The 72,089-nt window shown below is 41.5% G+C and overlaps 1 protein-coding gene across 1 annotated transcript; it reads left to right on the forward strand.

Annotated features, from left to right (window-relative positions):
* The first annotated feature begins 890 nt into the window (after positions 1–890).
* Positions 891–46,716, forward strand: LOC124613674. Its single transcript, XM_047142391.1, has 2 exons — positions 891–2,211; positions 46,535–46,716. Exons 1-2 carry the CDS (start codon positions 891–893, stop codon positions 46,714–46,716), a joined length of 1,503 nt encoding a protein of 500 aa, XP_046998347.1.
* Positions 46,717–72,089: the final 25,373 nt, after the last annotated feature.

Consider the following 72,089-nt stretch of genomic DNA (forward strand, 5'->3'; position numbering starts at 1 on the left):
AAAGGCGGGCAAGTGTTGGTGTTTTAATATGGCATTCGTTATGTGTGTTAGGTACTCAGTTGCTTTGTCCGCAGGGGGCTCCCGTCTTGGGAGTATGTGGGTGGCATCCACACGGGCCCTTAGCTAAGCCTGGCATTACTTCCACTTACTTGTGTCAGGCTTCTCCTGTTTCCTTTCCTATCCGGCCCCCCTCGGCCAACTCTTGGTTTCTTCGACCCCAACGGTATTAGGTTTCCGAGGCCCAAGGGTGTCTTTCACTTTCCTCTCTAGTATCTATTATCTACCCTCCGACCCAACGGCGAAGCGAGCGGAAGAAGAATCTTATATCCCAGGTTCTCAAAGATCGTGGAGGCGGAAGAGGTCATGCCAGACGAACTGGCTGTAAAGGCGCCGCTCAGCCATCATTGAGCTCGCGGCAGTTCGTTGCAGTTCTGGTACCGGAAGTCACATGTCACATACATATGTGCCGTGATGAATTGTTCCAGAATCATAGTGTGTGGGTCACTTCCTCGCAAGCTGTAATCCACCTTAAACAAATTCACGCAAATGGCAATTTCTCCTGTCATTTTCTCTAAAGACCAATGGCGATGGGATAAGGACGATGGTAGCAGGCTCCGAGTGAGGCTGGAAGCTACTAGTCTGGACCTGCACACTGGCGGCAGGTGTGTGATGGTCGCCTTCCTGAGAACCCGTGTGACTACTCGGGAATCCGGTCCTGCACCTGCGACTGGGCAGGCCTATTTAGGATGACCGCTGCCCACCCTGAATGGGGAAGGCCCTAGAAAATGTGGGCTAAACATCGGAAGTCACACTTGAACCGGGCTGGGAATCCGCACCCAGTAGGTCACTCCTTATACTGCGGACGTAAACAAAAGAAGAATGAAATGATTATGACAATAGGGACATGGAATGTCAGGACCCTCCTGGACGTGAACAATTACAGACCAGAGAGAAGCACTGCTCTTATCACCCAAGAACTAGCCCGTCTAGATATAGACATTGCTGCCTTGAGTGAGACAAGACTCTCAGGTGAGGAACACATTAGTGAGGTACGTTCAGGGTACACCATCTTCTGGAAGGGAAAGGATGCAGGAGAACCACGCATCCATGGTGCAGGATTTGCCGTAAAAACGAAAATAGTGAAAGATCTTCGACTTACACCTGTCTCAATTAATGAAAGACTGATGACTCTTAGAGTACCCATTGGTTCAGACAGATTCATCACCTTCGTCTCTGCATATGCTCCTACTTTAGACAGTGATGAAGACACAAAGAATCAGTTCTACCACCAACTGAACAGTACTCTCTCTAAAATACCCATTCAAGATAAATTAATTTTACTTGGTGATTTCAATGCCAGAGTGGGAAGGGACAACCGTTTTTGGAGAGATGTCATGGGTAAACAAGGGGTGGGAAACTGCAATGCAAATGGGTTGCTACTTCTTGGTCTGTGTGCTGAGCACGAGCTTTTCATCTCCAATACCCAATTCCGTTTGCGTAACCGCTATAAGACCACATGGATGCACCCACGCTCCAAACATTGGCATCTTATAGACTACGTTATTACGCGACAGCGTGACAAGAAAGACATTCTCATCACAAAAGCAGCACTAAACATCGATGAGTGCTGGACGGACCATAGACTTTTAGTCAGCCGTTTGAGAGTACCAAAGTATCGCAAGCCACGATCCCACTTTTCAAACCCACCACGCAGAAAATTCAACATAAGCAACCTGAACAACAAAAATGTTCGCTCACACTTCCAAGACATACTGTCCGAACAACTTAACAAAGCTCCAGCAACCACAGATGACGTCGAACAAGAATGGACCACATTAAAGAACATCATCAAAGAAACTGCTGAGAATGTTGTTGGTTGTAGTGCACGGAAAAGAAGTGACTGGTTTGATGACAACCACGGAGAAATCCAAGCCATCATCAATGCAAAGCGGGATGCTTACCTATCCCTTGCTCAAGATCCATCCTGCGCAGAAAAGAAAGCACACTTTCTAGAACTCAAGCAGAAATGTCAAAGTGAAATACGAGTAATCAAGAACAAATGGTGGCAACAGAAAGCCACAGAACTCCAAAATCTTTCTGATGCAAGGAACCTGCGTGGCTTTTATGCTGGTATTAAAGAGCTGTATGGACCTATCCGCTCATCATCAGGAGCACTTAAAGCTGCTGACAACTCCACCATTCTTACTGAAAGTCAGGACATCTTAAATCGTTGGAAAGAGCACTTCAGCTCACTGTTAAACAGCCCTTCTACTGCCGCTGGAGATTTTCTCAAAAATGTCCCACAGCACCCTCCAAAACCCTGTCTGGCTGATCCTCCAACTTTTCAAGAATTTTGCAAGGCACTCAAGAGTGTGAAACCTGGGAAGGCTCCTGGACCTGACAGCATCCCGATGGAGCTTATTGAGGGTGGCGGCTTGCCTCTAAAAACTAGACTCTTCTCACTTATTATATTAATGTGGGAAACCCGCAAGGTACCAGCTGACTTGAAGAACTCCACAATTGTCACCATCTTCAAAAAGGGCGACAAAAGCGTCTGTGGTAACTACCGGGGAATATCTCTACTCTCTGTCACTGGAAAAATTTTTGCAAGAATCCTTTTAAATCGCCTCCAGACACTTTCAGAGACTATACTACCTGAGTCTCAATACGGGTTTCGACCTTCAAGAGGGACAATTGACATGATCTTCTGTGCACGACAACTACAGGAGAAGTGCAGAGAACAGCAAAAGCCTTTACTACTTGTTTTTTACGATCTAGAAAAGGCCTTTGATACAGTTCCCAGAGAAGCCATGTGGATGGTCTTAAAACGCTTCGGCTGCCCTGAACATTTTGTTGACCTGATTGAAGCTCTCCACGTTGATATGACTGGACAGGTCCTCTGCCAGAATGAAATGACTGGTGAATTCCCAATAACAAGTGGGCTTAAACAAGGATGCGTTCTTGCACCTACATTATTTGCATTGTATCTGGCAGCTATGCTTTACGAGACAACCGTAAACAATGCAGGAATAGAACTAAAGTACAGGTTTGATGGAGGATTATTCAACCAGTCCAGACTCCATTCAAAAAGGTTCACCAGTACCACTCGCGTGACAGAGCTGCAGTATGCTGATGACAATGCCTCTCCAGCTCATTCACCTGCAGAGTTGCAGCTGTCAGTTGATTCCTTCAGCAGGGCGTACGAACGATTTGGTCTCTCCATCAATATTTCAAAGACAAAGGTGATGGCGCAGCCAACTCCTGGCTCCTCCGTTCCTGACTTCAGCATATCCATCTATGATACACTCCTGGAACAAGTGGACCATTTCCTCTACCTGGGAAGCATACTGTCATCCAACTGCTCATCTGGAAAAGAAGTGGAGAATAGAATACGTGCTGCACATGTAGCATTTGGTCGTCTTACAAAGCGTGTCTTCCTGAATAAAGACCTAACACTGTACACCAAACTGATGGTGTACAAAGCTGTAGTCATTTCCACCCTGCTATATGGTTGCGAAACCTGGACGTTGTATCGCTGCGATCTGAAGAAACTAGAACGCTTCAACCAACAGAAGCTAAGATATATCATGAACCTAAAATGGGATGACTTCATATCCAACACGGCTGTTCTAGAGAGAGCAAAAATGCATAGCATGGAAGCTCTTATCATTGGGCATCAACTCAGATGGGTCGGACATGTCCAGCGGATGAAAAATGACAGACTTCCACGCCAAATGCTGTACAGCGAAGTGAGCACAGGTAAAAGGCCACGAGGTGCCCCTCTCAAACGTTATAAGGATCAGTACAAGAAAAATCTGAAAAACTTGAACATCGATCCGAGTAACTGGTCCACAATAGCAGAAGACCGAAGTCGCTGGCGTTCAGTTACCTCAAATGCTCTTCAAAACTTTGAGCTGGAACGTCGAAGAATGGAGAATGACAAACGCCAGAGACGTAAACTCCTCCAGGCTCAGCCACGTCCTCCACCTTCCATCAGCTGTAATGTCTGTGGCCGCCTGTTCCACGCTAGGATTGGATTGCTAAGCCATCAACGACACTTCCACGCCTGAACCGTGACAAAGGAAATCTCAGGAGAGAAATGAAAACTCGGATACGAGTATCAGCCGACGACGACTCAGTTGCTTTATCCGTGAACTCCTGGAGGACATGGTTTTGAATGCCATCATGACCAGGGGCTTTCCTAGCAGCGGAATGCATTACAGCCAAGGAGACTTCGGCTGTGCTAGCATGTCGAATGTCGTCGCGCGATGGTTGGGCTAGAATGCGTGTAACCTCTTGGTCAGTAGCAAGTGTGAACACTGGATCTGATGGTACCAGGTTCGGTGTGAATGACGCTGCGAGTGTTCGAGCCATTAGTTCTGCTTTCTCTTCCGCTGAGTATGCGGGTCCGTCAGGCCCTTGAAGCGTTGGGGTGTATATTTTCTCCCTGGTGAAGTGTCGGGCTAGTTGCCACACGCCAGGTCGTGCGGTGTCCAGCCCTTCGAGTTTTTTAGTCCACTGTTGTGTTTTATGTGTTTGTATTTTATCGTGTATGATGCCCTGTAGTCTGTTAATGTGCCGTTTGAAGTACGGACGCCTGGTGCGCTGCCATTGTCCCCTGAGGCGATTCCTCATTGAGATTAGGCCCAGGATTTCCTGGGGCAGGGCCGCACTGCGTTGTTGTAAGGTGCGATCAGGTATGGTGCCTGCCATTGCGTCCCGGATGGCGTTAGTGAGGGTTTCTACTGCCTCGTCAATAGATGTTGGTAGCGGTGCGTCGAATGAAGGGAGGTGAATGGTCTCACGTTTTTCGCTTTGTAAACAATTTCGTGTTGTTGACATAACAAAACAATTGACGCCACTCTGTCACCACAATCAATGTTTTTAATTTTTTTATATTGCTCAGTTAACCACCACCTGACCATCAGTAACAATTAACTACTAGTTTTACCGGTAATTCCCGGCAGTCAAGTGACTTGTCCAAAACTAACGGGTGGTATCCACATCTGCAGTTGACCCGTTTGATGTGTCCTCTTTTTTCTTATTTTATCCTCTTTTTTGAAGCTGTTTGTCCTCCTTTCTGAACAATTGCATCTGGTCACCCTAGATATAGGATATGTAATGTGCGGTACATTTTTCGATGTGATTCGATAGGGACTGAACAGCTAGTACGGGTTAATCGAGTTTTAGATTTACTCTATTTCGAAATTGCAAGGGTTACGTTATAAAAATAAACTAGAGCAACAAAGAAGTTCGTTAAAATTTTCTATAAAGTAACAGATTTTCAACAAAGTACTAGCTTTTGAATGTAGTTTCCTGAATAGCCGAACAACTCAACCTTAAGCCGCCGAGCTCAGTGAAGAAATATACACTGAAGCGCCAGAGAAACTGGTATAGGCATGCGTATTTAAATACAGAGATACGTGAACAAGCAGAATACTGCGCTGCAGTCGGCAACGCCTATGTAAGACAAGTGTCTGGCGCAGTTTTTAGATCGGTTACTGATGCTACAATGGCAGGTTATCCAGATGTGAGTGAGTTTGCACGTGGTGTTCTAGTCGGCGCACGAGTGATGGGGCTTAGCATCTCCGAGGTGGCGATGAAGTGAGGATTTTCCCGTACGACCCTTTCACGAGTGTACCGGTAAAACATCAAATCTCCGACATCACTGCGGCCAGAAAAAGATCCTCCAAGAACGTGACCAACGACGACTGATGAGAATCGTTCAGCATGACAGAAGTGCAACCTTTCCGCAAATTGATGCAGATTTCAGTGTTGGGCCATCAACAAGTGTCAAGTGTGGCGAAGGCCCACTCATGTATTCTTGATGACTGCACGACATGAAGCTTTGCGCCTCGCCTGGGCCCATCAACACCGACATTGGACTGTTGATGAATGGAAACAAGTTGCCTGGTCGGACGAGTCTCGTTTCAGATTGCATCGATCGGATGGATGTACGGGTATGGAACAACCTCATGAATCCATGGACCATGCATGTCAGCAGGGGACTGTTCAAGTTGGTGGGGGCTCTGTATTGGTGTGGGGCGTGTGCAGTTGAAGTGATATGGGGCCCCTGATACTTCTAAATTCGACTCTGACAGATGACACGTACGTAAGCATCCTGTCTGACGGACTTGGGAAATTCCAGCAGGACAATGCTACACCCCGCACTTCCAGAATTGCTAGAGCTGCTTCAGTCTTCTGAGTCTTCTGAGTTTAAACACTTCCACTGGCCAGCAAACTCCCCGTACACAAACATTATTGAGCTAGGATGCCTCACCACGTGCTGTTCAGAAGAGATTTCCACCCCTCGTTCTCCTACGGATTCATGGACAGTCCTGCGGGATTTATGGCGTCAATTCCCTCCAGCAGTACTTCAGACACTAGTCGAGTCCATACCACGTCGTGTTGCGGCACATCTGCGTGCTCGCAGGGGCCCTAAACGATATTAGGCAGGAGTATCAGTTTCTTTTGGCTCTTCGTTATAAGTAATCACTATAAGTATCTACGGCTTAACGAAGTTTAACTAAGCCAAATGTTGGTGGAGCTGCAGCGTGTGTCAGTTATTATAAAACTATTTTTTTTAATCTCTAATTTTGAAAGCTATAATAGTATAAAGAAATTGTGATTGGAATTGGAAACTGAAAGGGTTTACTGGTTTGGTGTTCCTTGAAGTTCTGTCTGGTTTGCTTACTCCAGAAACTAAAAAGACTGCTAGTTTTGATCAGATAATCAACACACGTAGTAAGTTATCCGTTGTCTTAAATTAGACAAATGAGTCTATGACATTATTATTTCATTTCATCTGCGAGAATAACGTTTGCCACATCTCGTCCGTCTTATAGGAACACCAGTTTTATCCCACAACTTCTAGACAGAATATAGGAAAATGTAACTAAATGTAACCATTAGATTCATAGACAATTTCATGGAAACAGACATGAAGGCAAAGTCTGTTAAAACATTTTTCCTTGCTAACATCAAATTAGTCTCAACACTGAACACTTCTGCCCAGTGTTCTTTTGTAAGATGCCAGTCCCAACCTCTGCGACATAGGAAATTTCTTTGATCGCGATCGTCTCATTAGTAGTGATAGAGCATATAAGACGGCAAATCCTTGGTCTTTTTCAGAAGTTTCGTTACGTCATTTCTTCGCACAATAGAGGGCGTATAGTCTTATTAAAGAGAGATTAGTTTCTTCGTCTGACACAGTCGCTCCATCAACTTCTTCGGAAATTTTTCCAATAAAAAGTCATAGTTGAGACTACGACATTATTTTTTTTTCTTAACTACAGACAAGTTCGGATGGAAGTTACTGAGTTATCTGCGAACATAATTTTTGCACCATCCAGTCAGTTAGTCTTACAGAAATGACTTTCTCTCATACCTTTTGGACTGAATCTGGAAAAATGGAACTAAATGCTGCTATTAGATTCACGAGACAATTTCAAGGAGTGAATGATTAGTCAATGAGCATGATGAGCATGTTGTGATTGTTCAATGTTAACAATGGATCCGTTTGTTTTTTCGCTTGTCAGAAAAATTTCACAGCTGTGACACATTCCTGCTTTCAGGCTATAAGAATATATCCACGTTCTGACTTATCACTCAAGAAATTTTCGTGGATTACGACGTAACACACTCAAAAGTGACTGGGAAATCCACGGTTCAGCATTTGTTCGAAGGTACACAAATGTCGTACCCATATTAATGGCAGCTTTCGAATACTCATATGGAAGAGTGAGATATAACATACTCGTTCGCTTGATACTTTTAATGTTTTTATTGTTTCACATATTTGCCTCAACTTCATTACCAAACGTTCTGGGCTTCGTGTGCGCTTCAGTTCCCAAATATTGTTGACAGTTGGCGGGAGTGATGTGGATAGTAAATAGTCAGTTACATTTTATGTGCAGAGTAGATTCTTGGATTATCCACCTTACTCTAGACTTCACATTACTGAATAATACACAGATATTCTCTGCAGTTTGGTGATACGTATGCAACTAACCATTGTGTGTTGCGTTGCATGTTAAAAAAAGAAATTGCAAGAAAGTAGAAAATTAAGGAGGTAGATCCTGGATAAATTGAAAGAACCAGAAGTTGTTAAGAGTTTGAAAGAGCATGGGGGAATGTTGGAAAACAACAGAAGACGAATGGATAGCTTTGAGAGATGAAGTCGTGATAGCACTAGAGGATCACATAGGTAAAAAGACAAGGACTGGGTGAAATCCCTGGATAACACTAGGGTATTGAATCTATCTGATGAAAGGAGAAAACATAAATATGAAACAGGCGAAAAAGAATGTAGATATTTAAAAAAATGAGACTGACAGGAAATGCAAAATGGCTGAGCGGTAATGGCTAGAGACCAAACACAAGGCCATAAAAATGTGCATCACTAGTGGTATGTTAGATGCCCTCTATAAAAAATTAAACAGATCTTTGGAGAAAAGACAAACAGCTTTTGAATACCAATAGCTCACAAGCCAAGCGAGTACTAAGCAAAAAAGGGAAAGCTGGAAGGCGGAACGAACAAACAGACAGAAACAAATTTGAGGAAGAGAAGAGGAAGCAGATGATGATGAGATGGAAAGTATGGGACTGCAAGAAGAATTAACCAGAGAACCAGAAGACCAAAGTGGAAACAAGCTCGTAGAATTATTGAGAGGGCCTTTGGAGAGACACACGACAAAACTATTCCATCCGGTGTGCAAAGCATAGAAGACAGGGGGAATACCCTCAGACTTGAAAAATGTACTAATTACAGTTAAAAAGAAGGAAGTGTCTAACAGGTGTGATTACGTAAAATTCTGTACATGGCTGCGCTGTCAGCGACAGTTTACAAAGTAAAATTAAAGCAATGGCAGCCCTCAGTCGCAAAAGGAGGTCTTTTGACCTAGCTTTCGGCAATGCTATGAGTGCCTTCAACAGAAGTAAAACACTCAGACAGGCATGTCACGTATAAAACTAAATTTTAAGCGATACAGCTTTTATATTTTCATTTTTTAAATTTTTTAAAAATAGAATACTTAGAAGCAAGCAACTATGGGCTGCCCACACGTGTCTAATTTTGTGACTAAAGCTTTATAGCTTAATATTTAGTTTTATGCGTGACGCGCCGGTTTGATTATTTTACTTCTGATGAAGGCACTCATAGTAGTGCCGAAACTTAGGTCAAAAGACTCAACTGAAGGCTGTTTTAATTTTGTTTTAGGTGTGATTACAAGTGAACAATCGATTTAATACATCATGGCTGCAAAATATTAACACGAGTTATTTGCAGAAGAATAGAAAAAGTGGTACAAGTCGACCTCGGAGAAGATCAGTTTTGATTCCAGAGAAATAGGACGAGGGAGGAAATAGTAATCTTACGTCATAGCTTAAAAGGTAGTTTGAAGGAATGCAAACCTAAATTTATAGTATTTATAGATTTAGAGGAAGCTTTTTAAAGTGTTAACTGGACTACACACTTTCAAATTTTGAAGGGAGCAAGGGTGAAATACAGGGGGCGAACGGCCATTTACAGCTTGTGTAGCAATCAGACTGCAATTACGGGAGTCGAAGGATATGAAAGAGAAGCAGTAACAGGGAACTCCAGGCTATCCACGATGTTATTCAATCTGTACACTGAGAAAGCACTAAAGTAAACCAAGAAAAATTTGGAAAGAAAGTTGAAGTACACGGTGAAGAAATAAAAACTTCGTGATTTCCCAATGATATTATACTCGTAGTTCTGGCAGAGCCAGCAAAGGACTTGGAAGAGCAACTGAGCGTAATGGATAGTGTCTTGAAAAAAGATTATTCTGTTCTAGTCTGCACCATAATCCGCAAGCCCCCTAATGGTGTGTGGCCGAGAGAACTTGCTGTACCACTAACTGAGCCATCTAACCCTCATCTAATCGCGAATAGCGCGTGGGAAGAACGATTGTCGGTAAGCCTCTGTATTGGTTCTAATATCTCGAATTTCGTCATCGTGGTCATTACACGTGACATATGTGGACAGAAGTATTATGTTGTCTGATTCTTCTCGGAAAGTGCTCTCTCGAAATTTCAATAGTAAATCTCTCCGTGATGTACAACGCGTCTCGTGTAACGCTTGCAAATGGAGTTTGCTGAGCATCTCCATTACGCTTGAAACTTCCCCTTTGTGAGTAAAGAATGACAGTGCTGGCAAAACTCTTACGTTATTTGATTTTCAAACAGCTGAACAAAACTCAACGTACTCAGACAGTTTTCTCTTTACGTATTTTCATAATCACTAAACTGACACACAATATTTTAGCGCAACACAATCTGACTTTCAATAATCCTTACAAAAGAATGACCCTGACTAACAATAACTTATACCAGAATGAGATTTGCACTCTGCAGCGGAGTGTGCGCTGATATGAAACTTCCTGGCAGATTAAAACTGTGTGCCCGACCGAGACTCGAACTCAGGACCGTTGCCTTTCGCGGGCTAGTGCTCTACCATCTGAGCTACCGAAGCACGACTCACGCCCGGTACTCACAGCTTTACTTCTGCCAGTATCTCGTCTCCTACCTTCCAAACTTTACAGAAGCTCTCCTGCGAACCTTGCAGAACTAGCACTCCTGAAAGAAAGGACATTGCGGAGACATGGCTTAGCCACAGCCTGGGGGAGGTTTCCAGAATGAGATTTTCACTCTGCAGCGGAGTGTGCGCTGATATGAAACTTATACCTTTCATGAGTCACTTACCTCACAAAAATCTTCGTGACTCGAATTACTGCAATACAGTGAGCGCCAATACTGTCAGCTAAATAACAGTTTCTAACAACGGGAGACTCTAACTACTGATAGGCATAGTTAGCAAATGAAAGATTTTGATAGAGAACAAACAATGTATTTCTCTTAATAGCATTCAAAAGTCATTATATATATATATATATATATATATATATATATATATAATTTTGTGACATCCAATTAAACAAATATCCTTTTTCTGACGGACACACGTCCAGATCGTTCGCTCAAAACTCTGGCATCTCTCTCCCCACATCCACCATTGCTGGCGGCTCATCTCCAGCTGCGCAACGCTACGCGCTGGTCACATCCAACTGCCCAACACTACACATGCGAATATTCCAACAACGAGTCCAACCAGCCACAGACAGCACACAGCGCAGTCAGCGATTTTCGTACAGAGCACTATGCGGTGTTACCAACATAAAAACCTAAACAGCATTCTTACTTAGCCCCCATGCTCCCCACAGAAAATATTACAAATTGTTTTGGGCAGTGGACAATACTGATTTGATATAATTTTTCATAATTACAGTAACAAAGATATCAAATGCACACACTTATTGATGCAATGTTGGTCAAAAGCAAAAATTGTTCTCACAGTCCTGATCATTCATCACAGTAGTAATTAGTTTTATGTACAAAGTCTGAGCAGTAAAGGAAATTGCACACGGAAGTAGTAGATTTCCGTGCAGTCTAGAAGAAGTAGTGTTGTCCTTCCAACGGAAAGACAGTGCTAACTCTTGACACGCAGACTGGTAATGGGCCACAACAGAGCGAACCCATATCAGAGTCAGTCGAAGTTTTGAAGAATATTGGTAGGTAGGTCATGACAGAGCAGACCCACTGTAGTCCTGGTAGAGATTATGGTATTGGTGCGCCATCAAAGGTGCAGACCCACTGTAGTCTTTTAAGAGATGACAAGCAGCCATCCGTTGCGACTATGCGGGTGCACAATCACTATCGAAGAGTCTTGCGGATAATATAGCAAGTCCACTTGTGCACTGACAAAAAATTTTTTGGAATGTCCTTAAAACCAGCAATGCTGTTAACCAGTCCCTTGCTGAAATATTAACACACTTGCGAGCGCTAACAGTCCCTTTTTATGAACTTCTCACATATTGTGCATATACTATGACCAACAGAAATGTGTGCAGTGAAATGAAACCCTACTATATACTTAATTTGAAGATCTGGTGTCTAATTTTATAACATGAGGATACAATTACAAAGGTACAAAAACACGTTATTAAAAATATAATGATAACGTTAGTAGTAATTCAGGCATTACAGAAGAATAGAAATAAAAATATACATCAGTGTTGCAGGAATTATGACATAAGTAAATAAATAAAAAGCTGAGAATATCTTTCGAAACATTAACTTCACACATGAACATTAAAAACAGAACAGATAAATAATTACTGTCTAAACATCTTTGCAAAGTAAAGACATATTATTAATGCAAATTGTATTTGAGGATAACAGTATTCTTCACCATAGTGAATGTAGCGTAGTATTAGAAGAGAAAAAAAAATTCCATGAAAAAGCACACAGAGGCAGTAAGAACACAAATACACAAGGGTACACAAGCACATACCAGAATAACACAAAAGGAAAGGGCAGGGTTTGATTTAAGTGTGACATTTGGTACTGCAGTCCAACCCAAAACTTAATTCCATAGATCTTTCCTCTTATTTCAACGGTTTTTTTCCGCAAAAAGGTCCTATCTATGCATGCTTTCTGTATTTATATGTTCACATATTTCTTACCTCATTATTTATTTTCCATTATCTTACCTCATCATTTGTTTCCAAGAAAATCCTACCTAAACCTGTCGTCCCTCAACCGTACTTTTTTGTTCATATCCTCTTTCAAAATAATTATTCTTCATTGTACACTACTTTTTTGGCCAAACCGTTTTCTTATACCTTCTCAATGCGTTTCTTCCAGTTCATCATTTTCTTATATAGCATACCCCCTATGCTAACTTAAATCAGATATACAGGGTGGTCCATTGATAGTGACTGGGCCAAATATCTCAAGAAATAAGCGTCAAACGAAAAACTACAAAGTACGAAACTTGTATAGCTTGGAGGGGGAAACTAGATGGTGCTATGGTTGGCCCGCTAGATGGCGCTGCCATAGGTCAAACAGATATCAACTGCGTTTTTTAAAATAGGAACCCCCATTTTTATTACATATTCGTGTAGAAAGTAAAGAAATATGAATATATTAGTTGGACCACTTTTTCGCTTTGTGATAGATGGCGTTGTAATAGTCACAAACGTATAAGTACATTCAGTGCGGACGGTATTTGTTTCGTGATACATTACCCATGTTAAAATGGACTGTTTACCAATTGCGGAATAGGTCGATATCGTGTTGATGTATGGCTATTGTGATCAAAACACCCAATGGGCGTGTGATATGTATGCTACGCAGTATCCTGGACGACATCATCCAAGTGTCAGGACCGTTCGCCGGATAGTTACGTTATTTAAGGAAACAGGAAGTGTTCAGCCACATGTGAAACGTCAACCACGACATGCAACCAATGATGATGCCCAAGTAGGTGTTTTGGTTGCTGTCGCGGCTAATCCGCACATCAGTAGCAGACAAATTGCGCGAGAATGAGGAATCTCACAAACGTCGGTGATGAGAATGCTACATCAACATCAATTGCACATGTACCATATTTCTATGCACCAGGAATTGCATGGCGATGACTTTGAACGTCATGTACAGTTCTGCCACTGGGCACAAGAGAAATTACGTGACGATGACAGATTTTTTGCATGCGTTCTATTTAGCGACGAAGCGTCATTCACCAACAGCGGTAACGTAAACCGGCATAATATGCACTACTGGGCAACGGAAAATCCACGACGGCTGCGGCAAGTGGAACATCAGCGACCTTGGCGGGTTAATGTATGGTTCGGCATTATGGGAGGAAGGATAATTGGCCCCCATTTTATCGATGGCGATCTAAATGGTGCAATGAATGCTGATTTCCTACGTAATGTTCTACCGATGTTAATACAAGATGTTTCACTGCATGACAGAATGGCGATGTGCTTCCAACATGATGGATGTCCGGCACATAGCTTGCGTGCGGTTGAAGCGGTATTGAATAGCATATTTCATGACAGGTGGATTGGTCATTGAAGCACCATACCATGGCCCTCACGTTCACCGTATCTGACGTCCACGGATTTCTTTCTGTGGGGAAAGTTGAAGGATATTTGCTATCGTGATCCACCGACAATGCCTGACAACATGCATCACCGCATTGTCAATGCATGTGCGAACATTACGGAAGGCGAACTACTTGCTGTTGAGAGGAATGTCGCTACACGTATTGCCAAATGGATTGAGGTTGATGGACATCATTTTGAGCATTTATAGCAATGATGTGGTATTTGCAGGTTATCACACTGTAACAGCATGCGTTCTAAGAAGTTCACAATGGTACATGTATCACATTGGAACAACAGAAATAAAATGTTCAAACGTAACTACGTTCTGTATTTTAATTTAAAAAACCTGCCTGTTACCAACTGTTCGTGTAAAATTGTGAGCCATATGTTTGTGACTATTACAGCGCCATCTATCACAAAGCGAAAAAAGTGGTCCAACTAAAACAGTCATATTTCTTTACTTTCTACACGAATATGTAATAAAAATGGGGGTTCCTATTTAAAAAAAACGCAGTTTATATCCATTTGACCTATGGCAGCGCCATCTAGTGGGCCAACCATAGCGCCATTTGGTTTCCCCCTCCAAGCTACACAAGTTTCGTTCTTTGTAGTTTTTTCGTTTGACGCTTATTTCGGGAGATATTTGGCCCAGTCACGATCAATGGACCACCCTGTATACACTAGAGAATGAGGCAATGCAGCAGCACAAACATTAACACAAAAAAGAACGAGAAAAAAATGCAAAGTGGCAAAGCATGCCGCAATAAATATAAATTAGCAAAGCAAATGCAACATTACAACTAATATGAGCCAATGTGCAGCAAAAAGAAAAATAAATCAATAGTAAAACTGGCAGTGTAATACAAAGTGAAATTCAGTAGGACAATGCCTGACAAACAGCAGCAGCAAAAGGAATAAACTATACCTAAACATGACAATGCTCAAGCAGAAAAAATATTACAGTGAAGATAGCCCTATCTAATACCTATGTCACACCTTAACACTAGAGTGATGGAGTACAATAACTTACTCTACCAAACAAGTTACCAAGTCATTAAAAATTATGAATGCAATTCCTGTGAAGAGAAATGTCTATTTGTGCTCCCTTTTTTTAAAGAAAGAAAGTAGATTACATTAATACATCTATTAAATTTTATTTTAACCAATGGTACTGTGGAGCTAGAAACTAGTATATATATATATATATATATATATAAGCAAAGTATGAAACATCATTCACTAGCCATATGGCATTTCATAAGGCGGTAAAGAAATCTCTCAACTAGAAGGACAGTAGCCATAATCAGGTGTATATATTTAAAATGTTTCTCATCATTTTATAGGCATTTCAATAAATATCAGAAATTACGAGCTCCAAAATGGAATCACATGTTTTCAAGTATGAGCGTGTGGTATTTGCAATGCTTTCTAAAAAGAAATGTCCATAGTGAGGCTAATGGCCTCTTTTTCCTACACCTGTGCATCTCAAAGGCACACACTATTGGTTTTTTTTTCAGGCGACTGTTGTGCAGCTGGGCACCCACAGCGCATAACATCAAGGTCATTTACCTTCTTTACTGAAACATTTATAACTGCGGTTTCCGCCACAGTTACAGTCTCATGTAAAAAATTTCACAGGTTGAAAATTTACGTTAGAAGTGTGTAGAAGCAAAATCTCATATATAACAGTGTTCAAAATATTTTGTCGGCATTGTGGTACTCACAACACGTATGTACACACATTTCGTAACTCTTAAAGTATAATTTTTGGTTTCCAACATCCTTTTTCACAAATCAAAGTCCATAACCTCTACTCATTATTCCTTACCTTATTACACATATACAGGATTATTACAAATGAATGAAGCGATTTCACAGCTCTACAATAACTTTATTATTTGAGATATTTTCACAATGCTTTGCACACACATACAAAAACTCAAAAAGTTTTTTTAGGCATTCAGAAATGTTCGATATGTGCCCCTTTAGTGATTCGGCAGACATCAAGCTGATAATCAAGTTCCTCCCACACTCGGCGCAGCATGTCCCCATCAATGAGTTGGAAAGCATCGCTGATGCGAGCTCGCAGTTCTGGCACGTTTCTTGGTAGAGGAGGTTTAAACACTGAATCTTTCACATAACCCCACAGAAAGAAATCGCATGAGGTTAAGTCAGGAGAGCGTGGAGGCCATGACATGAATTGCTGATCATCATCTCCACCACGACCGATCCATCAGTTTTCCAATCTCCTGTTTAAGAAATGCCAAACATCATGATGGAAGTGCGATGGAGCACCATCCTGTTGAAAGATGAAGTCGGCGCTGTCGGTCTCCAGTTGTGGCATGAGCCAATTTTCCAGCATGTCCAAATACTCGTGTCCTGTAACGTTTTTTTCGCAGAAGAAAAAGAGGCCGTAAACTTTAAACCGTGAGACTGCACAAAACATATTAATTTTTGGTGAATTGCAAATTTGCTGCACGAATGCGTGAGGATTCTCTACCGCCCAGATTCGCACATTGTGTCTGTTCACTTCACCATTAAGAAAAAAACGTTGCTTCATCACTGAAAACAAGTTTCGCACTGAACGCATCCTCTTCCATGAGCTGTTGCAACCGCACCGAAAATTCAAAGCGTTTGACTTTGTCATCGGGTGTCAGTGCTTGTAGCAATTGTAAACGGTAAGGCTTCTGCTTTAGCCTTTTCCGTAATATTTTCCAAACCGTCGGCTGTGGTACGTTTAGCTCCCTGCTTGCTTTATTCGTCGACTTCCGCGGGCTACGCGTTAAACTTGCCCGCACGCGTTCAACCGTTTCTTCGCTCACTGCAGGCCGACCCGTTGATTTCCCCTTACAGAGGCATCCAGAAGCTTTAAACTGTGCATACCATCGCCGAATGGAGTTAGCAGTTGGTGGATCTTTGTTGAACTTCGTCCTGAAGTGTCGTTGCACTGTTATGACTGACTGATGTGAGTGCATTTCAAGCACGACATACGCTTTCTCGGCTCCTGTCGCCATTTTGTCTCACTGTGCTCTCGAGCGCTCTGGCGGCAGAAACCTGAAGTGCGGCTTCAGCCGAACAAAACTTTATGAGTTTTTCTACATATCTGTAGTGTGTCGTGACCATATGTCAATGAATGGAGCTACAGTGAATTCATGAAATCGCTTCAATCATTTGTAATAGCCCCGTACATTTTCGTCGACACTTCTTCAATATTTCATCTTAATAAACACGTAGCATAATAAAATTCCTCATATAGCATCATCTTATTGATCATAAACATTTCTCAACATCATAATACACATCGTCGTCATAATAGTGTCATCATACCACATCAATCACATCTCAAAATCGTCGTCGCTTCTTTCAGTGATTTCGAAAACCTAAAAAAAAATCTCTGCTCGTTTCAGTAGTGTCATCTACCTCAAACGTACTTCAGAAATCATGACCCCGTGCCAAACACATCATTCAAAGCTCTCATAGTATCACAATGGTTCCGAAAAAATATGAACAGTTCACGAGGTACAACCAAAATAAAATTTCATAAGTGTGTAGTTATACAACTGTGTAACTGCGTAAACATGTGTCACTGACATAGTAAAAATAAATGTTTGTCCCTCTTAGTTAAATGAGCAGATAGCAATTCTGTGTTAGAGAAATATGGAGCCGATGTGTCAAGTTGTATAAGCAAATACCATATTAACTAGGGCTCCTTGCGCTTGCCACACGCATGATACACAAAGTAGGCGTGTACCCCCTGAGGATTAATGTAATTATAGCATCAGGTGTTACAGATTACAGCAGTGGAATGAAATGTGTCATCAAAAACCTTCTTCGTATCTTTGTAATTGAAGAATCTTTCAAAAATATTGTAACACCCCACCCGTTACTCATCTGGTGTTGGTGTGTGTTCACCCCAGGTAATTGACTAACAGATCAACAGAGGGTGCAAAACTGCCGCAATGTCGGATAACGTAAAGAAAGTAATAAGGTCCTGTGACTCCTGATTGAACTGCGGTGGTAGTGTTGACATTAATTGATTCAGAATTGATCCCTTTTAATTAAAACAGGTGCACATTGATGTTATATTCAGCTATTGAACACCAGATGCAAATGTTGAACATAAAGTTAATTAAGAAAGTGACTTGGGATTTCAACTACTTGATTGAAAACAGATGCTGGCGATTAGCACAGATTTATTTTAACTCACGACCTTCAATCATCACATTACGTGACTCTCCTAACAGGCAGTTGTAATAAATTGCGTTTGCATGGAGTAAAGCACTATAAATCAAAAGTAATTCCTATCGACTGACCCAGGCGTAATGCGAAGTGCGAGAAGAATGCTACAATACACGGCCCATGAAACCCTTGTGGAAACTTTACAGTCATGATCCAATAAATTAATCAGTGGCTGGAGTGGGCGCAATATCACCGAATACAGAGTGGTGGAGAGGTGTCGTTGTGCGGACGTCGGCCGACCTCATGGTGCTGCAAGGCTGTGCTCGTCTATTCACTCCTAGCTATCTTGCTCAGTACATAGCTGAATGAAAACTTTCTATCTGCAAGCTCAATCGTTCCGTTTGCCAAGTCCTAAACTGCAGAGATGCTCACTCTTTATCAGGTAAGCTGTGCAAAGAACGCCACGTCCGCACTCTAGGCAAGCTGGGAATGGAAGACCACTACGGGGACTTCTCCCAGTCCACTCTTCACCTCGGTTTCCCCTCCAGCAAAATCACTTACGCCAATTGCAGCGCAAGTTGCGTTAATTATGTGTCGCTTCCCAGTGCTGACCAATGCCTGCTCTCGGAAGTGCACAAATTCCCACAAAATTTCCCTTCCTCTCAACTTCTGCTATTTAGCTCCTGCCAGGCCACCCATCAAGGTTAGCGTCTGCACAAACACCAATTTTTCCAGAATTCCGACTCCCAGGAGAGTACTTCAAATTCCTCGGTCCTACGTTCCCATTGGAGGCTGGCGTATTTCATTCTGTTGCTCTTCACCCGATTTACTTCAGACTCTGTGGACCGTGAATTCAGCGTGAAGTTGCTATAGTCACAAACACGCATATTTTGACCCCTGTTGACCGCTCCACTGTAGCTTCGTGCGGTTTTCTCGCATGTTTCCCTGAAAACGGGACGACGGATATTTGTCAACAAGCATACAAGTTTTCCGTCTGCTTCCCAGTACACCAGCATGGGGTCATGGTCAACCACCCATGCTTTCATCTTAATTCAGCTGGAGGCCGCGCCCTGTTACCGCTTTCTCAGAGCTTGAGCAGCCCCAAGCTGCCTATTGTCGCTTCCCTTCGTCGTTCCCCAGCCAGCCACGGTCAACTCTAAATACTTCCCTGGGGTAAACTAGCGTCCAGTAGATCGACTCGTTTCCACAAAGTTTTCATGTCATGTGAATTACTTTAAAACCATCACCCAACATTAATTATTCCAATACGTTCATACTATACCTTCTACAAGATGCATTGTGCCTCATCAGTCATTTTGTTCAGCCCTACTGTTCGCTCAACGTGAGTTAGGTGATCTTTAATGACTTCATATAAGGGGCATAGTTCTTGCCATCTTACATAGCCCCTCTCTTCAAATCAATTTTGTGGTACAGGTGATGACTCCTATGGTGTTACCACCTGTGGTACAAAATTAATATCTCGCGTGAGTAGTTACGGGCGATTTATTACCACTGCCTCCTCTCTGATGCACAATCCCACTCATTCCTAGGGTACCTGCCTTCAATGACTGGATTTACTGTTAAAGACGTGGTCATTATTTAGTCTATTTAGTCTCTGCCGATTCCTGAGACAATTATTGGTCAGAGTACTCAAAAGAAAACTACAATGATATTACAAGGACACACGTCTCAAAGGGCAAATACACATGTTTAAGCACCTCTGTGCTTGTCGTTTGAATGGCAAGACCTGCAATTATAACTTAAGATACATTCACTCTCAGTTATCCGTACCTACTCGACTTAAATTACTAAAAACATGCATGAACAATATTCGTGTAACATTTTGTGAAGTTGATAGTAGTTGCTCTCTTTAAATTATATGTGAACCCCCTTTGACATTTTATAAATGAAGGTTGTTTTTGTGTCTGTCTCTGGATGTTTATATTGTGCATGGTGTAAGTGTCGTCTTTACACAATTCAACAAGGTCTGGCCCAGTCCAGTTTCTTGATTGTGTACACACATGTACTTTGTACATATATATATATATATATATATATATATATATATATATATATATATATATATATATATTTAAAATGACAAGAATCATTGCATATTGAGCAACCAGTGTTGTGTATTTGTAACGAGGTATAAGTATGAAATCTTATTCTAACACAAACAGACGTGGCATGACAAATATACGACGTTTTAACAAATGGCACATTTATAAAATCATAACCTTCTTATAACATAATTCATAAACACAACAAATGCGTACTTTACGTGGTTTTTTTTTTTATTTTTTTTTTATTGAGGTGGATGTTATTCACTTGAATCCACACTCACACAGACGGCACAAGTTTCTTGCAGGAACTGAAGTGACATTAGTTCTGACTAGCAAGTTGAGGGATGGCTAACGGCTGAGGAGAGAGCAACGTCGGTTACGGAGATGGTGCCACAGGCGCCCGCATCTTCTTGAGGCAGGATGGCTCTCACCTATGAGTTCGTTGTTGACATCTTGTCCGACAGGCACAAGACCCCATCGGTGCATCTATGATCGGTGACCTCTCGCGGCTCAGCCACAGGTCATTGCTCCTTCTATAGACGTTTTAGGACAAGGGAGGGACGGTGATAAGACAAGAGCCTATTTTTTGCTCAGGCCCTCAAAGTTGGTGTCCTTAGGCACAAAAAGTCAGCTGGGCTGTCGCTCCACCTGACGTGGCGAGCAACAAATATAGAAACCTTCTTGGACCTCTTCATTGCTGCCCCCGATCCGCACCGTGTATAGAAACCAGGACCGACCTCTTTGTCGTACACAGAGGTGTTGGATGTCACCTCTCCTTGGCTGCTGAGTTGAACACCGTGCCCGTCGATTCAGGGCGTGGTCTGCATGCCACCACCATCGTCAGCTGTGTGCTCCCCTCATTGCTGTCGTCCTCGTTCCTTGTCAGTTCGTGTGGGGTGTGTCAGGTGTCGTAGCTTCAACCCCCTCTTGCTCAGTTACGCCACCTTAACACACTAATTTTAGTACATGGAAAGTGCTCATGTTTAACCATCAGCACCATACATTTTTTTTAAGACAATGAACTGGTTTAATTACAAAAGGAATAATTTTACTTGTTTGTAAATCAACTTCACGATCAATTAAAATAGAAATGTAACAGAACTTTTTTACACACAAACATAAAAATGTACAAGACAACTTCCTTCACAGTCGTTCACACACACACACAATCAAGGGATAGGGAATCAATATTATCTGGACAGGATCCCATCACCATTTCTAACTACTAATTCCTACGACTAACACGATGTTGGCCAACCCGACTACATATCTACTATTTACTACTTTTTATCTCTAATCTTGTTTTTTCTTCTGACTTCCCTATGTGGCACACGTCCCTCTTATTGTGCCTGCGAACATGTATAAAACACAACACACATAGACAAGTGTCAGTCTTACCAAGATTTTTGTTGGAGGTTTGGATAGCGTCCTTTATCGTGTTCTATTGCGACACTTCTTCTCTCCATTATTTTCTTCCCGTTTTCTCCTTTTGTCACGAATGGTTTTATAAGGCCTGTGAACATGTTTCGGATTAGCAACGTCATATTGGCACAACACAAATATAGCTCACTGTTCACACTCGCAGTTGTTACACTATCCTGGTATCAACGAGTATTTCTGGCGTATCAATGCTGATGTTCACTCTGTAGATGATTACATCCGGTTCATTTTAACATACACTGGGTGCGCTAATTCACGCAACTGCGCATCGATGTCCACCTCTTACGTATTCAGGGGCATACGAGATGCGCCGGTGCGTCCTCGTAACGACCTACGGGACTGGCTACCTTAAATATGTTCTCCAATGACGGAGATACAATTACGGGGAACTTTTCTGTAATTTACAGAGTTCCTAATCTATCCTTTTGTAGGGGTACGCCCACAAACACTTGCTTTCCATTCTTTAATCATGTGTTTTTACAAAATACTCTAGTGCACTTCACCTTCACAACATCGAGAGGCGAGATATCATAATTAATAATAAAAAACGCAAAATATCGGCACATATAAACGAGACATTCTACCACTAAGATCAGTACATAAACAAACAAACAAGACAGTTTAGAAAAAAAATCCTTATTCTAAGCCTATATTTACTACGTCCGCACTCTGGTCTAGTCATTCGTAATCCTGCCCGTTAAGGTGGGATGGACCAGGCTTCGGAGGGCGGACTTTGACCTCTTCCTGGTTGTTACTTTGGTAACCATTATTCCTGTTCCTTCCTGATTGATGGTTACCGCCCCAAGTCCTTTGTAATTTATTATGTTGCACCGGAGAGTGTCGCTCTTCTTCCGTGTACCGTCTTTTCGAGTTTCCATTACTCTTATCTTGATTGTGGCCGTTGTAGTTCGGCACTGGCCTACTATCCCACTGAGGTCCATTATTGCGACGGTTGTTATTTTGTTCACGCTGTCGGCGTTTCTCCCGGGCCTGTTCCTCTTGAAATGCGAATTCCAGTTCGCGCAAAATGCCCTTAAGTACCTCAGTATCGCTACCACAACGACCGGCAAGTAAATGTTGGCACGAGATGGGAAGTTTCATGTAGCATAATCTGATGATTTCCGCGCCGCTACATGGGTTGTCTAGGTACTGGTTCCTTTTTGTCATATTTTCAAAAAACTTGACCGGACTGCGGTACCCTGCCCCTTCCATATCTCTGGACACCATAATTTCTTGTTTGATCCTTTCTTGGGTTTCTTTAGACCAATACTTGCCCAAGAAGGCATTTTTGAATTCTTCGAACGAGACGCACGTCTTCGCTACATTTCTCACGTACTCAGCGGTCGCGCCCTCCATATGGGAGCACACAAAATCCAGCTGGTACATCAATGGCCAGTGTGGGGGCAAAGATAACTCGAATTGTCCCATAAAAGTTTTTGGATGCAAGCTATTACCTTCGTCCTTGTAGTGATGGAACTTTCGGACTGATACAAAATGCTTGTAGTCAAACCGGTCATCATTCCAGTTATCATTTCGCCCGTTCTCACGATTCGTATGAACTTCTGGACGTGGTCTAATTCGTTCCGACACGCTATTGTCATCTCTCCCCCTCTGTGTTTTCGACAGTTGTTCGGTACATCTAATCAGCTGACAGCAATTGTGCTCGCTGGACTGCTGCGCGCTGTCCGTGTTTACCTCGGTCATTGCCTCAGAGCTGTGAATGAAGACGTGGCTCCAGCTGCTTATAGTGTCAACTTTGTCACACCGTGAAGCGGTTATCTGTGTTCCGGCAAGTGACGATTCAGTAGACGCAGTAATTACACCCTTCTCCTTTCCTAATGTCTCTGCAATGAGACGTTTTACCTCGTCCTCTAAATTTCTTTTTGATGTCGCCACCTCCTCTTTCAACATCTCGTTAGGCCCTATGTCCGGTTGCTCTTGTTGCTTTTCTTCGACACGTTTTATCCGGCTTTGTAGCCTTGATAACATGACCCTTCCCACTTTTGCCGTGCTTTGCGTTGAGTCCCGAGTTTCTCTCGCCATTTTCCTTGCACCTTTCGCAATTACTTTGGCTTCAATTGCCGTTCGTTTGATGATGGCAATCTCTTTCTCTATTTTGACGCCGAGATTCTTCACCTCCTCTTTTACTTGCTCTTTCAACTCCGAAATCGCCTTTTTAATTTCGGCATTAACGTTGGTGCTCTGCTCTTTCAACTCAGAATTCGTCTTTTTAATTTCGGCATTAAGGTTGGCGCTCTGCTCTAAGTTCACCGTTTGCATCTGTTGCAACAGGTCCGTAATGTTTTTGGGAGTAGCCGCATTTTGATCCTCGTCCTTTTGTGGTTGAAAATGTGACTCTACTCCTCTGTTCTGAGGAACCCTTCGATATCTAGACAAGTACCGTCTCCCCGCCCCCGTCGGATCACTTTTGAATTAATCGTTTGATAATGTTCGGACACCGTTTTGTTCCAACACACTCTGGCTTCTTAGGCTGGATCTTCCATACTTATGGATTAATCCTGTGCTCCCTGCGTCCCCCGAATCCTCAGTATCACTGCCTGAATCCACGTCCTCGCTATTCGGCGGACTAAACCAATCGAGAGACGCAGTTTCAAGAAGTTGCAACTCGCGTTCGTCACGCTCATCGGTAGAGCTTTCCCTACTATCACCCATGTTCTCCCGAGTAATAGTCTGCTTATATTCTGCCGTTGTGTTGGCTTTTCCCCTCGTTATCATTTGCACTTTTATGTTACACGAAAACTCAAAACCCAAGTACCCCTTACACTCAATAATTAGACAACGCAAAACATATATCAGGACACAAATTGATACACTGGGTGTGGGCAGTGACCCGATAAATAGTTCATGAAGCATTCCCCAAAAGGGCTAGTACCAATGATTGTGTTCTGTGTGCTCAGCTTCGGCTGATTACAGCACTGCACATCATAAGTACTCCAACAACTCACAAATAAAATGCAGAGGAACCTATAAATGTCATATGAAAAAGACAATGTAACTTATTGTAACTAGTGCTACCCGTTTTTCAATTAAAAATGGTTAAGCAATGGATCACGTGGAAAAATTTCCTTTTTCAGGACTACTTCCTAGCAAATCCCGAAGTATCATATCCTGGCGTGGGTCAGCCATATGTAACACTCCACCCGTCACTTATCTGGTTTTGGTGTGTGTTCACCACAGGTAATTGACTAACAGATCAACAGAGAGTGCAAAACTGCCGCAATGTCGGATAACGCAAAGAAAGTAATAAGGCCCTATGACTCCTGATTGAAATGCAGTGGTAGTGTTGACATTAATTGATTCAGAATTGATCCCTTTTAATTAAAACAGGTGCACATTGAGGTTATATTCAGCTATTGAACACCAGATGCAAATGTTGAACATAAAGTTAATTAAGAAAGTGACTTGGGATTTCAACTACTTGATTGAAAACAGATGCGGGCGATTAGCACAGATTTATTTTAACTCACGACCTTCCATCATCACATTACATGACTCTCCTAACAGGCAATGGTAATAAATTGCGTTTGAGTAGAGTAAAGCGCGATAAATCAAAAGTAATTCCTATCGACTGACCCAGGCATAATGCGAAGTACGAGAAGAATGCTACAACACACGGCCCATGAAACCCTTGTGGAAACTTTACGGGCATGATCCAATAAATTAATCAGTGGCCAGAGCGGGCGCAATATCACTGAATACAGAGTGGCGGAGCGGTGTCGTTGTGCAGACGTCGGCCGACCTCGTGGTGCTGCAAGGCTGCGCTTGTCTATTCACTCCTAGCTATCTTGCTCAGTACATAGCTGAATGAAAACTTTCTATCTGCAAGCTCAATCGCTCCATTTGCCAAGTCCTAAACTGCAGAGATGCTCACTCTTTCTCAGGCAAGCTGAGTAAAGAACGCCACGTCCGCACTCTAGGCAAGCTGGGAACGGAAGACCACCACGGGGACTTCTCCCAGTCCGCTCTTCGCCTCGGTTTCCTCTCCAGCAAAATCACTTACGCCAATTGCAGCGCAAGTCACGTTAATTATGCGTCGCTTCCCAGCACTGACCAATGCCTGCTCTGGGAAGTGAACAAATTCCTACAAAATTTCCCTTCCTCTCAACTTCTGCTATTTAGCTCCTGCCAGGCCACCCATCAAGGTTAGCGTCTGCACAAACACCAATTTTTCTGGAATTCCGACTCCCAGGAGAGTACTTCAAATTCCTTGGTCCTACGTTCCCATCGGAGGCTGGCGTATTTCATTCTGTCGCCCTTCACCTGATTTACTTCAGACTCTGCGGACCGTAAATTCAGCGTGAAGTTGCTATAGTCACGAACATGCATATTTTGACCTCTGTCTAAATAAGTTCCCTAGGTTCTTGACTGGATAGTTAACTTCAATGCATTGTTGCATGTTAACAGTTTCTAAGTGTGACAAAGTGTACTAGTAACATGAAATGAAAAATTTTATGGCAAAGACTAAGTTAAATTTAAGATTATCTCTCAATTAACGATTTTACATGTGAAATGTGGTGCAATCCTTTACTTTTCCTTAGTACACAGAATTTCAACTTGAACACAATTATCATGTGGTATACGTCGGTAAAGAATACTGGAATTTTTCTCAAGATCAGTTTGTGTTTTCTCAGTGCCAGCCGGCGCAAGTGGCTGCCTGTTGTGCGACTCATTGTCTATTATCTCTTTGTTGTCACACGTTGTCACTGGTATTTGGAGATCTAACTTCTACAAATTCACTTTGTTGGGAGCCCATTGCCCTGTTTGAATCACACCAATTTTGGTTAAATTCTGGTCTGTCGTCATGATTATGTCATCTGTCACCATGTCGGTAGTTTCTGAAGTTTCTTTCCTGTCGGTCATGTGGTGGAGAATTTCTACCGGAATTGTAACTACGCGGTGGACTGTTGTGTCTGAAGTTATTCTGTCTCCCTTGATAATAATTATTTTGGCTCCCATGTAGTCTGCTTCTCTAATTGTCTCTGTCTCAGTCATTACTGCGGAGAGGTGATCTTTCCCTGTAATTATTATTACTCTGCCAGCGGTTGTCATACAGGTGGTGTCTGTTTTGCTCACGATTTGCATTGTAAGAATAGCCTTGTCCAGTTACTATGTCTGTCGTCACGGAATTGTGATGCATGTGACCTGTAATAGTTGTTTTCTTGGTTTCACGTCCTGCGATTGTCAGTGTCAATTTCCAATTCTTGTAAGAGTCCCTGAAGAGCTTCAATGTCCTACCAAAATAATATTTCTCAAATGTTCAGGCAATTTGATTAAGCAAATGCGTATGAGTTCTGAGGGGCTGTATGGGTTTGACAGGTACTGATTCTTGTGCAACATGTCTTGATAATATTTGACAAGACTAGAAAATACAGATTGTTCAAAGTGTGTCATCATAATGATGGTATGTTTTACTTGATCTTTAGTAGCTTGAGACCAATATGCTGAGAGGAAGGCATGATGAAATTCTCCTTCACTGTGACAGTCGCGAATGATCAAATGCATTCTTACAGCAGGTCCATTTTCCAAATAGCCACACATAAATTCCAATCTGTGCTCTAATGACCAGTTGGGAGGAAAACAATGAGAGAATTGATGAAGCCAGGCTTGTGGATGAACGTTGTTGCCGGAATTCTTAAATGTTCTGAATGTACGTGTAGTAATGAACAGCTTATAATCAAAATCATTGTGTGGGCAAGTCGTATATTGGTCATTGTTACGTCATGTCGGCGGTTCCATCTCAAATTTCTTACATAATTTCCATAATGCTATGTGTTATTTATTTGTGGCTTTTCTGTATTTCTAGGTCCCTCTTCCCGTGTTGGAGCGCGAATCTCCTCTGAAATATGTGATCCTTGTATTACCTGTGTCAACAGATCTTGTACCTTCCGCATTTCTCTTTTGTACTGTGTACTAATTTGATTCTGATTTTGTTTAAATTTCTTAATTTGTTCATACTCTTCTGTGTCAGTGAAGGCTACCAGTCTTGTGTCATTCAGATCATCATCTACCTTTGTAGGTAAGTTAGTGAACTGATCCGAAAGTTCGGCTACTTTCTCCGATAATGAGCTGAATTCCTCCGTGTGTTTTTCTGAATCAGGTTTTAGAGTGTCTACTGTGACCTTTAAGTTTTTCTGAGTTTTTGCAAGTTGTGTAACCGAATCGGTAGATGCAACTGAGTCAGTTTTAGCCCGCAGGGTGTCGTGATTTTCACGAACAGTAATTTGCAGTTCTTTTATAGCTGCGTCGTGATTCTGTAATGCATTTTCATGCCGTGAAAAAATAGGTTGAAAATGCTCACAAATTTGTGTTTTTACGCCATTACAGACTTTTTGACATTTTTATTCGATTTTAAGTAACTCAGCAATTAAACCTTCACGCGTTTGTTCAAGTGTGGTGTCTAACTTTTGAAGATTTTGCTCCATTGTGCCTAACGTTTGAAGATTTTGTTCCACTGTGTCCAACTTTCGAAGATTTTGTTCCATTGTGTCTAACTTTTGAAATCTTTGTTCCGTTTGTTCTGATTTTGTTTCATTTGTTACATTAATTGCAGTAACAATGTATTAGTATCTGAATCCTGGGTAATGATGCAAGACCTGAATCTCCAATTTTTGCAAGATTTTGTTCTGTCATTTCGCGTTCCTGAGGCGAGCTATTGCCGACCGATCAATCGACAATACTACCCTGTTCACTAGCTGTTTCACTGTTTACACCATTATTTAGTGCCTGGTCCATTTCCCTATGCACAATTACCAAATTACTATTCTGAATATTTGTTAATTCATTACACGTTGGCGCTAACACACTACTCTCGTCTTCACCGTCATTTATCAGTTTACTTTGGAGCCTAGTATTACGTTTTCCACACGCGATAGTTGTCACAGTATTTCACACGATAATACAGAAAAGCACAATTCGAAGAGCAAAAATAAGAAAACACATTAAAATAGCACTGAAAATAATAACTAATTAATTGCAAGCGCGGTTGCGAAATACTTGGTGCAACACTATCTGTACGCCACAACTGTTTTACTGTACAACAATGAAAATCTAAAACTACAAAGGAAATTCTCTGTACAGTTACGCGCTAGCAATAACAATAACCAAACTAATTAATCAAACTACAAGAAAAAAATCAGAACGTACCAGTGAGGTATCCTCGGCTAAGGGACGACATATGAAACATCCCCTTAGAAAATTAAAAATGACTGTGTTGGTAAACTTCTACGTTGTTTGATACAGTAACAGCTGAATAAAACTGAACGTACTCAGACAGTTTCCTCTTTGCTTATTCTGATCATCACTAAACTGACACACAATATTTTAGCGCAATGCAATATGACTTTCAATAATCCCTATAAAAGAATGGCCCTGACTAACAATAACCTATACCTTTCATGAATCACTTACCTCACAAAAATCTTCGTTACGCGAACTACTGCAATACAGCGAGCGCCAATACTGCCAGCTAAATAAAAGATTCTAATTACCGAAGGCATTACCTACTGATAGGCATAGTTAGCAAATGAAAGATTTTGATAGAGAACAAACAATGTATTTACCTTAATAGTGTTCAAAAGTCATATATCAGTTCGTGACATCCAGTTTTAGAAATTTCCTTTTTCTGACGGAGACACGTCCAGATCGTCCACTGATAGTAACCTCTCAAAACTCTGGCATCTCTCTCCCCACATCCACCACTGCTGGCGGCTCACCTCCAACTGCCCAACACTACACTTGCGAGTATTCCACTAATGAGTCCAACCAGCCAGACTGCACACAGCACAGTCGGCGATTGTCGTACAGGGCACTACGTGGCGTTACCAACATAAAAACCTAAACAGCATATTTACAATTTCTCTGGCTACCTTGAGTGTTTAAGAGTTATGTGCTTATTTCTAAGTATGTACCTTGATACGGGCATTATGTAGTGAATGCATGATTTGAAATTGATGGCCTTCCCCTACCAAACTGCACTGTGAGGATTGTAAAAAGGAACAAATAAAAATGATTACTCAGTGTGTTATTTCTATTCAAAAATATGTGCATTTATCACAGGTTACGAAGTTGATTGGATTATGGTATTCTGTTTGGAAATCAAACACCTTACCCAATAAGCAACAGCGACTATAATTTTTTATTAGCTCTTAATTTACATCTGAATCCTGACTGCTGTTGTTGCTCTTGGATAGGACAATGTATATCGATGTTAAATTTTTCTTCTTGACATGCGCTTTTCTTGACATTGCCATTCTTCAATCATATACTCTCTACTTTGTCCACCGCCAATTAGTTTGCTGCCCAAATAGCAAAACTCATCTAATACATTAAGTGCCTTGTTTCCTAATCTGACTCCCTTAGGAACACACCTGATTATCCTTGTTTCGCTTTTGTTGATGTTCGCCTTATATAGTCCTTTCAAGACATTTTTTCATTCCATTCAACTGATCTTCCAAGTACTTTGGTGTCTGACGGAAATACAATGCATCGGCAAACCTCAAAACTTTTATTTCTGCTCCCTGAACTTTAACTGCTACTCCTGATTTTTCTCTGGTTTCCCTTAATGCTTGCTCAACATACCGATTGAATAACATTGGGGACAGGCTACAACTCTATCTCATTCCGCTCTCAATCATTACTTCTTTTCATGCCCCTCGATTCATGCAACTACTGTCTGGTTTCTGTACATGTTGTAAATTGCCTTTCACTCCCTGTATTGTACCCCTGTATTCCAGTCAGCATTGTAAAAAGCTTCTATAAGTCTACAAATGCTATAAAGTTACGTTTCCCTTTTCTTAACCTATCTTCTAAAATAATTCGCAGGGTCAAGTATTGCCTCTTGTGTTCCTCCATTTCTCGAGAATCCGCACTGAAATTCCCCAAAGCCGGCTTCTATGAATTTTTTCCCTCTTCTGTAAAGAATTCGTGTCAGTATTTGGCAACCGTGACTTATTACACTGATATGAGGATTGACTGAAAAGTAATGCCTCAACCTTCGTAACTCTTCAGCTGTTGGCAGCATTGGTATGCGGCAGGTACCGGCTTGTTCCACAGCCTCTTCTCTACAGCCCCACTCGGTGGGATGCCTTAGTATTGAACGGTTGTGTTGTTACAGTGTAAAGTATAGATCCTGCGCAGACGGTCGGTCAATGCGATTTAAGCAGCGTGCAGTCATTCAATTCTTGACAGCAAAAGGTGTCACCCCAAAGGAGAGTCATCAGAGAATGAAAGCAGTTTATGCAGTTTGTGTTGATGTGAGTACCGTGCGTAATCATTCTCGTAACGCGAGAGGAGTTCCTGGCAAATTTTAAGTCTGTGCGCTTTCATTTCAGGAGTCAGCATCCGGGGCACCCATCTTCCGAGAGCCCAGCAAAGCAATAATGTAACCCAGATGTACTTGTGAAGTGCCGATTGTGCTTGCAATTTCTCTCTGAGTGATACGACGATCGTTCTAAATCAATCTGTCAACATTTTGCTTGTGAAACTCGGTGGTTGCTGTCACAAAACGTCCAACTCTTTGTTTGTCACGAGGACGTCCAACTCTTTGTTTGTCACGCAGGTCAGATGTTCCTGCCTCAACATATTTAAACTTAATGCCCAACGACGCACAGTACTCACATCAACACAATCACCATAAACTGCTTTCATTCTATGATGAATCTCCTTTGGGCTGACACTTTCTGCTGTCAAGAATTCAATGACTGCACGTTGCTTAAATCGCCTTGACCGACCGTCTGCGTAGGGTTCTAAAAATGGTTCTGAGCTCTATGGGACTTAACTTCTAAGATCATCACTCCCCTAGAACTTAGAACTACTTAAACCTAACTAACCTAAGGATATCACACACATCCATGCCCGAGGCAAGATTCGAACCTGCGACCGTAGCGGTAGCGCGGTTCCAGACTGTTGTGCCTAGAGCCGCTCGGCCACCCCGGCTGGCTGCGTAGGGTTCTATACCTTACACTGTAACAACACAACCGTTCAATGCTAAGGCTTCCTGTGAACTGGAGCTGTAGAGAAGAGGCTATGGAACAAGCCAGTACCTGCCGCATGACAATGCTGCCAACTGTTGAAATGTTACTTAGGTGGAGGCATTACTTTTCAAACGTCGTAGTTCGGTAATTTTCACACCTGTTAGAGCTCCTTTGTCGACTTAAATCTTTCAGTATTCTGTCAGATTCCTCTCGCAGTATCATACCTTCCATCTCATCTTCATCTACGTCCTATTCCATTTCTCTAACACTGCCCTAAAGTACATCTACCTTGTACAGATCCTCTACTAGTATATACTCATTCCACCTTTCAGCTTTCCCTCCTTTGCTTCCGACTGGTTTTCCATCTAAGCTCTTGATATTCGTACAGCTGCTTCTCATTTCTCGAAAGACCTCTGTAATTTTCATTTAGGCGGTATCTATCTTTCACGTAATGAAATATGCTTCTAAATCCTTACATTTTTTCATAGACATTGCTGTTTAGCCTTTTGCACTTCCTGCATACCTTATTTTTTAGACATTTGTACTCCTTTTCGTCTGATTCACATGCTGCAACAAGATTTAAATCAAGTATCTCTTGCGTTAATCAAGGATTTTTACTAGGCCTCTCTTTTTAGCTATTTGATCCTATGATCCTCTAGTGCATCACTATTTCATCCTTCAAAGTTACCCATTCGTCTTCTACTGTGTTCCTTTCACCTGTTCTTGACAATCGTTGCGTAATGCTGCCTCTGAAACGCTCAACCTCTGGTTCCCCCAGTCTATATTGACGTACTATTTTTCCTTCTCTTTCTTTTTCACTATCGAATTCCAGTCCCTCAGCACTACTATATTTTCGTCTCTCTTAGCTATCTGAATAACGTCTTTTATCTCATCAAACATTTCTTCAATCTCTTCAACATCTGCTTAGCTAGCTGACATGTAAATTTGTACTACTGTGGTGGGTGTGAGCTTCGCGTCTATTGCGGCTACAATGATTCGTTCGCTATGCTATCATAGTGGCTTGGCTGCGTTCCTATTTTCTTTTTCATTATTAAACCTTCTCTTGCATTACCCATACTTGATTTTGTATTTATAATTCTGTATTCATCTGACCAGAAGTCCTGTACCTCCTGCCACTGAACTTCACTAGTTGCCTCTATATATAACTGTAACTTATCCATTTTAAATTTCGTAACCTATCTGCCCGATTAAGGGACCGAACATTCCACGCTCCTATCCGTAGAACTCTGGACTTGTTTCCCTTGATGATGACATCCATCTGAGTAGTCCCTGTCCGGAGATTCGAGCTGGAGATTATTATACCTTAGGAATATTTTACCCAAGAGGATGTCATCATCATTTAGCCGTACTGTAGAACTGTATGCCCTCAGGAAAAATTATGGCTGTATTTTCCTCTTGCTTTCAGCCACTCACAGTACAAGCACAGCAAGGCCGTTTTGGTTATGTTACAAGGTCTGTTCATTCAGTCAAACAGATTTTGGCCCCTGCAGCTACTGAAAAGGCTGCTGCCCATCTTCAGGAACCACCCAGTTGTCTTGCCTCTCAACAGATACCCATCCATTATGGTTGCAGGTTGCACCTACGGTACGGCTGTCTGTAGCGCTAGCGCACGCAAGCATCCCTACCAACGGCGAGGCCCATGGTTCTTAGGAGTAGGGAGGAGGAAGGGATTTGGGGAGGGGGAAGAGAATATAAACATAGTATTTCACGTATATGCATGCAATTTCACATACCAAAAGGACTGACATACTATTTGACATTCTTTTTTTTTTTGTAGTGATTAGGATGCCCTTGCCAAAACTACAAGTTTCGTTATTTTTGTCTTTATGACGAGGATCTTCCAATAAAAGATATAAGTATGATTAAACCGATATCTAGCCTTTGAATGTCACTGTGAAACAGCTCAGGGCTTGTTTCTTTTGCAGCAGCAGTTGTCGGTGTCGTTTCTGCCACAAAAGGCTGTTTTATTGCAATAATGCAGCAGCCATGAGGTTTACTGTACTTTGTTTCATCCGAGTATATTAATGCGTGAAAGCCGTGTATTGCTTGTGATTTCGAAGAATACTGGCAGTAATGAAGCAGTCAACATGGACCTTTAACATCAACTTGTTAACTGCAGCATAGTTTATGTTAAATTTATGTTAATAAACTACTCACTCTATTTAATAACAAAAACTTACCTGAATGTTACTGTTAGTTTTCTTCTGCTCTGACAGTATCAAACATCTTTATTTTTATTAGTTTTAATATTCTACAACAGTGAGGCAAAAGATTCTACAGACATACTGTAATCCTCAAGATCGTAGTGTAACGACACACACTTTCGTTGCTTTGGACGACTCGTAATACGTAACTGGATGACTCCACAATTTTCATAGACGAGTTACGTCTTCTACGACCATGAATAACATAAAATGCTACTGCAGCTCCTCTTGCAAAGTGTGTCGTAGGCTAGTTGCGACATATCTTCAAAAGACGACTGATTTTTGTCAAGCTACTTTTAGACTGGCCATATTTTACGGAAATATTTGGCTGCAATAGCGTTTTCGACAACTTAGTTCTACGTTGTTGTTGTTGTGGTCTTCAGTCCTGAGACTGGTTTGATGCAGCTCTCCATGCTACTCTATCCTGTGCAAGCTTTTTCATCTCCCAGTACCTATTGCAACCTACATCCTTCTGAATCTGCTTAGTGTATTCATCTCTTGGTCTCCCTCTACGATTTTTACCCTCCACGCTGCCCTCCAATACTAAATTGGTGATCGCTTGATGCCTCAGAACATGTCCTACCAACCGATCCCTTCTGCTGGTCAAGTTGTGCCACAAACTTCTCTTCTCCCCAATCCTATTCAATACTTCCTCATTAGTTATGTGATCTACCCATCTAATCTTCAGCATTCTTCTGTAGCACCACATTTCGAAAGCTTCTATTCTCTTCTTGTCCAAACTATTTATCGTCCATGTTTCACTTCCATACATGGCTACACTCCATACAAATACTTTCAGAAATGACTTCCGGACACTTAAATCAATACTGGATGTTAACAAATTTCTCTTCTTCAGAAACGCTTTCCTTGCCATTGCCAGCCTACATTTTATATCCTCTCTACTTCGACCATCATCAGTTATTTTGCTCCCCAAATAGCAAAACTCCTTTACTACTTTAAGTGCCTCATTTCCTAATCTAATTCCCTCAGCATCACCCGACTTAATTAGACTACATTCCATTATCCTTGTTTTGCTTTTGTTGATGTTCATCTTATATCCTCCTTTCAAGACACTGTCCATTCCATTCAACTGCTCTTCCAAGTCCTTTGCTGTCTCTGACAGAATTACAATGTCATCGGCGAACCTCAAAGTTTTTATTTCTTCTCCATGAATTTTAATACCTACCCCGAATTTTTCTTTTGTTTCCTTTACTGCTTGCTCAATATACAGATTGAACAACATCGGGGAGAGGCTACAACCCTGTCTTACTCCCTTCCCAACCACTGCTTCCCTTTCATGTCCCTCGACTCTTATAACTGCCATCTGGTTTCTGTACAAATTGTAAATAGCCTTTCGCTCCCTGTATTTTACCCCTGCCACCTTCAGAATTTGAAAGAGAGTATTCCAGTCAACATTGTCAAAAGCTTTCTCTAAGTCTACAAATGCTAGAAACGTAGGTTTGCCTTTTCTTAATCTTTCTTCTAAGATAAGTCGTAAGGTCAGTATTGCCTCACGTGTTCCAGTGTTTCTACGGAATCCAAACTGATCTTCCCCGAGGTTGGCTTCTACTAGTTTTTCCATTCGTCTGTAAAGAATTCGTGTTAGTATTTTGCAGCTGTGGCTTATTAAACTGATTGTTCGGTAATTTTCACATCTGTCAACACCTGCTTTCTTTGGGATTGGAATTATTATATTCTTCTTGAAGTCTGAGGGTATTTCGCCTGTTTCATACATCTTGCTCACCAGATGGTAGAGTTTTGTCAGGACTGGCTCTCCCACGGCCGTCAGTAGTTCCAATGGAATATTGTCTACTCCGGGGGCCTTGTTTCGACTCAGGTCTTTCAGTGCTCTGTCAAACTCTTCACGCAGTATCGTATCTCCCATTTCATCTTCATCTACATCCTCTTCCATTTCCATAATATTGTCCTCAAGTACATCGCCCCTGTATAGACCCTCTATATACTCCTTCCACCTTTCTGCTTTCCCTTCTTTGCTTAGAACTGGGTTTCCATCTGAGCTCTTGATATTCATACAAGTCGTTCTCTTATCTCCAAAGGTCTCTTTAATTTTCCTGTAGGCGGTATCTATCTTACCCCTAGTGAGATAGGCCTCTACATCCTTACATTTGTCCTCTAGCCATCCCTGTTTAGCCATTTTGCACTTCCTGTCGATCTCGTTTTTGAGACGTTTGTATTCCTTTTTGCCTGTTTCACTTACCGCATTTTTATATTTTCTCCTTTCATCAATTAAATTCAATATTTCTTCTGTTACCCAAGGATTTCTACTAGCCCTCGTCTTTTTACCTACTTGATCCTCTGCTGCCTTCACTACTTCATCCCTCAAAGCTACCCATTCTTCTTCTACTGTATTTATTTCCCCTATTCCTGTCAATTGCTCCCTTATGCTCTCCCTGAATCTCTGTACAACCTCTGGTTCTTTCAGTTTATCCAGGTCCCATCTCCTTAAATTCCCACCTTTTTGCAGTTTCTTCAGTTTTAATCTACAGGTCATAACCAATAGATTGTGGTCAGAGTCCACATCTGCCCCTGGAAATGTCTTACAATTTAAAACCTGGTTCCTAAATCTCTGTCTTACCATTATATAATCTATCTGATACCTTTTAGTATCTCCAGGGTTCTTCCATGTATACAACCTTCTTTCATGATTCTTAAACCAAGTGTTAGTTATGATTATGTTGTGCTCTGTGCAAAATTCTACCAGGCGGCTTCCTCTTTCATTTCTGTCCCCCAATCCATATTCACCTACTATGTTTCCTTCTCTCCCTTTTCCTACACTCGAATTCCAGTCACCCATGACTATTAAATTTTCGTCTCCCTTCAAAATCTGAATAATTTCTTTTATTTCATCATACATTTCTTCAATTTCTTCGTCATCTGCAGAGCTAGTTGGCATATAAACTTGTACTACTGTAGTAGGTGTGGGCTTCGTATCTATCTTGGCCACAATAATGCGTTCACTATGCTGTTTGTAGTAGCTTACCCGCATTCCTATTTTCCTATTCATTATTAAACCTACTCCTGCATTACCCCTATTTGATTTTGTGTTTATAACCCTGTAGTCACCTGACCAGAAGTCTTGTTCCTCCTGCCACCGAACTTCACTAATTCCCACTATATCTAACTTCAACCTATCCATTTCCCTTTTTAAATTTTCTAACCTACCTGCCCGATTAAGGGATCTGACATTCCACGCTCCGATCCGTAGAACGCCAGTTTTCTTTCTCCTGATAACGACATCCTCTTGAGTAGTCCCCGCCCGGAGATCCGAATGGGGGACTATTTTACCTCCGGAATATTTTACCCAAGAGGACGCCATCATCATGTAATCATACAGTAAAGCTGCATGCCCTCGGGAAAAATTACGGCTGTAGTTTCCCCTTGCTTTCAGCCGTTCGCAGTACCAGCACAGCAAGGCCGTTTTGGTTATTGTTACAAGGCCAGATCAGTCAATCATCCAGACTGTTGCCCTTGCAACTACTGAAAAGGCTGCTGCCCCTCTTCAGGAACCACACGTTTGTCTGGCCTCTCAACAGATACCCCTCCGTTGTGGTTGCACCTACGGTACGGCTATCTGTATCGCTGAGGCACGCAAGCCTCCCCACCATCGGCAAGGTCCATGGTTCATGGGGGGGGACTTAGTTCTACTGCGACAGCAATAGACGGCAATTTTGCTATATGGATGGGCAATGCTCCAGGTAGTTGTCGATGTACTGTCGAGGGATTGCAAAGCTGTACAGCAGGGGTGGAGAATGTTTCGTACTGCAGGACAAAATTTTTCACTCTGTAAGTCCATCTTTATACGAGAAGGTTGCGGGGCCTCGGCTGTTCGATATAAAATGTCAAATGAAAACATCTTCAGCCGTCTAAATTTCCTGTTTTATTTTATTTGTGCAACTAGTTTCAGCGTCCGTGAAATCTTCTCGGGTGATCAGCCGAGTAAAGGCGTCGTCTTCTCGCAACGTTTCGAAGGGTTTCGTACCCATCATCTTCAAGCGAAGTGTCGAGATGCTGTGTTGCGCGGTCCTACAAAGGCTCCTGGACCATCTTTACATGGAGCACTTTGAAGACATAGCCCTGGACACCGCCCCATTGAAACCTAAGGCCTTTTACAGATATGTGGATGACACTTTTGTCGTGTGGGCACATGGCAGAGAGAACCTGCAAGACTTCCTGCGACATCTCAACAGCATACACAGCAACATACAATTCACCATGGAGGTGGAAGAAAACGGAAGCTTGCCCTTCCTTGACATTCTAATCAAGAGGCACCCTGATGGCACCTTGGGTCACGCTGTGTATAGGAAGAAGACACATACGGATTTATACCTTCATGCACAGAGTTGCCACCACCCAGCACAACGCAACTCAGTGCTTAACACACTTGTGCACAGGGCCAAGTCTATCTGTGATGATGACAGCCTACCTGCAGAGTTACAACACCTAAGGAAGACCTTCCGCAGCAACGGTTATAATGAGACGCAAATCTCGCGCGCCCTACACAAGAGCAGGAAGGTAGACACACCAGAAGAAGAAGATGAGACCAGATGCCTGGCATTTCTACCATACGCGGGACCGCCAACAGCCAAGATTGCCCGCATTCTGGAGAAACACAACATCAAGACAATTTTTCATGCCCCAAGTAAAACTAAGGACATACTTGGCTCAGTCAAAGACCACCTAGGACTGCAGACTCCGGGCGTATACAGTATTGAATGTGAATGTGGTACGAAATACATCTGACAAACGCAGCGCTGCATCACGCAGAGGCGCTCGGAACACATTAGAAATGTACGCCTTGGTCAGACAGAAAAATCGGCGGTAGCGGAACATAGCCTTAACGAAGGACACACCTTCCTCTTTGAGGGTACGAAGAAGCTGTGTGACGCTAAAGGATTTTGGGATTCAGTTTTCAAAGAGGCTGTAGAAATTCGGTTGAACAGCAACCTGATCAATCGAGACACTGGTTTCCAACTTAGTACAGCTTGGAATCCCTCAATAACTAAAATTAGAAGAGAACGCTCCGGCACGAAGACGGTAGCGGCCACAGACGTATTAGGAACCGGCAGGGACTCGACGCCCGGCCTGCCTGCACTCATCTTATACTTTCCCCTCTTTGGGGAAGTGTGAGGGGGAGTTTATAGCCTTTTGGCTTTTACTCCCCTGTGTACATGCGTGTGTGATTTTTCTATATATTTTTGGTGTCTGTGATATGTGATGAATTGTTGTGTGTGTATCTGGGACTTGCCTGAGGTAGGCGAGATGATTGGTGATATATGGGAAGGAACTGGATTAGGGATTGGGTATTGGGATTTTTCTCTTCGACTTAATCGTCGAAGATCGTCATAGGGCGCTTGTGTTTATCGCGGGACATGTCATACCGACCAAGGGAGTGGATGAGTGCATTTCCGGATCTGGAAGTACCTTCATAGAAGGCCCTTGCCAGATCCTGGAAACGCTCTCTCAGGAGTGGGATATCGGCTGCGGCGTGCAGGTCGTCTGTGGGGAATCCGAGAGGTAGATGCAGTGCCCTTCTGAGGGCGCGGTTTTGCAGCCTCTGGAGTTTGTCCAGGTGCTCCTTCGCCGCGTATCCCCAGACAGGGCACGCATACTCCATTACTGGCCGGATCAGGGCCTGATAAACGTTTACTGCTACTGGGCAGGGAAGGGAGCTGTTTGTGTTCAGGATAGGGTATAGGATGGACATTCTGGCGCAGACCTTCCTGTGGACCTCGTCTATGTGGGGTTTCCACGTAAGACGAGAGTCCAAGGTTACGCCAAGGTACTCCGCGCCGCGAACCCTCCACCACTGGCGCGGCGGCCGATTCCGCAGGTACCTGATTGGTCGGCGCCCGGAATCAGTCACTGGTCCAGGAGCCTTTATAGGACCGCGCAACACAGCATCTCGACACTTCGCTTGAAGATGATGGGTACGAAACCCTTCGAAACGTTGCGAGAAGACGACGCCTTTACTCGGCTGATCACCCGAGAAGATTTCACGAATGGAATACGCCGAGAAAGTCTCAAATCACATTTAGTTTCAGCGTTACTTTAAGCCTTTTCAGACTCCTGTGTAAAGCCAACAATGATAACAGAATGAAATGTACAACAAAAGGAGCGGTGTAAGTATTATATGCAGTGGTAAATGTAGTAATAAATAACAGTACCAAACTGTACAGGGAGTAACATCAAAGTTAAAAGTTAAGGAATAATCACAGTGCTCACTACATTACATTTGTTCGCACTGTGGGGTTAATGTTGTGAGTTCTTTCCTCCTCTTGGTGTTACATGACGGGTGTTCGTTTTCACGCGTCTAAACTTTTATTAGATGATGGGGGTATGTTGTTCAGATTGCTTTTTGACGTGTTGTCTGCATATTTTGCGTAAATATATATCTGGTTCTGTAGCACGCCTGTGGTTTGTCACGTTATAACTTTTGTCTTTGTAAGCATCTTAATATCACCCTCATCATAATACTGTATTTATTACATGACAAGTGAAGTTGTTCTTTGTTGTAGGTCCATCTTATTGGTTGTTCTTCTGGTCGTAGAACATACTTTCCCTTGTCTTACTATGCATAAAGTCTACATGTTATATAAAGGTTCTGACTGAAATGAAGCCCCCCTAATATACTGTGTACATATTGCAGTAGCCTTCTTTAGGCTTAATTTTATAGTTTCTAGTTTGGTATTTCATCTAGCCATAAATCTGCCTACCAGTAGGCTTCTCACGTTCATGATAATGTTAGTTATGATTTCTTCCTTGTATTTCAATACATTCAGCTCAGTGGGAATCCGTTACGTTGTACCACATTACGTTCACAGTTTCATTCATCTAAATTCTTTTCTTAAATATGTGGTACCTTATGACTTTGTGACTAAGAGATCACATTAACGTAACTTTATATTCTTTTTTATTATTTATTATTAGTACACAGAATGTGGAGGTACAGATAGTTACCGAGGGATTGGCCTCCAGTAAGCGGACTTGTGTTTTACTAATATATGACAACATATAACCATATATTTCACCTTCAGATTGCGCACATCAGTATATGACTGCTACTGTTGTGCTCCAGGTGTTTCACGGGCTTTAACATCAGCATTACATCGTCGTTATCTATGCATACCATGCAGTATTGACCTCAGATTAGTAGTTTATTTTTACGATTATTTGCCATATGTATTTTGTTCCCTAGTTTATATTAATACGCTGTGCAAGTGTTCTTTCATTTCAGTCGCCAGCCGGTGTGACCGAGCGGTTCTAGGCGCTTCAGTCTGGAATCGTGAGACCGCTACGGTCGAAGGTTCGAATCCTGCCTCGGGCATGGGTGTAAGTGATGAACTTAGGTTAGCTAGGTTTAAGTAGTTCTAAGTTATAGGGGACTGATGACCTCAGAAGTTAAGTCCCATAGTGCTCAGAGCCATCTGAACCATCATTTCATACCTTAATTTATTTTTAACTTAAATATGATGTCAGTCCCTGTACAGTTTGGTATTGATATAAGTTACTTCACATTAGCATTGTGTATAATACTTACACCGCCCTTTTTATTGAGTATTACACACTGTTATAATTGTTGTCTTTACGCAGGGGCCTGAAGATGGCCTAATGTAATGCCGAAACTGGTTACACAAATAAAAGAAAACTGGAAATTTAGACATCTGAAAGTGTTTCGATTTGACATTTTAAATCTCCCTCTGTCCTTTTCTATAAATGCTTCCCTCTCGCTCTCACCTTTGTTTCCTACTTCTCTCACAGACAGCGCAGCATTTACGTGTCTAAGCGGTTCTGTTCGAAAGTTTGCCCATACATACAGTGTTATGTTTGGTAGTTTTATTGCCGCAGGCTCGTTGTGCATAGCAGTGGAGAAGTGGGTTAACTAAAAAACGGCAATTTTTGCAAATGTGATTCACCTACGACCAGAGCTATAGGACATCGAAAGTAATGTCTACAACGATCGCAGTGCGAAAAAGGATAGTTGGGAAGTTCTTGCCGATGAGTTCGGTACCATGTTTGAAGAAGCACACAGAAAATTTTCGATTTCGAACGTATGCCAAATGTGATACAAAAAAGCTCGTTCGAAGAATGAAAGCACAGGCGGTTCTTCATACACGTAAGTTCCATTGATGCCATGAGTTTCGTACTATCTCGAGACATACCTGAAGCAGGATTTTATAGTATATATAGTGTCTGTGCTGATGGATAAAAAAATTAAAATTTTATTATTATTTCAAACTATCATTAATGAAATCTTAAAAAATTGTTTTATTATTTCAAACTACCCTTAATGAAGTCTTTCAATCCTTCTACGAAAACATTGTCATACTTTATCTGGTACAATGAATCTTATTGAAGAACAGAGCACTTTGGAAAGATACACCAAACTTCTAAACGAATCACCAGCTGCTAAAAGTCGAAATGTGTTACAAATCGTGTTGTAACTGGTACACAGTTTGTATTGGTTTTAGCAGTTGTCGGATCAGTTTCTTGGACGAGATATTCAACATCATTTTTCAACTTTCTTGTAAAATTCTGAAACTCTATCTAGCATCAATCCGCGTGTTAAATTTCCTGGATCTGTATCGTTCCGCCTTCTAAAACTACCACAAAGCCTGATTTCGTTTGTTCTTCTTTATGATTTTTGTGGTTTAAAAGCAGGAGAGCTGCACTCACACTAGCTCGCGTTCGTTCGTTATGTTACAATAGAGTGGTCCTGTGTGGACATATTTGGCCCAAAAATGTATTGCCACAAACGACGTTGGGCAACTTGTCGTACATGTGACTACAATTCGTATTGCTGCGGTGTTGACCGATAACATTGTCAGGACAAACTGTCGGCAGTAAGCAATTTTTATGGCCCATGTAAACGTATGTTCACAAGTGTCACAAGGCCGTATATCTTGCTATACGGCATAAACGGTCAAGTCCTAGAGGACTGGGGAAACCCACTGAACATCATTTGTGGTTAAGCACCTCCTCCAAAAATTTATTAACCAACAACAAATTCTTTTCCAAAACGGTAACGAGCAACCGTTTATTTGAAAAGAGAAAAATATGTTAAAGGTCAGCTTTAAGAAAAATTATTACACTTCAAATGCCAGATATTAAACGATTTACCCATGCTTCACAATTTTAAAAGTATTATAAAAGATCAGACATATTAAATATTAATGAATTAGAAGTCACCGGCCTGACGTCAGAAAGGGGCACAAGCCTGCTGGCGGCACAACAGCCTCTGACGTAGACCCCAGCCTTGGTGACGTCAAAGCAACCGAGAGTAACTCCACCGCTAAACATGTACAGCAAACACTCTCTTAAACAGTGAAAGGGTAAAAAAAATATATAAAGCTGTTGTCCCAGCCACACTTGAGCAGGTAGTTTACTTTACATGTAAAACAAGATTTGAGTATCATATAAAACATTCCACCTATCCCGCTAAAGAGTAAGGAGAGAGATATACTATGCTACTGGCTACAAGAACCATTCTCACTGCCACTGATTATAGTGGATCCCCATTTTTAAGTTCAACACAGTGGCATGTTGAGCTCTAAACTTAAAATTGATCTCAGGCCACACGGTCTTAAAATCAAAAAGACAAGATACAACATTTTAAACTTTTATTTAAAATCGGGCGATAAAAAAGCTGTGAACAGATTAAGTCAATTTCCGTAGGGGAGAAAATTGAGCACATGCCAGTGGGTCCTTCAAATACTCACCAATTAAATGTAAAATGCTGGAACGCAGCACGCAGAAGTGAAAAATCAAGCGGAAGGCAAGCGCCAAGCTGCTTCAAACAAACTGCAGAAAACCGAGGCAAGTTTCTGGGGAACGATGAAGGCACTCTTAACTACTAGGGCAGCCCGGGGTGCGATCCGTAGTGTGGGGCGACGTGTAAACTATCTTCGCCGTTTATAAGAGGCTGAAAACTATTCCTGTGGTCAGCCAGAAAGCGATGGAGAACATACTGATCATAATCTAAGTGATTTATCGCACTGACTTCTAATCATCATAAGTTAATTGCTCACCTTAAAGGTGGAAAATAATGTCGCAACTTGCCTCGTGGTTTTGTCAATATTACGGGTAGCACACAAACAGTTACTTCCGTGAAATCTAAGCGATGTAGGACGGTGTACAGCCGGTGTGCGGAGATTTGCCACGATTTTACCTGCTCCGAAGTGTTGGGTCCTTTGTCCCCCCCCTCCACAACCTCATCGCTGTCCTGCAGTAAAGGTACTTACTGAGCCTTTCCGCTGGTTTACTGAACATAGGACCAGAATCTCTTTCGATTTTCCGCCACATTTCTAGAGAGACTTTCTTTGTGGAAACTATGAAATGCACCTCGCATTGAAATCCGCACCAAATTTAGAGCCTCAGTAAAACTTCGCCAATCTTGGTGATTTTGCATTCGTCAAACTTATACGTGCCTTTTTCGGTGCTCCTGCAATAGCTTTCTGTCGTGTTTTGTGTACCATGGGGGATCAGTTCCGTCTCTTATTAATTTATTTGGTAGGAATCTCTCGAGTGCTGTTGATACTACTTCTTTGAACTTAAGCCACATATGGTCGTCACTTACATAGTTTGGAAGGATTGGAGACTGTCTCTTAGAAAGACCCCAACCGAATTTTTAGCTGCTTTTATAAGTAGATATATTTCGTGTTTAGTTTTGGTGAGTTTCTTTGATACGGAATTGAGCCTCGCTCGACTGTGTGTTCACTAATCCCTGTAACCGTCGTGATGCTCAGGATTATTTGTGGCTAAGAGGTCAAGTGTGTTTTCGTAACCATTTACAATTTGAATGGCCTCGTGAACTAATTGTTCAAAATAATTTAAAAAAAAGCATTTAGAACCGTTACGGATGTTTTATATCTACAATAGGGGCTGAAAATGTGTTTTTGTCAACGGAAGGTAGATTGAAGTCACTGCCAACTACAATTGTATGAGTAGCGTACCTGTTTGTGATGAGACTCAAGTTTTCTTTGAACTGTTCAGCAACTGTTTCATCTGAGACCGGGGGTCGGTAAAATGAGCCAGTTATTAATTTATTCCGGTTATCGAATATAACTTCTGCCCATACTAAGTCACAGGAACTATCTGCTTCAGTGTCGCTTGTGAGCTGGAACACACATTACATTATTTTTCCTTAAGTTGTACTTTTTGTTTCTGTTGTAGTGCAGATCATTAGAATTACGGCTTTTCCCTCCAAAACCTAGGATGCTTTCTCTGTGACCCTGTAAATACCAGAGCTAAACAATGTAGAACAACGTACGTTACAAGCATAGCATTTTGTATTACTTTATTTCCTTATTTCTAACATTTTAAATTTGTACGTCGTCTTTAGATGACGTATCAATCATAGATGTTTTTATCTCTATTTAGTGAACGTATTTTCAGTCATGTTTTGAACATTGTCCCGCTACACTTTATTAAATATGTTTCCCCGCAAAGGATATCGGATTTTAGAGAGTAAATTGATATGGAGTGTGCCGTTCTTCTATTCTAACATTCACATTCACATTTCTTCTTTCCTTATTGCCTTTTGTGCATGCAGTTGTAGTAATTAAAGTAGGCACAAATGCAGTGATCAAAAAGAAATGATTAGCGTACATTCGCATTCTCTTTACATCGTCCCTTTCTTGTTGCTCCCCTGCCGATGGGCTGTTTCTATCGCAATCAGCAAGCGTGAAAGGAAGCTACCGTACAGACAGAGGGATCTATATTTATACTTGGCAGAACTAATTACATGCTAACATAATTGTCGGAATTGCTTTCGTTTCCCAAAAGTTATAAATATTTCGATTTCGGATAAGAAGTTCTGTATTTCGCTAAGATGTCGAAGAAGAAAGTCCCTTACGTACTGGTTGTATCGAGTAAGATGTGGAGACGGCGGTTTGAAAGTGGACAGAAGTACGAAGAAGGGCGCCCCTTATCTGAGGGATCGCTACTCAAGCTACCTGGCGAAGGGGCAAGTGTGGCTAATGTCCGGTGTTGGTACAGTCCTCGCGCTTTCAACTCCTACTTTTACCGAAAACCCCTTTGTTACTGTCAGGCTGTGACGTCATCCGAGGCTCGGCACAAACAGGCGTTGAGTGACGCGGGCAGACTGATACCTCGGTGCGAAGTGTCTCTTCTCACTGCCCTTCTGGAAGTATTTATGTACGGACACAATGGACCGCCGAACTGAACATCTGCTATCAACAGCTTTAGGAACAGGTAGTAGCATCTAAATGGCCAGTTTTAGTCCCTCCACTCATTTCAAATTAAGAAAAAAAAGGAAGCAAACAAACAACAACACAAAATAAATTTGAATGCGCAAGGCATTTGGTAGTGGTTACGGTGCTATTGTTTGCTGCCGTTGCAGTGGTAGTTCAGACCCGACCTCTAGCGGTATCTTACGCAACCATTATTCAAAACACTCTCCACCAAAAATTACAACGATAAGGTGTCCGCATAATACCAGTCACTGTTTATTTATCTCCACTTATTCAGCTTTTATTTCGGCACGACTTCATCCACCGCGGTGCCGTGGTTACAGTAGTTTCAAGTCCGGCGTCTTTTAGCGATTATTTCAATGGTGAATATTACCGAAGGAAGAAAGTTGCCTAGTGTGGCATTAGCCTACACGGAGCCTGTCTCTTGCGAAGGGCAGGTCCGGCGCGGCCCGGTGGGTGTCCGCTGCGCTTGTGTTGGTGGCCCTGGAGGCGCGGACAAAGGTTGCCCAGCCGCCTGGATCAATCGCCCGTGCCGCCCTTCTTCACAGCCGCGCCGCCTCCACGTGCGAACTGCGAATGCTGTGCCGCACAGCCAGCGCTTGCGGCCTTTGTAGGCGGATAGCTACGGTCACCGCAATGATTTTCAAAACTTACCACTATGCAACTGTGTTAACAGAATGCCCGAATTGGCCTTCAGAAACAAACTAAACTAAACTTCGTCCGAACAGCTCTAGAAGGTCCAACGGTATCGACCGACCGACGTGTCATCCTCAGCGCACAGGCGCCAATGGATGTGGACATGGAGGGGCTTGTGGTCAGTACAACGCTCTCCCGGCCGTTGTCAATTTTCGTGACCGGAGCCGCTACGTCTCGATCAAGTAGCTCCTCAGTTTGCCTCACAAGGGCTGAGTGCACCCCGCTTGCCATCAGCTCTCCACAGACCGGACGGTCACCCTTCCGAGTGCTAGCCAAGCCCGACGGCACTTAACTTCGATGAGGTGACGGTAACCGGTGTTACCACTGCGGCAAAGCCGTTGTCCATTAAGAAATAAGAGTAAGTTAATAACAAACAATCACTTTTTTAATTACAGAATCTGACAATTCTACACACACACACACACACACACACACACACACATATATATATATATATATATATATATATATATATACTTACTTATCGCGAATGGACCCAGAAGGATCACGCAAAGCTTTCTGACGTCGTTTCTTCCATACTTCTTTCATTCGTTCTCCATGTTTTCTTTTTCTTTCTTCTGTCCATTTTGTTCCTGGTCTCTTTAGTGCTTCCTTCTCCGACAATACAATCCACTTTTCCACCTTATTTCTAAAAGTTTGTCTATCTTTGACATCTTTAAGTTCAATATTTGGTTTTTGTAAATCTAATTTTACTTGGCTAATCCATGGTGTTGTTGATTTGACTTTTTCTATGTAAGTGAGAATTCTGTTGGTGAGTCGTGTGGGGGGAAGTCTAGTGACATGTCCATAAAATTTTAATCTTCGCCTTCTTATGTCTGCTGCCAGGTTTGATATAGTTTCTGTGGTTCTTCTTGATTGTATCCGGTATCCTTCTTCTGTTAATTTTGGACCTAAAATTTTTCTCATAATTTTGCGTTCTTCTTTTAGTATTTTTTCTAAATCACATTTTGTGTGGAGTGTGAGCGTTTCACTAGCATATAGTGCTGCTGGCTTAATTACTGCGCAGTAGTGTCTGATTTTTGTGTTCGAGGAGACGCATTTTTTATTATATATATATATATATATATATATATATATATATATATATATAGTAAACTCTTGTTCTTATTATTTTCTCAGAACGTCTTCATGTTTTGGCTGATGGTCTGTGTCTGTTCATTTGACAACATCCTCCTCGGTTGTGGTTGTTCTTGTTGGATCGGAAATTTTGCAGTACCGATCTGTAGCCTTGTATATTCTCTGTCCTGTTCTGTACCTAAAAAATGGAACACAGCTAACGTAATTTCTATATTTAGTATATTTAGGAAAGGCAATAGGAAAGACAAAGGGGTCCGCAGCTCGTGGACGTGCGGTAGCGTTCTCGCTTCCCGCGCCCGGGTTCCCGGGTTCGATTCCCGGCGGGGTCAGGAATTTTCTCTGCCTCGTGATTACTGGCTGTTGTGTGCTGTCCTTAAGTTAGTTAGGTTTAAGTAGTTCTAAGTTCTAGGGGACTGATGACCATAGATGTTAAGTCCCATAGTGCTCAGAGCCATTTGAACCAAAGACAAAGGAAATAATAGGTGAGTAAGTTTACTAAATGCGGGACATGTAACTTATGGGAAAAATTTCAGTCAAAGGCTACGAACTATCGCTGACGCAATGAACTCAGGACAATCAGGCTTCAGAAAGCGACATTCGTGTAATCATTACTCAAAAACGTCAAAAGGTTTCCCTAACATCTTATTAATACAATGATGGGTTTGTATGTCAATACAAAAATTATTAGCAGTTGAGGTTCGAAAAGTCACATGAAGTTTTAATAAATCAAGATGTTCGACAACGGTGCAGACTATCACCCACTTTACTTATGTATTGACGATCTAGTTATGAAGTGGAAAGGAATCAAAACAGGCTCTTGCGTATCATTAAATTGTTATATGCTGATGACCGGGTAATTATACAGGAAACAGAAGATAATTTACAACGAGTAGTATACAGAGTGAGCCACAACGCAAATTTAACCATATCTGTAAATAAGATAAATACAATGGCTTTCAAAGGGAAGAAGACAGTCAGGTCGAAAATACTAATAAATGAGAAAATCTTACAACGGTGTATTGTTAAGCGTATTTAGGCGATGTAAATGGTCACCCAGTATTGGTACGAGGTATAGCTGAACGCTGGAAAGTCCCAGGTCTCAACACGGCACGCGGCGCGGCATTTCTGTCTTCTGGCTAGGTGACCAGTATGAACGAGTCCAGGTACAAAGACCAGAGTCGTCATCAGAAGTCGGGAAAATCTCAGTAAGGGGAATTTTGATTGCTGTCACCCGTATGGTCTTTGTGCAGGAGACAATGCTCCACAAGCTGAAAGATAGCTCCTTACCGTCCATAATAATTCACATCAAGTACTAAAGCTAATCCGAATACATTGGTGATCTCAGATAAATGAGGAGCATCCAATGACACAACAAAATTTCAATATCTTTGTAACTACGGATGTTAATGTTCCGCAATAAACATTTTCACAACGTACCTTCGAATTAACAAATTTTAAATGTTTCATGCGATTTCAGCAAACGATATTTCAGATGATAGTATTGCACGATAGCTGTCATCCCTGAAAGCCACTCATTTGTGTCTATATTATTTATTGACTTACGTCGTCTTTGACATCTTTTTCATTGCGGAAATGTTTGTCAGAACATGGTATTCTCCACATTTACACGACAACGAAAACAGTATGAGTACCTCACAGAAGTTATACTTTTGTAGTTATTTAATGCACAATGTACTTTTTTGCCAGTAGTTTTATTTAAATGTTGATAGTAAGTGCTATTAAAAACGGTAGTAATTCAAAAGTGGTCAACTGCGTGTCTTCACGTACACCGCAGTTAAAAAGTGAACGAAAAGACACTTCTGTCAAGGAGGCATAAATAATTTCTTAAATAATATTTAGAGACTATCTGTTGTTATTAATTGTGAGTACACTTGCCCAAGAATGCTGACTTATTTATTTATGAACCAACTATTACTTAAATTTAATGTAATTATCTTGTGTAACCAAATGTTTATTACAGTTCTTTGTTTAAATATTGTTGGAACATATTAGTTTACTCTGGGAAAGTGGTCAACTTGAATCAAATCATGTGTGCACAGCTTAACAAAGACGATGTATTTTTGGCGGGGACAGCCTTCAGGCAATGGAAAAGCAGACAGTAGCGGAACATTACGGGAGTCAACTGGAGACTGGGTCTTTCCAATAACGAGCTCAAGGGAACGATTCTGGAGACTTTGTGCCGAGTGCTGAAAGAAGACAGACCTGCCTGTGGTGACGTACATGATTCAGTCATATAGGTGATTGATGCTGGGCAGTGAGCGGCTGCTGCGAAACTTATGAGGAGGCTCTAACTCACGAGAGGTCTGCATGTGCTCCGCTTGTATTGCAGAACTGAGGATAGACGTAGTTTGATTTACTGTTCTTTGTATCGCGTTTGTTAATTTGGGAACCATCATCTCGAACTCTGAAGTGTTTTGAGCTGGTGAATATTTTGTGTATCTTTGACGACTGTTTAGTCTGGGGAATCTGTTACCTTTCTCGTAACACTCTCAAAGTAACTTTACTGCATTTAGTAAGGGTATTTTTCTGTCTGTATGTTAACTGAATATCGCAGGACCACCTCCCATTTTCCTCAGATGTCCTTTGTTGATGGGTCCTTCGCGCAGAGTTTCGTCTTGGGCTCACTGTACCTCCCATGTAGACTGCCTGTGAAACTCCTGGGCACCGAGCCGCGTGTCGCCGTTCCTGTGCATTAGTGCTTTCCACCCTTCGCCCTTGGTTTCGGTACAGATTGTCAAGCCAGCAGTTTTGTTGATTCTATGAGCTCTTGATCGTTAGTGTATCGTGTAGTGAACGTCCTCTGGACGTGTCTATGCGGATAACGGTGACTCTATTGGAGTTTCATTGCGGAATGGTTGAATAGGCCAGTACTGTGTAACAGTTATACAATTTTTCGTTCAGGTAAATTAAAAAAGGGCAAAACTTGGAACGAAAAAAGTAGAACGCATAACAGCGCACATTCCGCCTCAGAGCGAAAAGTCATTCTGGAAACAATCCCCTAGCCTTGACTGTGACTAAGCCATTTCTCTGCAGTGTCCTTCCTTCCAGGTATGTTGGTCCGGCTATGTATGCTGGAGAACTCTGCGTTTTTGTTGGGTAGGAGAGAGAAACTGGTAGAAGTAAAGCTGTGAGGGCGGGTTCTGACTGTCCAGTCAGTCGGCGGAATACTTGTCCTCAGAAGGCAAAGTTCCTGGTTTCGAGTCCCTGTGTGGCATCTAGTTTTAAACTGTCAGAAAGTTTCAGACAAGCGCACTCTCCGTTGTAGTGTGTGGGCTCTGTTTCCTGGGATGAAAAAGAGATTCTTCTCAATTATTATCTTACGTAAGGTAAAACAATAAATGGTGCGAATGTTACACAGATCTATTTCGATTAACTGAGCACAATGTACAGCTCACGTCTTGGCATTCAAGGCATCTGTAAAATACGGAATATCAAAATTTTCAAACTTTTGGTGCTAACAGACTACCGAAGTGCGTAAAAATAATTAGAATACAGCAACAACTGGAATCTGCTAGCTTGAAGCCCACAGTATTTTTGAGGTATTGAGACGTAACGCGCTCTTTCGCACATCGACGGCAGTCCTGCAACATAAATAGTCCACCTACCTCGATACTGCTGCAGATCTGCACACGTAACTCCTGACTGCAGCTACTTAAGAGATCTCAGAAAAAACAGTGTTGAAGAAACTGAGATTTCATAACTACACGTCGGAGGCCGCTATAAGTACAAAAAGCTGACAATAGTTTTGTGAACTCTAAAGAGTAAATCGGAAATGGGTAGCTGTTCAAATTTCTAAGTTCAAAGGTCCTTTTAAACTTGCATTAGGATTTTTTTATTGCTATTAAGCAAGATCATCAGCCCACATGTCTTTAAATCATTGAAGTTCCTATTCACAGTCCTCGTCACACTCAAACAGCCAGAACTTTTCCTATCCAATTCCGAAATCATTTACGAGAGTAACACAGTCAATGAACTGCTATTTACTTTTGCACTCGGCTTTCAGTGGTCGTCTTTAAATAAAGTTTTTGCTCGCCATAATTACTCAGTAAAAAAAAAATTTACTTAGTACCGCCACGCTTTTAGTTCAAAGTTTACACACGCGATTTTCTCCAGAACAAAATATCCCTCGACTCTTAAAATTTCACAAATAATTAAAGGTAAACACCAGCTACCTTTATCACTGTACCGAAACGCGTAAGTCACAATATCACTTCATTTTACACATAATGCGTTCGGACACTTTCAGCATGACCGGCTCCTTCGAAAGCTAGTCCACCACCTCCTTCTTCTCTCTGCCTCTTCAAGCACCTCTATCTCATGCGTTAGGTGGCAAACTGTCTCACTTCTTATTGGCTGTACAGAACTACGGCCAATCAGAACTGACTTTCAGGGCGCGGCTTGCGCCAAAATCTACCAAGAACCAACCATTGCTCTCAGCTCATTGACGTCATTAAAATAAGCAACTCAAAACTCTCTTGTTGAACAACTAAAATGAAATAAACTTTAAGCTGTACTTTACGTCTGGAACTTAACTATATATTCACGAACTTTCTGGCTGTCTCTTACATATTTAAACATGCTTGGACATCCATCATGCACTAGCAGGGGAAGCACTGGTGGATTCGTTCCCACGATACAAAGCTGAACACTTGGAAGTTCCTATAGAGAATTGTAATGTTGTTGCTTTAATTTGTTCTGAAAGCGGTGCTGATAGACAATAAAAGCGGGTTAAAAGCTGTGAGCTATCTGAGGAAGTTAACCTTGCATTACTGCGCAACTGTTTCACCAGGTATCCAGTCTATCTTACCAAATTCCCAACCAAACTAACATTAATTATAATCTTTTAGTACTCATCTTACGATAACCGGTGATATATATATATATATATATATATATATATATATATATATATATTATTATTGGTGTTTTGCCCTTAAAGAGCGCATTTGGACTAAACTACATGGCCAGTTCCTTTTGCTGCCTTCCTTGCTGCCCAAACTTCCCTCATTCGCTCGCTGTGTTTCTGTTTCCGGTCCTCTGTCCATGCTTCTTGTCGGCTTCGTGTCTTCGGCTTCATCTTGATTGCCTTTTTGGTTGCCCATATTTCTTTCATCTTCTGGCTGTGATTTTGCTTGCGTTCTTCGGTCCATTTTATGCCTGTTCGTTTGTCTTAATGATGTTTCTGAACTTTATTCTGTCGTTTATTGTGTCTGCTGTTATGTTGAGCTGGTTCAGGTCGTTTTCTACCTCTGCCACCCATTTGTTGTTTCTAGTGGTTACCCAGTCAAAGATCTGTTTGGTCAGCCTGTGTGATGGCATTCTGTATAGGTGTCCATAGAATTGTAGTCTGCGTTTTCTAATCTTTTCTGTGATTGTCTCCGTATGTTTGTACAGTTCCTCTGTAGGCTTCTTGATCCATATTCCATTGTTGTTAGTTGCGCCAAATATTTTCCTAAGTATTTTCCGTTCTACTTTTTCTAATTGTCTGATACGTGTATGCCCTCGGATTAGTGTGGTCTCTGCTGCATATAGTGCCTCGGGGAGCACCACCGTGTCGTAATGGCGTAATTTGGCTTTTTGTGAGATAGACTTCTTGTTGTAATGATTCCACACTACTTTGTATGCCTTGTCCAGTTTAGTCTTTCTTTCTTCATTTGAGTCTCTGTTATGTCCACTCATTTGTAGTGTTTCACCGAGGTATTTGAAGTTTGCTGTTTTGTAAATCGTGCCATACTTTGTGTTCAGAGATGAGAGTTTCTTTGTGCTCATAAACTGTGTCTTTTCGTAAGAGATCTGTAGTCCAGTTTTGGAAGCGATTTCGTGCAGTTTTTCAATAGCGTCTTTTGTTTCCTTTATACCTTTCGCGACAATCGCCAAATCGTCTGCAAAAGCCAGGCATTTAATCTGTAGGTTTCCTAAGGTTATCCCCTGTTGTGATGTTTCCCATTCTCTTATGACCTTATCTAACACCAGATTGAAAAGGAGAGGTGAGAGGCCATCGCCTTGTCGGACACCTGTGCGAATTTCAAAGGGCTCTGATAGTTCCCCACAGAACTTTACTTTGGAGGTCGTGTTGGTTAAAGTTTGCTCTATGATAGCCCGTGTTTTGTTGTCTACTTTGTATTCTGCTAGAATTTTGAAGAGAGTTTTCCGGTCGATAGAGTCGTACGCCTTTTTGAAGTCAACAAAGGTAATGATCAGGTTCTGTTTGTGTTGTAAAATCATTTTCAGGTTCCAAATTTGTTCCGCACAAGACCGCCCTTTACGGAAGCCTGCTTGGTATTCCCCAATCAAGTGGTCGGTTTGGCATTCTAGTCTGTTCAGTAAAGCTTTAGAGAGGATCTTGTATGTGACCGGTAGTAGGGATATTCCTCTGTAGTTGTTCGGGTTAGTCTTGTCACCTTTTTTGTGTAGTGGGTGTATCAGGGCAGTTTTCCAGTCGTCAGGAATTTTCATGGTCTTCCAGATGTCTCCCAAGATCCTGTGGATGTCTTTGGTGAGTTCTGGGTCTTGTAACTTCCAGATTTCCGCGATGATGCCATCTTCTCCTGGTGCTCTACGATTCTTGAGTGACTTTATTATTTCTTTAACTTCTTCTAGAGTTGGAGGTTCACTATCTGGATTGTATGTGCTCGTTTCTGTCATCATTTCTTCCATGGGGGGGGTCCGTGTTGAGCAGTTTTTCAAAGTACTTTGCCAGAATGTCACAATTGTTTTTGGTATTGGTTTCTAGGGTTCCATCCGGTCTTCTGAAGGACAAGTTGGGTGGTTGATATCCAGTCATATTTTCTCTGAACGTTCTGTAGAAGTTTCTTGTATTGTTCTTCATGAAGTCTGATTCGATCTCTGTCAGTCGCCGTTTGTCATACTGTCGTTTTTCACTGCGAATGATTTTGCTTGATTGCTTCTGTGTTTTCAAGAAGTTCATCCAATTCTCTTGGGATTTATGGCAACCAAATTTTTTCCATGCACTGATTCGTTGGTCAATAGCTTGGTCACATGTGTGGTTCCACCAACGGTGTTTCCGTGTTCGTGGTGCTTGTGCTAGTTTCATGGCCTCTCGGATTCTTCGTGAAAGTTGTGTCCAGTCTGTCGTTTTCTCCATTTTAATTTTGTGTAATATTTGTGTCTGGTTTAAAGTAACGTATTCTGGATCTGGTCTAACAATTTTGTTCTTCTGGAGCTTTTTCTTGGGCAAAGGACGAATCCTGATCTGTAGTAGGTGGTGGTCTGAGTCGAAGTAGCCTTTACGGGTGTCTATGTTCAAAATTTCTTTTTGTGAGTCTTTCTGCACTATTACGTGGTCGATTTGTAGTTCTTGCTTTCCGCTGGGGAATTTCCATGTGGTAAGTTTTCGTGTTGGTTTCTTGAATTTTGTTGACATAATGGCGAGGTCGTGGCTTTTGCAAAAGTCTATCAGATGTTTTCCGTTTTTGTTGGTGTCCTTGTGTGGAGTATGTTTTCCTGTGATATGTCTGTATATCTTTTCTTTTCCGAGTTTGGCGTTGAAGTCTCCCAGTATTATTTTGACTCTATGTGCAGGAATTTTTCTGATAGTTTCTTCCATTGTCGTCCAGAAGTCATCAATTTCGTCCGGGTTTTTCCTGTTGTAGTCATTAGTTGGTGCATGTGCGTTGATTATTGTGTAGGATTTATTGGCTGATTTCACTGTGATGGTGCTGATTCTTTCGTTTGGTGACGAAAAGTCGATTATGCTGTCCGTGATGGACCTGTGTACTGCAAATCCTGTGCCAAAAAGCCTTAGGTTTTTCAGTTGTCTCGATGGTTTTCCTTTGTATATTCTGAAATTCTCCGTGTTGAAATGGTCTTCGTCTGTGAATCGTGTTTCTTGCAGTGCACATATTTTGATTTGAAATTTTTCGAGAGTGTCTGTCAGTTGTTTCATCTTTCCTGTCTTCATCAGTGTGTTCACGTTGAGTGTGCCGATGTAGTGTTTGCGTTTGGTCTTGAGGGAGTTTGAGAAGCTCCGATTCTTCTCATGATGTCCGTGAGCCCCCGGAATCCGATGCTCACGACAATCCCAGTCTATTGACTGGGGCCCGGGGTAATGAGATTTTTCTCGTTGTACCATCATGATGTTTAGTAGTTGGATGTATGGCATGCTGCCGAGTACAACCTGACTTTCCAGATCAGGAGGTTGGTTGAGGCCGCCACTGACATGTGGAGCAGACGCCTTTTGTAGCCGCCCACTGTGGGAACAGACGCTACTAGTAGTTTTGGTCCGCCCCGAGTATTTCATTTCCTCGGTACCACCTATATCTAGGAGGCATTCCCCTATCCGCCACCTGGGGAGGCGCTCGGTTGCGGGTCTACTAACCGCCCCGAGATATATATATATATATATATATATATATATATATATATATATACAATTTAAATAAAAAGAAATAAATCAGTTTATATTTGGACATTTATTTTAACATTGATCATTGTTCCGTTAAAATTTCAGCATATCAAACTTGATTCATAACTAAACTGGTGCCTTATGTAGTAATGTGAAAATGTGAGTTTGTAATCATACGGAACACATGAAATAAGGAGCCAAGATTGGGAGACTACATACAACACTAAATTCATAAAATAACACACGAAGAACATTGAAACATATCCAAGAGGAAATTAACCACAACCAACCGATTCAATTTTCACCCAAAGAATTTACGTTCGTAGCGCAATCCCGTCCGTCATGTAATTACCACACACTGGTATACTAAATTCATACTAACTCTCTGTGAAATCTTCCTGAAAAGAATAGCTGAGGGCTACTTTGATGATTACACCACATGCTTCACGTGGTCAACTTGGTTTACACAAAGAGTGTAACTCCACAATAATTTTGCTAATTAAAGTAAATTAGATCGAAAAGCAATTTACAAAAGAAAAACCTCGAACTGTTAACTATCGTCTTACTATTAACCTGATGGGTCAAACAATTGTATAAGCACGTGGTACTGGTCTCACAAAGTGCACCCCACGTGGGTTGAACATAAAGAAAATTGCTATATTGAAATACATTGTCAAGACGAGACGTTATAATCTCACGCACATTCGCATTTAAGATTGATCCTCTCAGTTGGAGTTACTGATCAACACGTGGTTCCACTTTACTCACAAAGTAATGAGAAAGCAACTACTGGAATATACTCTGAACTTCACTCTCGAATTACACTGTGTTGCAGTTTAAGATAACATTAGATATTTTGGGGCTAAACCTGAAATAAAGGTGATTAAATTTCCTGTTAGGCTGAACTTAAGAAATCCATTGTCCTACGGACTTAGCAGACACGCGCTTAGCCGGAGATCCTACCACTTCAGACGCTCGCCACGGACAGACTGACCTGGGTCGCTGCCGAGCGTGCTGAACAGATACAAACGGAAGTAACCAGATAGGCAGCTTCCTATACCAACATGACAAGGGACGGACAGGACCATACTAAGAATAGAAACCTCTCTGCTTTTAGAAAGCGTAGCTATCTGTTCCGACGTTGGTCCTACTGTTCTCTAGCAGACAGGCTTGTCTGCTACCATCAAGCATGCAACTAGAAATACATTTGCTCATTCATCCTCTCACACAGAAGGGAAGGGGGATGACAGTATCTTATTATATACAGTATATAAAAGAAAGCGGATGTAGGTTCCGTATGAGACTGTGTGACATGAATTACATATAAACTGTGTTTTAAAGTGTAGTAGTGTGACAGATCGTTCTTGTTTATGTGCAAAAGTAACACGTTTCACTGCTCAGTCTCCTCCCAGATAGTCATAAACACCACAGTAAATTTAGAAGAGGAATTTATGCCGTAAATGACAACAGATTTAAGAAATTAACATGAAAGGAGTCCAGCAGAGACCTTTCAGAATTACAAACTGAAAATTTAATATTGGCGAATGTCCCACATACACTCACACAAGTACTCCCTTTCACACTCACCCTACCACAAAACATAAATATCTACTTGAAATTCTTGAAGTTATTACTACAGCAAAATTACGAAAGGTTTTCTAAAATGAGAACTTTCCAAATTTGAATCTAAACACTGAAGGTGTTATCATATCTTTTCAAATAGTCACAGTTGGTGAACTATTAACATATATATATATATATATATATATATATATATATATATATATATATATATTGATTTAGTTTTTTAAGTGTTGGATAATTACGTTTTTTCTGACTTTTCTTTATTTTTCTAACTTCCACATTATGACAGTTATTGACTTCAGATCTTGACAGGTTGTTCCTTTACACAACAGAACGTTATGTATCTAATATGAAGTTCCTCAGGCTATTTTTAGATCAGTTATTAATTTTTATAGTTCCAATCCCCTAGCCTTGACTGTGACTAAGCCATTTCTCTGCAGTGTCCTTCCTTCCAGGTATGTTGGTCCGGCTAAGTATGCTGGAGAACTCTGCGTTTTTGTTGGGTAGGAGAGAGAAACTGGCAGAAGTAAAGCTGTGAGGGCGGGTTCTGACTGTCCAGTCAGTCGGCGGAATACTTGTCCTCAGAAGGCAAAGTTCCTGGTTTCGAGTCCCTGTGTGGCATCTAGTTTTAAACTGTCAGAAAGTTTCAGACAAGAACACTCTCCGTTGTAGTGTGTGGGCTCTGTTTCCTGGGATGAGAAAGAGATTCTTCTCAATTATTATCTTACGTAAAGTAAAACAATAAATGGTGCGAATGTTACACAGATCTATTTCGATTAACTGAGCACAATGTACAGCTCACGTCTTGGCATTCAAGGCATCTGTAAAATACGGAATATCAAAATTTTCAAACTTTTGGTGCTAACAGACTACCGAAGTGCGTAAAAATAATTAGAATACAGCAACAACTGGAATCTGCTAGCTTGAAGCAATTGTCAAGCAGTGTAATATAAAAAAAGTACCTCCTTCCGACAAGATAATCCACCAGGTTAAAAAGATTTTTTGACAATGAGAAGCCATTTTATTTGAAACACAACTTGTTGGAATATTCATGCTTTGATTTGTATTTATTCCCACGTATAAAGAAGTTTGTAGGTCGAAAATGTTTTTGTGCCAAATGAAGTGGATACGGTAGCCGTAGGTGAGGAATTCGAAGACATTTCAGAACCGCAGTTCGTGGATGCCTTCACCCTGAGAAAATTTTTATGAAGCGCACTAATCTAGGAGAGGAATGCTTGGAGCAATAAGTGCACCCTTGTCTGAACAACGGTTTCCAATGCAAGGCTGAGAATTTTCAGTCTCGTTTTCCTCAACTACACACCTCGCAATCAGAATCTTGGGAAAATTTCTCCTTACTGTTAAAAGTAAAATTGCTCCCTGAAAGTTCTGAAAAATGCAATTTATTAACATATCTATCGCTTCTTAAACCTCTCTGTATTATTGCCTTCGTCGGAATTTCACACCAACTCTGCTTCAATTGTAAACTTTACCATGTGGGTAGCAAACATATTTTTCCATATCACCTCGTTTCCTCCCACAATTCTATTTTTTTCTATTGCCACTGGCAGGCGACAAGGTGTTGGACCTCCACGCCTCATCATAGAACATGGAGGTCCGAGGTTTGTCCGTTCCGCAAAGAGTATACGCTGCAATTTCTCGCTGATCTGTCGACAGAATACAATACTGGCAGAGACACAAATATTGCCAAGCTAATAGTTCAGCTCTCATTTTTTACTGTGGGGCTCCCCACGTGTTCCCACGACGACCCAACAACATCATCAATTACAACTGCAGTGATCACGGGACAATCGAGGTTGGACCTGTTGGGATTAGTCTCGAGACACCAGATCGATGATCGTGTCAAAATACGTCATCTTTCACGCAAAGAATATGCACCGCGCCACGGTCACGGGGGATGGAGGAATTGCTGTGTTACAGAGGATATTCACTTAGGCTTCCACTTGACCTGTGGTGGTAATCGAAGGCACTACATCAGCAAAGGATTACGTGAATATTATTGCGGACGACCTGTATCCCTTTAAGCTTGATGTCTTGCCTGATGGCGACGACATCTTCCAGCAGGATAACTGTCTGTGTGGCAAAACCAGAATCATGCTAGAGTGATTTGAGTAGCACGATAGCCAAGTCACGTTGATATCTTGGACACCAGATTCGCCTGATTTGAACCTCATGGGAATACATTTGGGACGCTGTTGGGAACCAGCTCCGTGCCCTCAGATCAGTAATCCCTAATTTACAGAACTCGCTGTTGGGAACCAGCTCCGTGCCCACAGATCAGTAATCCCTAATTTACAGGACTGTGTTGAACTGTGCGTAGATGTTTCGCGGCACATACCTCCTGAAACCTACCAAGTACTTGTTCATTCCACGCAGAAGCGCTGCTATGTTGCGTCCAAATGTGGATCAGCACGTTACTGTGCAGCTGGTCGTTACGTTTTAGCACAGCGATGTGTATGTCTTAACATCTACTCTGAAACTGTGATTACTGTTATTCGATGTTCTCATCGTTTAACAGTTAGCTATGGCATATTGTGACGCTTCAGAGTGATTTATCGACTGAGGTATCAAGGAACGACTTACAACCTGCCGTCAGAGCCTCAATGCTACCAGTGCGTCTCTCTTAATTTCCAAACATCGCAGTCGTTCTCCAGCATACATCACGGGACTAGCACTCCAGAAAAAAAAGATATCGCGGAATAATATCATAGGCGCAATCTAGGGGACTGTTTCTAGAATGAATACTTGTCTCTTCAGGAGGGTGATCGCTATTTTGGAACTTCCTGGCAGAGTCGACATGGACCTTTTCCTTCCGGCTGGTAAAGCTGTTACCGACTGCGCTATCCTGTCACGACTAATAACCCTCCCTCACAGTTTTACTGCTGAAAGTACCTCATTCCTACTTTCCGAACTACTGGCTAAGGCCAGATCTGTTGCTAGAGGTTGGTGAGTTTGAAGTGTGTTCCGCACTGCCGGAAAAAAATGCAATACCGTCGAGCACCGTGTTTAGTTGCACCTGGGTATACTAAGTGCATACTAGGGGGCTGTAGTGTTAGTGATCTATGTGTCATGGACATCGGCGATCAGATGGAGATTTGGACGCCTGTCTCTGCGCCACCTGTTTTGACTGTGCAGGCAGTAGCTGTGCTGAATTTAGAGGTGAACACCGTGTGAAACATTCATTCTAGGTTACAACCACGCCCCGCTGATGAGCATGTACTCCCGCTGAACAACTTCAGCCATTTGAACAGGGTCGTATTTTGGGCCTGCGGGAAGGTGGATGGACGTATCGATGAATTACTGCACGTGATGGGCATGATGTGTCGGTGGTGTGCCGCTGCTTCCAGCAGTGGTCTCTTAAATATTCCACAACCGCAGTCTAGGTTCCGGACGTCCGTGTGGTACAGACGCACATTAGGATCGACGCATGTGTCACCAAGAATCATGGGGAACTGTCTGCTTGCAGCGGGACTATGATCTCGTGTTCTAACCAAGCTACCACTGACACCATGGCGCCGCCAAGGGTCGACGGAGAGACGAACGGCACTCTGTTGCCTTCACTGATGAAAATATGTTCTGTCTATATGTGAGTGGTGCACGTACACGTGTTTGGTGTAGATCTGGTGACCGGCCTATTCCGGAGTGCATTCATCCACAACACACAGGTCTCACCAAAGGATTCATTGTGTATGTGAGGCGGGAGAAGAGGGGGAAGGGAGAGGGGAAAGTCATCAGCTACACCTCGCGGTCACATTTGGTGTTCCTGCAGTGTGAGTAACCAGTGTCCGCTATTCCTTCGACCGGAATTTGATGTGCTTCAAATGGTTCATTTGGCTCTGAGCACTATGGGACTTAACATCTGAGGTCATCAGTCCTCTAGAACTTAGAACTACTTAAACCTAACTAACCTAAGGACATCACACACATCCATGTCCGAGGCAGGATTCGAACCTGCGACCGTAGCGGTCACGCGGTTCCAGACTGAAGCGCCTAGAACTGCTCGGCCGCACCGGCCGGCTTGATGTGCTTCCTCAGCAGGACAATGCACGTCCATATACGGCTGCTGCGGTGCAATGTGCTCTTCATCGTGTACAAACAAATGCCCTGACCAGCATGAGCAATACATCTCTCGCCAACTGAGCATATATTGGATATGGAGAGACGGAAACCTACTCATTCTTTAGAGCCTGCCAGAACCGTTACGAAATAGCACAAAAGGTGCGAGGTTGCTCCTCTAATGTTGAGGCTCCGTCTTGAAGTGATAAATTTGGTCATGTTGCCGTCAGTTATTTCTAATAAAAGGTCTACCCTCCATTTGTAGAGCTTAAATCTGTTTAGGACAAGCTTAGCCGGATGTCATTCGGTGCCTTTCTGTCACCAGGGCGTATGCCTCCGTTGCTTCCAGAGGGGTCTAAACTGTGCACTGATGCGACTTTTAGGTCAGCCTTCGCTGTGACGTGTGTTTCATTTGGACTGAATTTTTTATACTTCACTCCTACAGTGTTGAACTACCTTTCTCATAACTTGTCAATAGGTGGTGTTGTCCCCAAGGGTGTTACATTTTTTTCCCGGCAGTGTATTTAGCTCGTACAAACAACCACAACCTGTTACGTCCCAAATCTCCCGTTTAGGTGTTCAGCTAATTTATCTCTACATTGTGGATACAATGCAGCTCTAAAGAACTCTGGAACCAGACTATCACACTGGTTTCGAGAGAAAAGCATGTCGTGCGCCGGCTGACCACAGACTGTCGTAATTAGTTCAGTTTTTAAGTGCTTATTTGAGTTTCATCCACACGTCTAGAATCAGCAGTTTTACCTTACAAGCACATGAACACTTCGTTGCGTTGTTTTACACATGGTTTGAACTGGACTTTCTCTGCTGCCAGTCAGAGTTTAACATAACCGATCCTTCTGCTTATTTGAATTGGCGCAGCTCTAAACGCATGTTGGCAAATATAACTAGTTACACGCAGTTTTGTACATGTGCAAAGTTACAAAAAATTTGTTTTTCAAGGAAACACAATTTAAATACTTTTTAAAAACTTTAATGTTCCTTGACCATTACCGCACATGAAACTAATTATTGATGGTCACGTATAGAAAGTACGGCATGAAAAGTTAACTTTGTAGTCTCGGTCATAAATAACAGGAGACCGGAGTCTGTTTGACGAAAGCATTTCGCGTCCGCCGGTCGAGTGGATGCGAAAAGCTCTAGCATTCACAAGAAAGACGTAACACGGGGCTCACCCCTGGCGTGGCATCCATTCTGTCTCCCCTCATGCTCCGAACTCACTTCTTTATTTTTATTCGCCCTGGCGAGCCACACAGTTAGGACGCTGTAGGGGAAAAAGGGACGCCACCCTCCTCTCTGTCGCATGTTACAGACGCAAAGAATACGGCTTTGTAAATCCCTAGTAAGTGAAGACTAACGAACGAAACACGATCCCCATCACGGTCGAATAAATGTGGGAGTAGGTCCTAAAATATTTCATAAACATAGATGTGATGAACCTTTTATCATGGTGTTAGAGCCACTCCGTACCCTACTGGCCAATAATGACTAGGTTCTCGATATATATGAGAGGGAGCGGAATCTTTTCTAATCTAATTTGTTGTTGTTGTTGTTGCTGTGGTCCTCCGTCCGAAGACTAATTTGATGCAGCTCTCCATGCTAGTCTGAATTGCGCGTGTGGTTCCATGTTTCCACAGCTACTACAACTTACGTCTATGCTTACTATTTCAAGCCATAGGCTCCCACGACAGTTTTTACCCTCCGAAATTCCCTCCATTACTAAATTACTTATTCCTACATGCTTTTGGCTCTCTTCATGAAGTTGTATCATAAATTTCTTTTCCCCTCGATTCGATTCAGCACCTCTTCATTACTTACCCGAACTACGCATCTAATCATCATTCCTCTGTAACACCACATTTGAAAAGCCTCAATTCTCCGCTTATCTGAACCATTTATCATCCACGTTTCATTTTCTGATAAAGATACACTGGAGAGGAACATTTTCAGAAAAGACTTGCCAACACTTAAACATACACCGAGGTGACAAAAGTCATAGAATAACAATATCCACATACACAGATAGCGGTAGTATCGCTTACACAAGGTATAAAAGGGCAATGCATTGGCCGAGGAGTCACCTGTACTCAGACGATTTACGAGAAAAGATTTCCGACTTGATTACGGCCTCACGACGGAAATTAACAGACTTTGAATGCGGAATGGTAGTTGTAGCTAGAAATTCCATTTCGAAAATCGTTAGAGAACTCAGTATTCCGAGATACACAGTATCAAGAATGTGCCGAGAATACCAAATTTCAAGCGACTGCATAGATTTGTCAGTGCTAACAGGCAAGTAACACTGCATGAAACAACCGCAGAAATCAATGTGGGACGTACGACGACCGTATCCGTTAGGACAGTGCTCCGAAATTTGGCATTAATGAGCTATGGCAGCAGACGACCGACGCAAATGCCTTTGCTAACAACATAACATCGCCTGCAGGGCCTCTCCTGAGCTCGTGACCGTATCAGTTGGGCCCTAGACGACTGTAAATCTTGTCCTGGTCAGGTGAACCCCGATTTCAGTTGGTAAGAGCAGACGGTAGGGTTGGAGCTTGGCGCAGTCCCCTCGAAGCCATGAACTCAAGTTGTTAACAAGGCACTGTGCAAGCTGGTGGTGGCTTCATAATGGTGTGGTCCGATAGGAAGCATCATCGACTGGAAATGGTTATCTTCGGCTGTATGGAAGCCATTTGCAGCCATTCATGGACTTCATGTTCCCAAACAGCGATGGAATTTTTATAGATGACAATACGCTACGTCACAGGGCCACAATTGTTCGCAATGGGTGCGAAGGACATTGTGGAGAATTCGAGCGAATGATTTGGCCATCCAGATCGCTTGACATGAAACCCATCGAACATTTCTGGGACATTATCGAAAGGTCAGTTCGTGCTCAAAGTCCTGCACCCGCAACACTTCCTCAGTTATAGACGGCTATAGGGGTAGCATGTTTCAATATTTCTGCAAAGTGACCTCCAACGACTTGTTGAGTCCGTGCCACGTCGATTTTCTGCATTACGCCGTGCAAAAGGACGTCCGACATGACAGTAGGAGGTATACCATGACTTTTGTCACTTTAACGTGTATTCGATGTTAACGAATTTCACTTCATCAGAAATGATTTTCCTGCTGTTGTCAACCTACTTGTTCATCGTATTTACTTCTGGCAGTTTTCACTTAGTTTACAGCTTAAGTAGCATAACTTGTCTCCTACTTTCAGCGTCTCGATTCCTGATCTAATTGATCATCACCTGATTTAACTCCACTATGCATCGTAACATTCATTTTGCTATTTATGTTACTCTTTCAACCTTGAAACCTTCCCATCTCCTCTATACCTCTTTTGTTATTGATAACCTTCCCTTTTACAATAAACTATGAAACATTTCCTTAGGATAATAGCAAATGAAATCTTCCCTTTGAAATTTATTCTCTTTCTCAATCTTCGCATACAAATTTCATTGCTGCTTTTTAAAAGTGATTTTCGGATTATTTCGACGAAACATAGAATGTGTCGTCGTCGTGTGGCCCTCAGTCGTTATCTGCAATAACCCAAAACTGTTCCTTACCTTTTTTACTGTTACTGGATCGCCATCTGACTGCTACATCGAACTGCGACATGAATATACTTACTCTGTTTTACTATACTCTATTAGCTGCTGGTGGGCTTTCATAATAAGTGGCTGTATTTATTACTTTGACTGAAGATACGTAATACATAGTTAAACTTTTTCTTGCCAACAATAAAATTTTGCAAAGTTTTACGTTGATGGTTTTTGGGATGGATTATAAATAGAAATGCAATATTGCTGGCAAAAGTTAATTATATTCTGAATGAAATGATTTTACAAACGTTCGGATGGGACTTACTTTTTACAGTAATCTTACATACCTTCAGTAGTCTTGAGTTTCGCAAAGAAAATAGTTCAATAATTTTAGTTCCTATTATGATAATAGTTAGTATCTCTGCACATCCGTTTATAATCTCTTGTAAATCGTAGCTAGTGGCTGGCAGGCACACCGCTTCTCTCAACCTCTCGCTTCAGACCTGCTACCGACTCGCTTCACTTCTCGCTTGCTACTGACTTCCTACGAACGCTAAAGTGCGGTCTCTCCCGCCAACAATGCTTTCTGGTGCAGACAATCCCTGCTGCCATTACAAAATGTATCAATGCGCGGTCTTTCCCGCTCTTTTCTTAAAATGTATCCATACACGGTCTCTCCTGCCCTTTTTAAAATTATATCAATTTGCGGTCTCTCTTGTCAACAAAACTTTGGTGCAGACATTCCCTGCTACAACAATTATTTCCAACATGACAAATATTAATTATTACTAATTAATCCTATTAATAAAATATAAACATCTTTCATAAATTGTGATTTGACAATAGACAATAGAAATATACACGTCTTACATAACCCTCCACTGGGTTTCCTTAAAATTTTCCTACATCGTTAAGTCATTTGGACTTGACATAAGGAGAAAATTTGATTATAGAAATATGTGTAGTAATAATTAAGTTAATGATAGAATATTTCTTTCAACAAAGCGCATACATATACTGTCATAAGAATTTGTTTTCCTAAGTCTAACAAAGACAATATTCAAAAGGGTATACATCTAAATATACAAATAATATGAGTCACTAAGTTGGAAGTGTACATCAGGTAGTAAATTTAGGCATCAACATTTTAAACAAAATAGAAAGTACCTTTATACAAACTATGTCACTTGCTGTGACTTTAAATAAATCATAATCTGCTGCTCATATAAAAAATTACACAAAGACACTGTTATATAACTTCACAGGTTGTGAATTCACAGTTTTTGAAATATGGAAGTACATTTTGACAAAATATGTCACTTTCTGTGACTTCAGTATGTTCGGTAATGCGTTTGTCAGTTACGAGTCATATTGTCAGTCGACTATATATTACGATTGAATTGTGTAACACACATCGTCATTGTTATTTAAGAGAAAACATTTGTATTTTAAGTAGAGTGCGAATCGGTATGCTGACATTTGGTGTGATCTGTTTTTCCTATGTATGTATCTGATGTAAAAGGAATCATGTTCAATGCAGAAAAAATTTTCGAATAGCAAAGTACATATAGTAAGCAATTTAATGTGGTTTCTCCATCCGTAGTGCTGTGCTGCGCTGTGTCACCTGTTATCAAAATAAACCATTACTAAATTATATTCCTTACATACTAACATCTTCATTCTCCTCTCTCCTTTGTACCTCGTGTCATCTCTCTGCATAGCCTATAATAAAATATTCATTGTTAATAATCATCAGTGCAGGGCATGACTTCAACATCTCTCTGCATCTGGAAAATCGCGTCAGCTCTCGGCATGACCTGTAAAGCATTTATCTACATTTCTCCATATTCAATACTTATATTATAATTAAAACTACGTTTATTTTGGTGAACTATGACAACAATGCTGCATGTACAGGTTAAAGAATACATCTAATTGCTGCTACTGTATGAAATATATTTGTACATGTTATACATTTACATTTGAAGTATCCTGTTAATTGCTTCACTTACCTTACATAATGTGAAATAAATGTCCTGCGAGAGCGCTTCTAAGACTGCTATTAATGTTCAGTGTATTTATCTGCAGTCGAATCGAGGTGACCTGTTGTGTACGTAAATAACCCATTAGTAGCTCACTGTATTCGGGCTTGCTGGAATTATTCAAAAAGCTCATTGTTATACTCTGTGAATATGTATCCCTGTAAGAAGGTTTTTCTATTTTAAGAATTTCTTTATGCTTGACATATGATGGTTTCCTCTTGATTTTTTTGTTCTGAGTGTCTCAATGTGTACTACATTAGCGTGCGTAATATTTCGAACTATGTATGGTCGTACATATAGAAGTTCAAATTTTTTGCATCGTTTCTTCCCTTTACGTGACAGATAACGAACTAGTAGCTTATCGCCAATCTCGTACATGCGTAATCTACTTACCTGCTTCTGCTGTCTCTTCCGACGATCTGCAGCTCGTTTAATGTTCGCTAGTGCCATGTCTATTATCTCACAACGACGAAGTCTACGCTTCTTTGGAAAAGTAATCATTTCAGTAAGTTTATTCGGTGGGTCTTTATTCGTCAGTATTACAGTTGGTGAGAGCCTCGTTGACTCATTAGGTATTGCATTTATTACTTCCTGAAAATATGAAATGTATTCGTCCCGTGTTGTATGCTTTCTGTGGCAATAAATTCTACAAAGTTTCCCGATCTCTTTCATCATTCTTTCTGTCGGGTTGGAAGAACTGTGATATCTTGATATGTAAATTGGTGTTATGTTCTTACTCTCTAACATTTGTTTCCATATGTCTGACCTAAACTGTGGTCCGTTATCTGAAATAACCTTATGTACATGTCCTACTATTGTTAGAAAATCTTTTACAAATGCTCTTGATACTGATCTAGCTGTTGCTTTCCTTAGTCGAGAAAATGTTACAAATTTGGATGTCAGTTCTACGGCTACTAGAATATAATTATAACCTTTACTTGTTCTGGGGATTTCACCAAAAAGATCTACTGCTGCCATGTGTCTTAACTTAACCGGTATGATGGGATACAGTGGTGGAATATGTGATACTGTAGATGATTTAGCTTTCTGATATATCTTGCAGGATGCTATAACTTTGCGAATGTGTTTTTCCATATTGTTGAAGTGACAATTTTGTCGAAGAATTAGAAAGCATTTCCTAGCTCCGTAATGTGCGTAGCTTAGGTGCGTATACCATATCAATTTGTTTCTGATCCCTTCTGGAATGCATAAAAGCCAATTGTTGCCGTCTGGGTACGAGCGAATAAGCAGAATATTTTGATGTATAGTGTAACTATGTCTGATTTTTGCGTTGATCTTGTCTCGCCAAAGCGTTACAATCTCTTTTAGTGTTTCATCTTTCTGCTGTTCTCTCTCTATGGCCTGCAATGCTGATGATATAAAGTTTTCGAAAGCTACTTGTTTGATATACATAATACTATGGTTGTTGTAGCAGAAGGTATTTTCTTTCTCTAGTCGTTTATGCTGAATAGATCTCGATAGTGCGTCGGCAACAATATTCTGCGTGCCAGGAATGTGTACAGTGGTAAAGTTGAACTCTTGTAGATATAATTTCCAACGGCTTAATCTATCATGCGTAAGTTTTGCTGATAATAAAAACTGGATTGCTCGGTGATCGGTATATACTGTGGTGTGTCTTCCATATAGATAATGACGGAATCTCTTAAATGCCCATACTACGCATAGCGTCTCTAATTCTGTTACAGAGTAATTGCGCTGTGCTGGAGAAAGTATCCTGCTTGCAAACGCAATATGTTTAACGATTGTCTTACCGTCCTCCTCTACTTCCTGGAAAATACGTACTCCTAGTGGTGTTGTTGAACTATCTGTTGCAATGGAAAAGTTTTGTGTTGGGTCAGGATGCGACAGCAAAGGTGCCCTTAGTAATGCTTCTTTCAAATTCTTGAATTCAGCTTCAGCGTCTTCATTCCATGACCAAGTTGTGTTTTTACTTGTGAGCTGGTATAGCAAGGATGTGTCTAATGCTTTATAATGAATGAATTTTCTAAAATAATTAATAAGGCCTAAAAAGCTCCGAAGTCCCTTCTTATTTGCTGGTACGTTGATGTCTTTCAATGCTTGCAATTTGTCGGAGTCTGGTGCAATAACTGTTTGTGAAATGATATGACCTAGAAATTTTTTTGAGGCTTTTCCAAATTCAGATTTACGGAGGTTTATAGTTACATCGTTCTGCTCGAATGTATTCAGTAATTGTTGTAGGGTGTGGTTGTGCTGTTCCCAGTTTTCTGCTGCGATTAGAATGTCATCTACCAATGTAGTAATTTTGTTTTTAAGATCCTGTGGGAAAATTGTATTCATGCCTCGTATAAAGGCTGCAGACGAAATCGTTAGTCCAAACGGAAGTTTACAAAATTCGTAACATTCACCAAAGCAAAGGAATCCCGTATACTTTCGGTAATTTGGATGCAACTGGATTTGCCAAAATCCTGATTTGAGATCGAGGGTGGTATATATAAAGGTGCCATGAAACTTTTGCAGTAACTCATCTAACGTCTGTGGTCGGTCAGTTTCTGTAACGATTATTTTATTAACCTCACGTGAATCTAAAACTAAACGGAGTGATCCATCCTTCTTTTCAACGATGTGTAATGGATTTATATATTGGCTTGCTGCTGGTTCAATTATACTCTGATCACTCATTGCTCGTAACTCTTTCTTAACTGCTTCTGTGTGTATATGCGGGATTGGATAGTGTTTTGCTTTGAAAGTCTCGTGTGGTTTCACCTGAAATTCGTACATAAATCCTGTCATCGTTCCTGGAACATTGTTAAAAACTGTTTTATGTTGCACAAGAATATTTTCTAATTCTGTGCGCTTTGTGTCGTCTTTTGCTATACTGTCCCCAACCTTGCGTGTAATACATTATACTCCTGTTCCTCTGGCATGTCGTTATTATTTGTATTCGTGTATAGTGTGAGATAACAATCGTTATCTTTAGAATCTGCAATAATCTCGATCTTGTACATATTTTGTTCTTCTGAGGATACTGTGTTTTGAAATCTCACTATCACTTCGCTGTCTTCCTTCTGTAATGTTAGGTATGACGATTTAAAGTCAATCTTTGTTTCGTACTGTACGAGAAAATTCATTCCTAATATTATATCAGTTGTTAAATGTGGAACTATCGAACAATTGCTGAGGAAAGTTTGCCCTGCAAAAACAAACGTTAATTGTGTCTGTCTTTTGACAACACTGATTTTTCCTGGAAATGCTCCCTTAACTTTAGTTTTGTATAATGGGAATACTGGATAATCATTATCCCTATTGCATCTGTTAAATGTGTATTCGTTAATTACGCACAATGGTGAGCCTGAATCAATTATTGCTAAAATATTTTGTGACTTTAAATTTATCTGGATTATTGGGTGGCATACAGTTTTCTGCATGATAGATTTTTCGTGTAACAATGTGTCTCGCACGTCGTCTAATGTAATGGTATTCTCTATCGTTATCTTTTCTCTGTCCTTATCCATAGTGTCGTCATTTAGAGATTCATCACAGGCTATCTCTAGTCATAAATGTTCTGACATTTCATTTTCTATTGGGGAGGGTTGTGTGTTTTCTATGAGCTGTACTGTTCTTCTGTTTTGATTATTAGCGGTAGGTGGCGTATGAAATCTTGTGTCTGGTACATTCATACGATAACTTGGTTGTTGTGCACTGTTTGAATTTCTATGAAAATTATCATTGTAGAATGTCCTTTGTGGTCGGTGTTCGTTTACTCTCCTTCTGTCGTCATAACTGTGGTTATACGGCGAGGCACGCGTGTTTCTCTGGAAAGGCTGTCTGTGTTCGTTTTGTGTATTTTACGGCTGATCCATGTAATTGTTTGCACCTGTCGCATTTTCTTGGAGATGAGTCATGTGAAAGTTCGGCATTTCCTGTCGTATATGTGTCGTGTTATTTGGATGGCTGTGTTGTTGTCTTGAATTGTAATGTACATTGTTATTATACTGCTGTTCATTGAATCCCTGTGTGTATTCTCGATTAAAGTTTTCATTTTCGCTGCGAAAGCGTTTATTATGATTGTTATTGCCAAATCGTGTTTGCTCAAAATTAGTATTGTTTGTCTGGTTTGCGTTATGTCGTGAAAAGTTCTTATTAACAAACGCATAATCTGCCTGGTGTACCTCTAGCAATCGCAGGATGTCTCTAAATGCATACACGCTGTCCTTTTGCTGGCCTGTTAATAGTGACACTTTTAATGCTCTGGGGAGTTTTGAAGTACACATCTGTATTAATGCGGATTGACTGTATGGCTCATTGAGGTATTGGTTTTGTTCAACCACATACTCGAAAAATTGTGTGATTGTTGGGAAAGCTGAATTCTCGAAATTTGGCAGACTAATTAGCAGATCTTTAATGCTACTCTGTGTGGTATCTGACCAATATGCTGCTAGAAATGCTTACTGGAATGCTTCTACTGAAATACACTGTCTAGCAATTGGTCACATTCTTCTCGCTGGTTCCCCTTCAAGAAAACTAATAATAAATTCTAGCTTATGTTGAACTGGCCA

This window comes from Schistocerca americana, chromosome 4, assembly GCF_021461395.2.
Source record: "Schistocerca americana isolate TAMUIC-IGC-003095 chromosome 4, iqSchAmer2.1, whole genome shotgun sequence".
Classification (NCBI taxonomy): Eukaryota; Metazoa; Arthropoda; class Insecta; order Orthoptera; family Acrididae; genus Schistocerca; species Schistocerca americana.

Excerpts from the sequence above, each read along its gene's own strand:
- LOC124613674 (XM_047142391.1), top strand. The coding sequence starts at position 891 with ATGACAATAGGGACATGGAATGTCAGGACCCTCCTGGACGTGAACAAT. Across the intron at positions 2,212-46,534 it reads CTCCACCATTCTTACTGAAA|GGCAGGTCCGGCGCGGCCCG; the intron begins GTCAGGACATCT and ends TCTCTTGCGAAG.